Source organism: Uloborus diversus, chromosome 3 (assembly GCF_026930045.1).
Source record: "Uloborus diversus isolate 005 chromosome 3, Udiv.v.3.1, whole genome shotgun sequence".
Lineage (NCBI taxonomy): Eukaryota > Metazoa > Arthropoda > Arachnida > Araneae > Uloboridae > Uloborus > Uloborus diversus.
In genome coordinates this window covers 184871689-184943777 of record NC_072733.1, presented here as the reverse complement: position 1 = coordinate 184943777, position 72089 = coordinate 184871689, and the positions used below count along the sequence as shown (strand labels likewise).

Sequence of the window (72089 nt, the reverse complement as noted above, 5' to 3'; positions counted from 1 at the left end):
GAAGTAGAACAAGAGTAGAACAAATTAAAAGCATTGAAGTCACAGGTTTAAATTAGCAGTTGCATTATCCTTCTTTAAAATAATAAAACCTTAGTAAAAATTTTTGTCATTTAAAACGCTCTTTGTTTTATCTTCACAAAAGAAAACTGCAGCTGTAAAAAAATTTTCCAGCATGAAATTTGACAAACAGATACTCCTAGTTCTTCGTGTATTACATTTGAATAAAAATGCACATCATCGATACAGAAATATTTCTAAATGTCACAGCTCCATGAAAATTTCAGAGCTATCACCTTCCGACTTGCAGTCATGTTATATAGAGTTATATTTGAGTAATACTTTTATCTAATTCAGAAGTTGTAGCAGATGTATAGCAACTAAACTTTTTTTTACAGCAAAGGAGGGAATCACTTCCAGCAGAACATGTTCCAAAATTGTTGACTGCAACTGAAGAATGGGTTCTTAATGAATACGACAAACAATTGTATCACGAGTAGTTAGATGCAATGAAATTGAAAACTAGGAGTATTTAGTAACTGTCAAGATTGAAGCAGTAAAACATTGGAAAGAGCCTGTCAATGTGGATGAAATTTATTATTCAAATGAGAAAGGGATAAAATAATAAGCGCACTAGATGTAGTAAATGCAAAAAGACTATTTTATGAAATACATCAAAAATATAACTTTTAAAACTTTACAAATGTACATTTCTTGTAATTTAAATTCAATTTTACATTTTTAAACAAAAACTATGCTAATTTTATTTTCAAGGTGAAATAATTTATAATTCAGCAATTTATTGTAAATGTAACATCAGTCACAAAATCTTTGTATCATCAGTCATGAGTATTAAATAATTTTTATACTTTCAATTTTAAGTTTTTCAGTAAAACAAACTGTTTTCATCAAGTCTGAAACCCATATTTTAAGGGGAAGAAATCTGTTTAGATTTTACGTTATTAATTTGAAGAGATTTTCAAACTATATATAAGTCACTTTTTCCAATGTCTCTTCTTTCGTGGCATCAGTCACGTTTTTTTATAACCTTTAATTTCAGACAAAAAATTTTTTTTCAAGTCTGAAAACAAGTATGGGGGCGGTGATGTACCATATCATGACATTTTAGATCAATTTCAGAAGAAACGAAACTTAATTTCAAGACAGTGCTGAATTTATAAGTTGAAAATTGAGTCAAATTGTAACGTCAGTCACCGTGGACTGACCCTTCAAGTTCTAGTGAAAATAATGCGTGATGTTGTTACAGGTTATGTGTGATTTTGCCACTTCTCTGGCGTCACTCCTCTGACGTTTTTTGTGTCACTGGGAATACATATTCATCTAACGATTAAAAAGCTTTTTTTTTTCTAGTTACTCATTCGAACTCATATATCATGAAGGAAATTAAAAAGAAGAAAACAAGGAGAGATAGAGTTGGAAAAAACGTCAAGCTGAAAGATTACTTCACCAAAATCTAAAAATGATCCGGATAAAAAATTCTGAATTCAAAGTGAAAGAAAAGCTTAATTATTAAATAAAAAACGAAAAGGGACAAAAATTAAAAGAACAGCATAGATAACCCTGCCAATAGTGTCACTCCCCTGACAACATTTTGCCCTGGTGCCTATTAAAAAAAAATTCAAATATCTTCTGGCTTTCATCTTAACAAACACAACAACTAGTGAAATAATGAATATTACACTAAACAGATGACATTTTCTTTGGGGGACACAAAAAAATCGTTTACCGTATATTCGCCCGTAATACAATACGCGCAAAAAAATTATAATGTGATGTTTACTGGTTAGTTTTTGTTGTCTAAATTAAATACTGCATACTTAAAAGTTCGATTTCTTTTTTCTAAATTATGAAATTTCAAAGATGTGTCACAATTGATTATATCGTTTTTACGCCACAAAATGCCAGTTATGGAACAATGTGCGAGTTTTGTGACTAGAAAGAGCATTAAATGTAGATTTTAAATCAATAACTACTATTGTTTTCCCCAATTTTTCAGTTGTGTCCCTTTTTTTGGCGGGGTGCGATGTGTCTATGTGGTTCATTAGAGACGCAAAACAACATTTTCCAAAATATTTTTAGTTTATTATTCAATTCAGAACTATTTGGATACTTAATCACATTGCTTTTATTTCGTCGTGAGTTAAATCAATTAAAACAAAATCTTGAATAAAAGGAGAAGCATAACAATGACGGCGATGCTTTCAAACGGTATTCCATTAGCGATGTTCTCACAATAAAATGAAAGTTTACTTTTTAAACAATAATTAACTTCTTTGCCAATATTAAATTCTGACGTCTCAATTACAGGAGAAAAATATACTTTGTAAATTATTTGTATATGATAATACATGCAATAAATTTTGAACTTGGGGAACAAATATCGCACCCCGGCAACGAAAGTGACATTATTCAAAATTTTGGAAAAACGTACTAGCTATTGATTTAAAATCTAAATTTAATGCTCTTCCCATAAAACTTGCACAAAGTAAGCTTAAATAATTGGTGCGCGGTGTACTCAAAAACTATGCAACCAATAGTGTCTCATCATTGAAATTTCCTAATTTAGAAGATAAATTTTCTGAACTTCAAGTACGCATTATTAATTTCGACAACAAAAACTAACCAGTAAATATCACATCAGAATTTTTTTCACGTATTGTAATAATTCAGGCTAAATAACTCAAAGCTGCAATATCGTAAAGCCTTGATTTTCTCCACTGCTTTTTTTTTTTTTTTATATGCTGTATCACTTTCCTTGCCGCGCTCGGGATGCGATATGTCATTAAGCTCCCTCATCCCATGACCAGAGAAGGCATCAAAAAACTTGCCTGAAATGAAATTTGTGTGCCTGACATTTATAACTATCAAAATCTTTTTTATTTCACACAATAAATCCCTTTATCAGTTTTGATTCTGATTATTCGTTATTTAGGAGTTTTTGCTTAAAAGTAAAGGTCTTTCGAACTGATTACATGACACGTTGAGTTATTAACTTTTTGAAACAGATTTTAGAAGATATGTTGAAACATTATCATTAAAATTAATAAATATTCTTTCGAGTTATTCTAACGCGTCTCAAGTGCAGTAGAGGAGGACTTAATGATAAATTTTAAATAAGGGACGAGAAGGACCCCTCTTCCCTAGGGCCCGATTAGTATATCAGGGGGCCCTAGGCCAAACGCTTTTTTGGAGTCCTAATGTAGTTAAATCTTACAATTTTAGCCATTGGATAAAAACAATATTAGCCATTTCGGACCCCTAAAGAGCGGGGGGCCCTAGTTGGCCTATTCAGTCATCAGGCCTTTCTTCTTCAACCTCCCCCTTTAAAAATCAACTTATACAAAAGTTTAGAAGAGCTTTACAGTAACAATGCTTTCCGAAAAAGTTCCTGATCTTAAGAGAAAAAAATCAGTTTTATTCAATTAAATAAAATTAGATAACAAAAGAGGATGTAAGGTAAACACACCAGTGCTTCAGTAGTAGCCACTTCAAGGTTTATTTGAAAAAAAATAGGATTCCAGGTTTCCAAATCGATTCGAACGTGAAGGAAGTAATACCTTTTGCACATTTGATGCACTTTTGAATCCATTGAGAGACCTGGAATACTATTTTTTCAAATATAAACCTTGAAGTGGCTACTACTTCAGCACTGGTCACTACTGGTGTTTTACCTTAGTACGCAAATAATCCAATTCGAAATCTTGAATTCTCATTTGAGCTCATTACGAAAACTTCCATATTCCATAGCGGTACTTCCTTTGTCAGTCAACTGGCTAATCTTACTGAAGCATTACATAAATGCTTAACGAAAAAAATATTTATTAATAACTCAAGTATTTCAGGTTATGAAGTGGATTTCACCTGGTAGTATAGATTTGAAATCCCAGAAATCGTTCGTAGCTGACCGCAAAAAGTGGTTTACGAGCCCAAGACCAAAAAAAAAAGAAAAAAAGTTATTGAACTGTTCTCTAGGGGCTCATTTGGGGTGCTCAAGGTCGGATTTGGTAATGCCGCTATAAAAGTTGTCTAGCCACTTTCCTCACAAACATCCGCGACAAAATGGAATTCTGTTGTTTAAGGTGCTTATTAGAGTCATTTGTCAGGGGCTGAAATTAACAACTAAATAGCTTCCTAAAATTTAACGCGTGTGTCATTCTTATTTCGATCACTTTTTAAACAGTCTTCCACTTGTTGAATTGTTACGCTCACGAAATACATCGAACTTCTTCGTTTAAAAATATTAGTTATTGTATTGTTTGTACATGTAATTCTATAACTTGATTGGCTTTATCAAACTGAAATTGTTTTTATATTGATAATAATTTATAAAGATATAAATGATGCTTTTTAGCGGTGGTGCAACAACAAATTGACCTTGAAACGTAAATATCTGCGGTTTCCACGTGAGGGGTTTATGGCGTAGACAGCGCCTTTGCAATTTTTAAGAGACGGGGGGGGGGGGGAGGGGGCAATTTGACATGACAATTACTTTCATTTGGGGCTCTCGTTCTTGGAGAAAGGATGCTTTGTAGCATTTCAGGGGGTTGCGCTATCAACCTCGGGGGGGGGGGGGGGTACTTTCGCAGATAATAACATCTGAGAAGGTCACTCACTGGCGGCAATAGTAACACATCTCAAATGAATAAAAAAAGGAAAAAGCATATAAAACTTGGAGAAAAGTTTAATAAGGTAATGTATACTCAGTGGTGGTGCCTAGCATGGGTGACACCCGGGGCGATAATTTGTGGTGTCATCTCTCCCCCCCCCCAAAAAAAAAAAAGACAAAATAAAAAAAAAATTTACGAAAACATTAAATTCATGCAATTTTTAGCAACTACATTTGTGTTATCACGAAATTTTAAGTGGTCGAAAGGACAAAAAACAAACAAAAGTGAGGGGTCGTCTGGGGGTTTACCTCCTGGAAAATTTTCAAATTTGTAATCTTAAAAATACATTTTAGCTTCATATTTTTCAAAAACCAGCATTTCCACTTTGGGTGTCACCCCCCCCCCCCCCCCAGACGGGTGACACCCGGGGTGGACAGCCTCCCCTGTCCCCTCCATAGCGACGTCACTGATTTACTTGAAGCTTAAATGGTGACGTGATTATTTATTTATTTATTGTAACGTAAGTGGTGGGGTGGAATGTATGTAACCTCCAACATTATATTTCTTGTACACTCCAGAAAATTTAGAAACTAAAGTCGGAAAACTTCAATATTTTTTGTAAAATTCATTTATGAAATGCGTGGTCGGCATTTGGAGCACTTGCTTTAAGTTTTTCACTAAGTAATAAATCTTACTGTGCAAATTCTGATATCGTTTACACGCTTTCCCAACACTGATGTAAGTTCAGATTGGAATATTCTAATGTTTCTGTTTTCAGCCTCTAGAGTGGAATGCGACCCATTATTCTGAAATAATTATTGGCCATCTGAATGGGTATTATCACAAATCTTCATTCGTAAAAACAATTTTAAATCCCCCGGTATATCGCTCACCAGCGACAATAGGGGCAAAAATAAATTAAATCCTCACAAGTTCGAAAGTGAGTTTGCTTTTTGTAATGTTTTCAACTACTCAACCGATCTGTATACACGTTGTCAGGGGTGCAGAATAGAACAATTGGGCACCTTTCATCCAGAAAAATGATATTCCAAGATTTTTATTACAGTTTATAAGAAAGTCATAAATTTGTGAGTATCTCATCCGAAAAAAGTCATATTTGTTCGTTTTTTGCAGCATGTTAAAGCCCTTTAAACAACTACACAGTGTGAATTTCACCCGATGTTTGAGGATTAATTAGAACACCCGCCAATTCATCATTTTAAGCAAATTTCATATCCTAAACCAAGACTTATCTTCATTTTTAAAGTATCGTCTGCTGTTTCTGGTCACGGAATTGAAATTAAATAAAGTTAAATTTCGGATTCGTAGCGACGATACTTTCGTGAAGAAAAGTAATAAATAACAAGCATGAAAAATTAAAAAGAAAAAAATATCTCTCTTAATAAAATATCGTCTGGTTCGCAATCATAGTTGTGGAAAAATGAGTGAAAACTATTTTTATACATTCAAAAAGAATTAATGGGTTTAGTTTTGGTGTTTTATTAATTTTTTTTTTTTCAATTATCGTCTGCACTTTTTGCCAGTTTTAATAGCTTTTGTGAAATACAATAGATTAGCGAAATTCTGATTAGTTGATGCACATTAGTTGTAGAACAACTAATAGACTAAGTTTTTAAATATTTTTCTGAAATTTTCAGAACTTAATTCATTAATACATGCTGCTGTCAACGTCAACGTGGAACAATCGTGCCTGATGCTGGTTTATAAAGATGGCTGAAGTTTTGGGATTTTAAAAAATCCTAAAAGGTATAAATCAAAACTTTGAGTAGTAAAACTTCTCTTTTCTACATATTGATGGGAAATTTCACACCTGATTTTTTCCCCGAACATGCGTCACTTGATACAAAATTTATTTTTGAGGTAGACCGTGCTAGGCCGAGTAAGTAAATGAATAATATAAAGTCTTTGACGTGATTTTATTGTTAACAGATTTATTCTCAAATACTGCAATATGCACCAAAAGATGTTATGCTATGTTTCATGGTTTTTGTCTTTGTCTAAATTAATAACGTATAGTTAAGGTTGGTTTTTTTTCCTAAATGATGTTTCAAATAGGTTATATCGTTTACACGACAGCACACACCAGTTAAGTCAACTAATTTTTGCCTGTATCGTGGGAAGAAAGAGCATTAAATTTAGATTTTAAATTTGTTTATAACGTTTTAAAATAGGTTTTAAGATGTGCAGCTGTGGGTCGCCGGTGAGCGACATGACTCACAAATAACAACAAATAAGAGTAAAAAATACTACTTACTTTGTTCAGTGTTAACTATCAGCGTGGCTAAGCATGCTAAAACCAGTAAACCGTTTAAAGACTGAACCATCTCTGTCCAAATCAACAAATGTAAACAAAACTCACGTGTAGAACTAGCTCTCTGCTTGAGAAAACTGTCAAACACATGTCAGCCCGTCCTTCGCCGAGAATGAAAGTTTTCTTCAACTTTCTTTTCACTTCTTCCAAAACTGGGAAAATTGGCGACTATAAGTGAGCCGCCAAGCTTCACCCAAATTCGCCAACGGACATTTACTCTCTTTCTCGTTTCACTTTTTTTTTTCTTCAAGTAAGAAACTTGTTGCAGATTTTGGACTTTTTCATCTTTTGATGCGACTATAATGCAGGGGGCCCAACAAGGGGGAGAGGCGATTATTTCGCAAACTACGTCTTTTGCATTTTTATGAAAGTGATTTTAAGGGCATTTTTTCCCTTTTTTCGCGGGGGGGGGGGATCATTTTTATGAAGGTCGTCTTCGTAGTTTTTCAGAGGGTACGTCCTTGTTCTTGGAGGGGGGGAGGCACCCCTGCATAATATGAGCGTATTTCCAGTCATAATTATTTTAGTCACGTATTCTAGAAGCTGAAAATGTTCAGTGAATGTTGCCCCCCCCCCCCCCTCTGTGTAGAGTAATTGCTTTGAAGTGCATATTTTTAGTACTTTTGAAAAGAATGAGTTAATTTGAAAATAAATGTTTAAAATAACAAAATTATGTCCATTGAAAATTACTATAAGTTCGGATCGCATTTATGCTTTAAATTTAAAAACATATTGGGCAACTGAATAAGTTCTTGCTGTTTTGAAACAGATGGCGTTACCGGGACTTAATGCGCTAGTTTTTGATAGTGACGCATCTATGTACAAATACTATAAGAAAGCATGAAAATTAGTGTGTATTATTTCGTAGAAGTACAATCCACTTTATTTTTCATAGCAAATTTTTCTTTAAAAAAAAATAAATTTAAAAAAACAGTATTTTCAGGGGAAGAACATTCAGAAACACTCACAGAATTCTTGTAGACTTATGGCCATCGCTCCGTCTGAAACAACTTGTAGAAATTAGTTCCGACATTTTAAAAATAATGATTTTGATCTTGAAGATAAAGAAAACTGTGGCACAGCGAAAAAGTTTGAAGACGAACAATTGTTAGCATTACTTCATGAAGACTTACGTCAAATGCTAGCTGAACATGAAAAATCATTATAGGAATTAATCACACAACAGTTAGGAAATGATTGCATTAGGAATGATTCAAATGCAAGATCATTGAGTGAAGCCGAGAGTTTTCACGTGTGAACAACTGCTTCAACGGCAGAAAAGGATAGGAGTTTTGCATCGTATTAAAAAATTTCATGCACTGCCTTATCCCTAAGCGTGGAAATCGTGGGATACAAAGACGTTTGTTAGTTGTTTGAAGTGTCAAGATCTGCTTTACGAGTTTTAGGTTACACAATAAATTTGGTGCTTCCGTTTAGATAACTTCAAAATATTTAAATTGTTGCCTTAGCCATTTTATTATTTCTGAAAATATTATATTTACGATTAAAAAAATCGATAATTTCGACGTACGTTATTCAAACTAAATGAAACATCCTTTATCTCTGCTCTTTCAATTTTCTTCTCGCCGCTCGCTAGTTTTCCACTTGGACCTGGTCGTCCTGTACATTTTTCTATCCTTTAACATTTACTTGCTGAAGCATTAAACAGGTTTTCTAACTATGCAATCCGAAACCTTACCTTGACCACAGAATTGAGCAGTATTTTATAACAAGGAAGCCTAATTTAAGATTAATAATGATGAACATTTCATTTAATCTGATTTTCTTTTACTTCATATTTTAGTCGGGTCAAGTAGTTTAGTTTCGTCATTTATTAAAAGGAAATGTCACTTGGTAATGCCAATATGTTTTCAAAGAGTTATCCCCCCCCCTCTCTCTCCTCCCAATACGTCAAAACTTGCGTAGAAGTAATGTGTGAGTGTGTATTTTCAGGTTTATATTGTGTGTAATTTTGAAAAATTTACAGCAATTACTTAATTTTTTCAAGTATTTTAAAACTCTGCAGAAATGAACAGTTAAAAATGAATTGTTTTCTGAGGAGAGAAATCATCTAATCATGCAGCCTAATGCTGTCAAGAGTCATTAAATAAATGCCACAGAAACATTTCAAGGTTGCGAGTAGCATTCTGAAAAAAAAAGTAACTGCAAATGAGAACGAAGAGATATGATATGTTTCCTCCCCCCCCCCCAATGTACCCTTAATTCCTTATGTGACTTTTCTGACGTTTCTTCTAATTCAATAAGCAAATACAAGCAAACACTCTTAGAAATCCAACCGGAAGACAGCTTTCTTTGAATGTGCTTTGCATCAAAAAATAAACGAAATAACCTTACTAGTATTTGAAAAGGGATCAGAAAGTCAAAACCTCTCTGTGTATGCTAATTGTGACTGGTACATGTTATTTCTATCTTGTCTCTCGAAGTTTCCATTGCAAATCAACACAACTGAAAGTGTTGGAAGATAAAGGGTTGTTTTCGGCTCTTGGTTTGGATTTAAAAATTGAGCTGAGTCTTAAAATCCCACACAAACCGTAAAACACCTTTGTAGAAGGCACAGAGGACCCACGAGTGTCAAGTTAGCCTCAATATGCACTGGGAAAGCAAATTGATTTATAGAAGAAAACTGGAAGTGGTTTACTTCTGAATTTTTAAGTCTAAAACAAAACGCAACCTCAACTAGCCAAATTGAGCAAAACCATGCAGCTGCAAGAGGAATTTCGGAATGAGTTTTTAGATGAGCTTATTTAAGATCTACTCTTCCAAATAAAAACGTTTCAAAGTCTTTTTTTTTTTTTTTGTCGTAAGACAAATTAAGCATTAGTTTCCATAACATACAAACTACAACTTGTTTTCATAATACAGTAAAATTTCTACACAATAAAACTTAAGAGAACAATATTCTTACCATATTAAAAGATCCATCGTTGCATAGGGTGCGACATACTTTTAAAATAAGAGACAATTTACGGCTGATTTGATATGTTTATGACACGATAACGTTTTCTTAGAAGATAAACAAATCATAATCGGTATAAGCTACAAAATAACTGGCAACAAAGATTTCCCTTATTCCAAGCATGTGGTATGGAGCCAAGAGTGGAGGAGCGTACTGGGTCCCCCACATCCTTGACTCCCAAAATGCCACAGGTTCGAGGGAAAAAAAAAAACGAAGGTGCATAAGTTCGCTGGCGAAAACGAAAGGAATAGGTGCACATGTTCGAGGGCGCAAAAAGAAATAAAAAAGCTCGCACAGACTCGAGGGTAGGGGGGGGGGGCGAAGGCACACTGGCTCGAAGGCAAAAAAAAAAAAAAAAAAAGGACCCCAGGTTCAAGGGCGAAAAAAAAATCGCACAGGTTCGAAGGCGAAAAGAAAAAGTCTCATACATTTGAGGGCGCACCGGAGCGCTGTTCCCTACCCTCTTTTGTTTTATCTCTGAATGCGACTGAATTGCCTGTTTAAAGTGTATCAACACTGGATCAAAATAGCAAGTTCTTTTCTTTCTCTCAACTGGTTTAGCAAATTTATGCACAAATTTAAAAAAAAAGAAGGAAAAGAAAGAAAAATGTATAGCAAAAATGGGGAAGGGGGGGGGGGGGAGATAAAAAAAAAGTCAGATTCATGGCAGAATTATATACTTACTTTTCTAAAATCCGCACTTTCATCGCAATCACAATTTTATTACCGTAAAATTAAAAAAAAAATAATGATAATATCATTATTTTTTAATCCCCAATAGCTGGCCATCATAGGTTTTTTTTTTTTTTTTATTAATTTTTTTTTTTTTTTTGAATTTGTTGAGGTAAATTTAAGATAGGATGCAATTTATGCCAATGGATCCATCACAAAATTCAGAACAGATTTGCCAACTCGGCTAATAGAGAAAGGGAAAGTAAAGATCTGTTCATAGGAGAGCGAATCCAAAAACGAAATCGGAAATCCAAATCCCTAATCAATCCCATCTATCACCTCGCATAAGTATCAAAGAATTCACGACAATAACAACTGGTGGGCGTCATCGTCATTCTTTGTTAGGAATCGAGAGATCTTGAAGATGACGCCAATGCGTAGGAATGGGGTCATTGGAACAACTAGAGTGACCGGTTCGAGTTGAGACCCTTTCGGATTTCCAGTTAAATACAGTATAGAATTAGAAAGTTCAGCTTTTTGTTCCGTCTCCTAGGTAATCTCTATCCGAACCAGACACTATTGTTTGAATGAGGACTGTCTGAAACTAAATTAGAGATGTTTGCAGGAGTTTAAACACGACTAAGAGAAAGAATGCTCTTTGAATTGTTGTTTTTCGACATGGAGTAGGAAGAAAAGTGAATTCAAATGGAAGTATTTACAATGGATTAAAATTTTTGCGAATATAATTAGACTACAAAAGTACTTCTTCCCTCTTATAGAAATAATATAACTTCTAACATTTATATGAAGTCAGCATATCATCAGATAATTGTCATAGTTTTTCAGCAATTTGCTTGAAATTAATCTAGAAAAAATTCGTAGTGTCTCAAGAAATATATGACTTTCTTCAGTACTATGGACTACCATGCATTCGAGAAACAGATGACCTTTCAACGTGTATCAATGTCAAAAAGAGAGTTATATGTATTGATATGAAGTCAAATTACAGGGTTTATGATTGATTTAAAATTTCAAAAAGAAGCTACATTAAGGTTGAAATGAAAGTGGAGAAATCAGAGAAGTTTGCTGAAAATTCTAGAAATTCAAAAAAAGTCGGTCTACTCTATCGGTGAACTGGTGAACACACTGCTATTAACTACTCTTTAATACAGACGCAACGAATGCCCATCCCAATTCCTCTAGTACAACAACAACATAAGTTACTTTCAATATTGGACAATATTTATCGCAAAAATTGTAACAGAAGTTATTTTCGTAATGCGGATTAAGGTACCCCGGGCCCTGGGCACCTTGGTTTTCTGCAAAAGTTCTGTAAAAAAGTTAATGAGTTGAACTTTCTCAAAAAAATCGGGGATGATGTGAATCATTTCGACACTCATGGTAGAAAACTAAACAGTTCATTTAATTTATTGGTGAGATAAAAAAAATAAAAATAAAAAGTAGGAAAGCGGAACATAGTGCTCCGAGTCCCCCTACTCAAAATCAAAGTAACTTATAAAAAAGGTTTAAATATTTTGGCCGGACGTAAGAACCGCAACATGCTACGAACAGAAGCTGTTGAGATCCATTTACTTTATTTACAAGTTTATTGACACTCTCAGCTTCAATGAGATGACATCTGCATCCAGCTCGGTTTTTCACTATTCCAAACTGATGAGTTATAACAGGAACCGAAACTGCAATCTCTGGATGTGATAACTGGGTTGTCGGGTATAGTGCATGTAGTTCTGCCTTAGCCCTGGCTTATTTACTGATAAATAAGTCCCTCTATGTCTTTTTTCTCCCGACCTTAAATCAGTACCATGAAAGAATCAATATTAAACCAATAGAGGGGGTGCTTATCTACAGCAGTTGCTTTTGGCTTCGTTCTAATGTTGAAAGGTAAATTGAAAACATGCATTGCAATCGGCATAGTATATACGCGTCTAGAAACAAGCTAATTTAAGCTTTCTGACCAGAAAACCACACGACCAAGGAAATTCGAAAAAAAAAAAAAAATCCAACTTGGTAGCATTTGGAAGAGCATCGTAAAATATGTTTATGGCACAAAAATTATGTGCCCTCGTAGGCTCGTTATCGAAATATGAGATCTTAAAGTCTGCCGAAATTTTAAGTAAAGTCGCCAAATTTAGCGAGTACCGTTCAGAAATGGAATGTACGACGCGAATTCAACATCTGCATCTGACAAGACATCTCATTGCTATGTTTAGTCTTTACCAAATTGCGTGAAAGATGCAAGTAAATACTTCACTCGGGGGTAACTACCGGGGAAGGAGGGAGGGGGAGCCGTGGCACAGACTGCTTTATTAAAATTTTTAGGGAGTTGTTTTTAGTGGTATTTTTCTCTCGCTTAGGGTGTTGCTTTTTTGTGGGGCCTTCCAGTTATTCGGGGGGGGGGGAGCACTATGGCTCTTGGAGGAAATAGGCACTCCTGCTTTAATTGTGTGACTGAAAGTTAAGAGCCAGTATCAAGCTCATCAAGTGGAAAGTTTTTCCAGAGAAACGACAGCTTTAAAACAAGATTAAATTTAAGTTTTATCTTATTTTTGGTGATGAAAGCAGGTCCACCACTTAAAGGGGTTAGGAGGTGGCAGTTGACCCTCCTGATATTCAATGAAAATGTATTAACATGTATTTGCAAAAGTATGGAATGGTTGGGGAGAAGGACGTGGGGAAACTCCGGCACCCGAAGTATTTGGGTTTTTTATTGTAAAAACAAAATGTAAATTGATTTCAAACCACCTTTTATTTCTCTCTCTCTTTATCTCTTGGCGAGTTTCGTAAGCCCTAAGGTGAGTTCCATCAACATTTTTTCCAACTAGCAATATGTAGTATGTAGGAGTGGTTTTTGTTGCTTTTCGATATAATAAGCATTTGCCGTGAGAAGGTTAAGTGTACTGTCTGCAAATGTTTCATTTTTATTTATTTTTTTTCTTGCTTTTTTGTCATCTTCTGTGCATACAAGCTTGCTTGTTTGGTTTCCGCTGAAAGGTAAGCACGAAAAAAAAAAAAAACGTTATATTCTAACGTTTTTCTTAATATAATACGAAAAGCGTTTCTTCAAATATTTCAAAAAATTATTTCTGCAGATGCTGCGCTTTAACCTCCCACGGCAGAATTGACCCTTTCCCCAGTAAAATTTTGAAGAAACGAGCCAGATAAAAGTATATTTTTGAATTTTAGTGTACTTTAAGTAGATTATACTTTAAGACTTAAAGTGTTAATTACAAAATTATTGATGTACTATATTTTAAGTATTTCTTATTATAGTTCTTACAAGTATTCACTATGAGTATTTATTTTAGTTTCTGTGAAAAGTTAATTTGTATACTTAAAGCAATATGAATTTTAAAAACAAACTTCTAATTGAGGAATTTTAATTAGCAGATTAATGTTAAATACAAATAAGATATATAGTAAAATAAAAATAAAAGAAGCCTGTCGGAAGGGAAAAAATATACCACTGACTCTGACAAATACAATACTGAACAAGATAATGATTAAAATATAGAAATTGTGGCACCAGGAATATTTCATCAATTTAAGTCTGGTACAGTGGTACAGATATTGCAGTGGTCTAACTCCTCCGAAAAGCAAAATTGCAAAGGTGTTTCAAATGGAGGTGGCCGAGTTTGTAATAACCAAGCCTTTGTACCTGGAAAATTGTATAATGTCCGAGTATTGTTGTGCACTAATCTGGAAATGAATAAGTGATCGTAGTTTCATTGAAACAAAACGCGTAAAAGTTATTCCAGTATTTAAAAAATAAATAAATAAATAAATAACATGCAATATGTTGTGCATTTACGTTTATAGCCTCTTTTACCTGCAGTGACAGATTTTGTTCGGACGACAGGGATTGTTATAACGAACGTCGACTATATTAATAGTTTTTAAATACATGTATTTCCCTCTATCCATGATGTAGTTTCCTCCATGATGTAATTAATATCGATAATCTTGAAGTGCATATTATTGACATTAATACCCGTTGTCTTCACTTTAGATTTTTTTTTTTCCATTTTAAATTAAAAATTAAATATTTTTCCTCAAACAATAAAACTTCATGTCTTGATAATCAGTTTTTTTTTTTTTTTGAAAAATAAGAACTGATACTATAATCCAATACCATTTTATTTCAGCATCAAAGACTATCCATTTTATTATCTATGTACTGTATGAGCTCAAATTATCCTGTTTTTTGTACTTAATCATATTAATTCTCCCATATTATCAAGAAATACAACATATTTCATTAAAAATTGACTTAACCCACTTAAAATACAGTAATGTTCTGAAATGTATTATTAGAACGAATGAAATTATAAAATTTACATTTAATTTCGTTGTAAAAATGTCGTTCCTCTGAATAAAGCTTTCTGCTTTCCATTTCATAGGCTTGATGGCGATTCTTTAATTTAACACAAACAAGTAAAGTATTAAAGCAAAACATCTTTCACGTGCTTTGCAGATGACCCAAAATGGAAATGAGATGCCTTGCAAGATGCAGACGATGAAATAGCGCGGTGTTTTCAATTTTATGCCAAGTCTTTAAATTTGGCGACTTTTCTTGACATTTCGGCAGACTTTAAGACCCCATATGTAAACGAGGGCACACAGTTCATGGGTCAAAAAAATGTCTAAATATGCTCTTTCGAATGCGACCATTTTGAACTTTTTTCATAATTACTTAAGTCGTGTGGTTCCCTGGTGAGTACCACAATATAAAACTTCTCATCGAATAAAACGGAATTCTTTAACAGCTTTTTGAGCAGTGGAAAAATGTTCAAGTAATGGACGCCTTACATGAAAGATAATTTGTTTTTACAGTCATGTGCTACTTCCAATGAACTTGATTTTATTGAATGATGTGTCATTATCTCTTCATAATTTTTAGTTTATAAACTTTTTAGTAAATCATCAATTTGTAGTGGAATGAATAACTTATATTATAAAAATACAGAAAGGCTGTTTTCCGGAAGAGGCATTAGTAGCCCAGTAAATTTAGCCCAAAAATAGGGTCGATGCACCACAAATTTATAATTAAATGAATTTTTCAGGATATGTTCCTGAGCATGTGTAGAATAAATTCTGAAAAGTTCTCATGTGAGCTTCTATCCAAAATGGCGGATCAAAGATGGCCGCCTGGTGCACTTTGCATCTCTTATATCTAAGCAAAAAATCAAGATTTTTCAGTTCTGAAAAAAAAAAAAAAAACCTGTAGGTTCTAGAAGTAATACTGTTTCAATACATAACCTAAAATAACCAATAAAAATTTTCAACATTTGTTTTGACACGAAAAACTGAAAATTCTGTGTTCTACGTAATGTACTGCAAAACACGTAAGCTACGAAAATAAATAATTTTTGTGGTATTTTCATGAAAATATTTTCATTGGTATCTTAGTAATTTGTTTCTATTCTTCGATTTTGAAAAATGCTACGTATCTTTGAATTGCTACTTGTGTTTTACCGACATTTCTCCATGAAAATCCTTAAACATATATGATCTGCAAATTGTGTTTTTTGTCTGAAATAAAAAAAAGCTTTCCTTTTGAAAAATTCACTGCTGATCTGCTTAGCACCTTAAAACTACCATAAATCGTAAAAAGGGTCCAAATTCCGTTTTTGATGTTAAGTGAGAACTAAAAAAAAAAAAACACTCACGGTAACGATAAAAATTTGTCAAAAACGGTTCAAAACTTTTCTTTTAATTTAAAAAATCTCATTGTTATCTCAAAATCTTTTTTTTTTTTGTGTGTTTGTGTGTGTATTTTAGTTGGTAAATAGTTACGTAAGAATAATTTTTTAAAAATATATTTCTATATAATTATATGTGACAATGGAAAAAAAAATGTCGGTGAAAAGTTACTGCTTTCAAATCGAGGAAGTTCTTTTGGGGAGTTGGAAGTTAAACTTCGGAAACTAAGTGTTGTTATTGAGAAATGAGTGTTTTGCTCAGTTTTCCACAGCTTTTCGACAGGATTGCAGCTGTTCTCAAATAAAGGAATAACTTACGAGATCATCTCAAATATGAATTTGCCCCTCAACTTCCATCGCTTTTTGATCGGGTTTCTCTGAGAAAGGAAAAAAAATCAAGTGTGGCAACTACACTGGTGTGCAAAAATTAAGGACGAAGTCGAAAAATTAGCATATCAGCTGAACGAAGAGGCAGAGCGGACAGAAAGACCAATCAAGAGATTAAGTAAGGTGATGTACGGTAGCACATGCGCAGATATGCAGGCAGACGTAATGGGGGATTGTCTGAGTAGTATAAAGCATGTTGTCGGTGTAAGATCAGTATTTCTCTGGCAAAGAGATTGCACGCCGTATAGCAGTTAAAATCACACCGAGTTGCTGCCTCAGCGAGAAATGGCGAATAATCAATCTTTTAGACGACATCTGGATGCTTTTACCCGAGGTCGAATCATTGGGAAGTTGGTGGAAGGCCGCAGTGTGACAAGTGTGGCTACAGAGTTCGGAATTGCTCACAGCATCGTTTCACGACTTTGGAGACAATTTCAAACTACAGGAACAGCTATCCGGGGGTTCAGTAGTGGTCGTCCACGAGGAACCACACCTGCAGATGACCGGTATATTGTCTTACAGGAAAGAGGAAACAGGCGGCAGACAGCGGGAGAAATCGCTAGACACACGACACAGTTGACTGGACGACCGATATCGCGTTTTACCGTGGCCTGAAGACTGCACGGTGGTGGTCTGTTTGCACGACGCCCTATACGGTGTGCACCTCTAACGCCTGCCCATCGGAGAAGGCGTTCTCTGTGGTGCCGGGAACACCGGAATTTGTAAGACAATGAATGGGGACGAGTACTCTTTACAGATGAGAGCAGATTCAGTCCGAGTAGCGATTCTCATCGCATACTCATCTGGAGAGAGCGGGGAAGCCGCAATCATCCCTCGAACATCATTGAAAGGGACAAGTATGGAGGTCGCGGTGTTCTCGTTTGGGGAGGCATCATGCTTGGTAGTCGTACAGACCTTCACATCTTCGACGCAGGTTCAGTCAACGGGACCCGTTATTGTAACGAGATTCTTCTTCCATATGTGCGTCTTTTTAGAGACGCTATGGGTCCGCAGTTCCTTTTCATGGACGACAATGCACCATGTCATCGCACAGTAGTTGCCGAACAGCTCTTAAAGAGTGAGGACATTGAACGTATGGATTGGCCGGCACGATCTCCGGATCTTAATCCCATCGAGCATGTATGGGATTTTCTAGGCAGACGCTTGGCAGCTCGTACCTTACCACCAGTAACGATTCGGGAGCTTCGATTGGCGCTGCAAGACGAATGGGCAGCAATGCCTCAACAACTCATTGACACCCTCATTCTCAGCATGGGCAGACGCTGTGAAACCTGCCTAGCAGTCGGGGGGGGGGGATCAAATCCCCTACTAAAGACCGGATGTTTCTTGCTGGACACCCATCACAGGGATGTTTCGGCCTTCAGTCGCATTGCGCTCCATGCTACTTTTTCAATAAAGCTTCTTTTTATCCCTCTGATTTCTCTTTTAGTAAGTGTTGCTTACATTACACCTGTCCTTACGTATTGGGGATCTTACGGTATTAAATGCGTTGATTTCCAAATGCTTTTGTACAAAGTTATATTGAAAAAACCGTCTCGTCCTTAATTTTTGCACACCAATGTATTATTAAATCAGTAGAGCCTTCTGTTAAGCCGCCACAAATCTATTCGTGCATTACAGAAGAAGGATTTCTTATGCACACGTTGCATAGGATTGGGATGAGTCAACCATAAAAAGACAACTGCCTCAAATACGTCAGGTTTCTTCAGAAAAAAACTTGTCTTTATGTGAGGCTTTGGTTTTTAATGGATACACAGGTGCAATACCAACTAACACTGTGAAGAAACAAAGGGTAGTGCGAAAATGTCTGAGACGATTGCTTTTTGAAGAAAATGTAGTGGCAACGACTGATTTTTGCTGACTGACTGGAAATGTAGTTGACTGACTTTTTTGCTGAATTGTGAGAACAAATCAAGATTAATTCAAATTATGATGGAATACTTCCGATTAGAAGGAATCACTGTTGTACAACTGGATATTAATGTAGCCTGTATATTAATTTGCTCAATTGCAATCAAAACATGCCAGAACAGTTCCAGACCAGTCGCAGTAACAGGTACTTATACAGATCTGCTCTCGATTCTAATTGAAAGAGGAATGTCTGGGACATCACTGTACTTTTTATTCTCAAACCAATTTAGTAGAAAGAAAAATGTTTCAATATATTGAAAGAAGCCTTGGGTCCCTTGAATAATCCTCTTCTTTTTCTCCACGCAGCCGCAGGACGTAACTCCACGTCAGCTATATTCAGAAAGGGTAAATCTCGAGCTTTTAAGTTGATACAGGAAAATCTCAAACTGCTTTCTCTGATCTCACAGCTCAGTAGTTTTCAGCTTGATCCCTCGAGAAAAGGTCCCCCAGATTGCAGAGATGTAGCTGAAATATCTCTTTGGTGAAAAGTTAAATCTTAATTCTCTAGACACCTTACGATATAACAGCTATAATAATTAAGAAAACAAAACCAATTCTTCAAAATTTAAAACCTGGGAAATCTTCCACCCACAATTGCAGTAGCTTCAGAGCATCTATTTTGTGTTTATCTAAAAGTTTAACAGTGGCTTAAGAAAAACATGAATCCAAATAAATGGGGGTGTGTTATGAAAGAAGGTGGACTACTGTTGTCACTTCCACTTGTTGAACGCTTTTGTCACTTCCTGAAGCTTCCGAAAGAATTCTGCATTTAATGTTTTGTGACTGCAAACTAACAGTAATTATGTGAGACTGCTATCTAGATGCCAATGAAAACGCAGACCTTTAATGTTCCAAGTTTTGTATGCATTGTTTAGGTGAAACATGTAAAATTTCAGTTTCTGTGCGCAGTTTCGAAGATAAAGATGATGATATTGAACGATGATGCTTTTTTTTTCTAGATTTTTACTGACATTAGTGTTTTCTTTTTTTATATATTTTACATGTTTTTCAATTTGATATTATGTGTCAGTTTTTATAGTACTAAATGAATGACATTTTGCGATTTTTTTGAAAATTCTTTATAAGGTCACTTTTTTTTCCCTTATCGTAGTTTCTTATTCCAAAGCCAGAAATAGCACGATTTCTTTCAGAAATGGAAGCTGCTTAATTATTCAATAAATGAAATACATTAATCATTTTGCAGTTAATATTTTAAAAAGAATGCCACAACAAATGTTTTTATTTTAGTAGCTAATTTGTTGTGCTGCATATTCGCAATTCCAAAAAACTATAGGGGGCGCTGCAGCTACTGTATAATGGCGGATGAAAACGGTAAAACAAAAAAATGCCGTAACTTATAACTTGCTTTGACGCTTAGTGAATGACAGTAATTTTTCATCGTGTTTGTGGGACACTTTCTTTTCTATTTTTCTGAAATTATATTACACCATAAACTGGCTGAAGGCTGTAATTTACCCCAAAGAAAACACGTGGAATGGAATGTTTTACCTTTTTCGTTAGTAGTGTTAATCACCGCGAGGTAGCGTATTCGAGCACTGGAGTTGCGAATTACGTAGAAAATAGAAATTTTAGCTTTCGGTGGCAAAACAATTGTTTGAACTTTTTTATTAGTTATTTTAAAGTATATATCGAAACGAAACAGTATTTTTTTTAGACCATCCGGGCTTTTTTAGAACTAAAAAAGCTTCATTTTTGACCGAGTTATGAGGAAGGCAAAAAGTATCAGGCGGCCATCTTTGATCCGCCATTTTGGATGGCAGCTCACATACAAACTTAGGGGATTTATTTCTTAATTATAAATTTTTGGTGCAAAAAATCCTAAATTTACTCGGCTATAGTATTACCTTGAAAAAAAAATAAATAAATAAATAAAAAAAAACTGAATTCTGATGAAAATTAAATTTTTTCAAACAGTCATGGACTACGTTCGCATAGAGCAACTGGTCGACTGCTGTTAACCAGTAACTAACCAGATGCGTTCTAGGGACTCTAGGTTTACCTACTTCTTATGATTACTTTAATATTTCCTTTCTTTCTGATTTATTCATTGTAAATATTGATGGATACTTAAAAATATTTGTACTTTTTGTTTGCAATTTAATGTATGGTTAAAAGTTGCTGCTTCTTTTTAGCTTGTAGCATGTTATTAAAGTTAGGGGCCATTTATTAATTACGCAACGGTCTCGAGGGGGAGCGGGATTGGAAAAATCTCTACATACCCTTACTTGGGGGAGGGGAGGGGGTCAAACCCATTTTTACGTAATATTTTCCAAGTCGATATTTTACATTAGAAATCACGCAGTCAGGTGGTTTGACAGGGATCATATTTCATTTGCGTCTGGAAGGTAAAATACGAATTAAGATGAGTTTTTTTTTTACTTGTTTTACAAGGAATGGATAGTGTAAAATTTCATAAAAGAATCGCACTAGGTATGGCATGTTTTATTTTTAATTAGCATTGCATCATATACAAAAAAGTGTCGAAAAATCATTCAGTCAGATGACCTGAATTAACCTTGTTTTAACTGTTTTAATTCATTTTCTTTAAAATTAATAAAAAACTACTGAATCATTATTTTAAAAATGTTATTGTTTTGTAGATTGTTTAACTGATTTATGTTTAAGATTATTTAAAAACTTACTTATAGTAATGAGAAATGATATTCCGAAGAATAAATATTTATCTAATAATGTAATGGTACTTCACAGCAATAAAACAATGTAATTTATCTGTTGTAAAATAAAAATCCAACAAACTTCAAACTGTGGCTGTGTTCGGAAATAATCCACCAGTTACACCGCGTGGTTAGTCCGGTGTGGTTATGATGTATCTGGAATTTCTCTAGGAAGAATGGTAGAACAGCTGTGTTTCCGAACGCCCGTGGTTACTCCGCGGTAGTTCTAGTTCAGCAGCAAACGACGCTACAATCAAAGCGTAACTTTCGTGATGGGAGAGTCCCGTGCGTTACGATCAAAACATGAAACATGACCGGATTGACCAACACAGAATTTGTGACGTTTGTGATCTCGCTAACCGCTTCCACACAGCGCACAGTGGTGCGAAAACGACAAAAAGCGCTTATGAATGGGTTTTTTTCCTATACTAAACCAATTGAGGATTAATAAATTTGCATTGGCCTACCTCTTAGGCAATCAGAACTAGAATTTTAGAGCCCTTCGTCCACTACAAAGCTGAAGGGAGCCTTTACAAAGTTGAAGAACCATGAGTGCGGGAATGTACAAAAATTGCTTTTAAGCAGTCTATAATTTTTTTTTCTTATTAAGGCGGGTATATTTAATGTCTCTCGTGTCCAACGATAGTAATAGGACGAAAAAAAATGAGTAATCGAATTCTCAAACTGAAAATCGGTTTTGATCAACACTAAAAACTTCGGAATTCAAAGTTGTTTTTTTCAAAACACTCTACAAAAAAAAAAAAAAAAAAAAAAAAAAAAAAAAAAAAAAAAAAAAAGTCCTCTTAAGTCCTCTTAGAAATTAATATTAATGAGTCATAAATGGTCTGTAGAAAGACCCTGAAAAGGAATTAACTGTGTAAACCTGCGAACTTTGGACCCTGAACCCAAACAAATCGCGAAATATCCATTATAACATGCCTGTGTTTACAGGCATGTTATAATGGACGTGATATGAACGTGTTTTTAAACAAGTGAGAGAAATTTAAAAACACGTTTAAGCGCTTTTTGGCGTTTTCGCTCCACTTTGCAGCGGTGCGACAGGTTGCTACAAAGTCGACCGCTAGAAAACGACCGCAGCGTTTCCGAATGCGGTTGAGTAACGTCACCGGTTCCATCGCAAGCGTTCGGAAACGCTTGCGGTGGAACCGGTGACGTTACTCAACCTCAGTGGCACCCTTCGTCACCTCTGTGGCACCGAGGTGACCGATTCTTGTTTCCGAATACACCCTAACAATATCTTGTTATTTTGGTTGCGTTCGACGAACCTCACCGGTCAACCGGTAAATAACCGGTTGCTAACCACAGCGGCAGGATTTATGCACCACAGCGTTCTACCATCTATCGGCTACCTCACCGGTTACCATTTTAAGCTGTTGATTGGTTGATTGAAGCAAGTGATCATTAGCTTTCACGTGATTGGTTAACCGGTAGCTACCGGTTGAGCACGTCGAACGCAAGCTTTGAAGAACGAAATGGAATCTTACGATTGGAGGGGAGGTTGTGAAAATCTTACGTACTCTTACATGGGAATAAAGAGGGTCCGAAATTGCCAAAATCATCCTTATGTAATTAATGAATGGCTCCTTAGATAGTATCTCTCAACCAAAGTTTATTATTTTAATGAATACTGAAGAGGAGAAGCCGACTGTTTAAATCTCTCTTTTATTCTCGACTTCACTTAACTAATATAAAGTTAACTGTTAATCGAACTTTGAAACTTAAAACGTACAAAAGTACGCGGGCAAATTTCGCCCTCCTTTTTTGAATAAAAAAAAAAAAAATTAGGGTATGTGGGGCCCCGCGTGGGGTAAAAACCCGCACCGAGTTTTTGAACTGACCTTCATCGAGTGAAACGTTGACCATCAGGTCATAGTTTTGTCTTATTGAAACTAATTGTTCGATGAAAGTTTGACTTGGTCAGTCATTCTCGAGATAAGAAAATGAGGTAAGACTGTTTTCTACTACGAACATGTAAGTTTTCTGTTACACTATTTAAGCATTACAAACTGTGGGATTTGTGTAGAAGAACCAGCGAATTCCTATATGTTACTGAGTTGTATTTAAGCTTTACTATCGGGTTAAAATAATTTTTTCGCAGTGGTTGGAGATCCGACCATCGGGAGCGGATTCGGTATCAGACCTATAGATTTGCGCATGCGCAAAGAGTTCTACGGATCGACAAGATCCCTTGACATTAAAATGAGAATAAATAACGAGCATTAGGCACTCGTTATTTATTCTCCTTGTGCGAAAATGGCACCGTCGTGAAACACGCTGCGAATTTTGATTCCTAGTTGGAATTTCAAATTTTTTAAAATATAAATATTGGAGGAGCAAAGGTGAAATTGTTTAAAGAATGAAGAGGGGGAGATTGACAACCCTAAATGACGGGGGAACAGGGCTAAAGTTAGGTCCGTCTTATCATAGCGGCGACAGAGCATGGGTCGGAGTCTTGAGCTGGTTGGTACTCAATAAAACGAACGGCGGTGTCTATGTTTTTCAAAAAGCAACAAATTATTATAGATGAAGTATTTCATTGGAATCTTCATGATTAGTCACATGTTGTACTTCAGACCTCCGTAGAATTTTGTTAAATGTTTATTTCAGATCCGACTCATAGCAGAGGCGCAAGACCACGGGAGATGGTCGGTGTTCCATTATAGGTGCCTGCAGGAGGTAGGCCGGTCATTTAGACAATTAGGGGCCCTGACTTTTGAAAAACAATGTATTTTTGCATGTTTTTAGTGCTTTTTTCCCCCATAAAAGGAATTAAATTTGCCCCCAACGTGCAAAACTGACATGCCGTGCACTTGCCTCCCTGAAAATCAGTTTATAATTCAAAAATTGAATAATATGTATATTTTATTAATTTTAAACAGAGGAGAAACTAGAGTAGCCAGACAAAATGTCCAGGGTAGACCAATAATTTCATTTGAGTTTTGACGTCTTTAATACATTGTTTTTCGCAATCACGAATAGCGACAAGACCACTCGTCAAGATTTCTTATTTCTACAAATAGCTCCTATTTCAAACAAAAAAACATGCATGAACCATAATTTAATTTCAAGACGTGAATGCCAGCGGCTAGACACTGGATTGTCTAAAGAAGATTAATGTAAAATCGACAGGGTAATTAGGAGATTCCGAGGAACACGGACACCGCCTCAAAGAAGGAGGGACATGTCCCCGAGCCTTGTGAACCAGATGAGTTTATTGTAAGCAGACAAATCAAATCGAAGAAACATCAACTACGGTCCAATGATAGCAATTTGTGATTGCTCAAGAAATGGGGAAATAATTTTATAAACCAATTAATAGATAATACTACAGTTTTCCATTTTAAGTTATGGTGACATTAGAGAATGGCATGAGGGTCAGAGGCCCTTCCTTGAAAATTAATTTTCTGATTTTAAAATGCAATTTTAAGCTATCTTTAGACATGAATTGAGGGTGGGGAAAAACTCTTAAAAATGCAGTTCGTTGATGACAACAGGAGAAGAGTCAGAGTTCAGAAGGATGTGTCTCCGGACACACACAGGAAAGATTTACAAAAAAAGAGAGGGAAATAGGTCAATTTCCGGCCAGAGCACTGGCGGGAATCGAACCCACGACCTCCGGCTTAGAAGACGAAGCTTCTGCCACAGAGCTGCGGAGGCCCCAGATACATTCCCAACAATGTCAATTCAAGTCAATGAGCCAAAAAAAAAAAAAGCAACTTTTTGACTTCTCGTGGTCTGCCGCCAAAATAAAACATGCAAACCAAATCAAAATGAAAACAATTTTGGCATTTGCTGCCACCTAATTTTCTTTATTGCTCATTATATTACACATTTTTTGTTTTACTTTATTTTTTCCCCCTTAAAACAATGTCTTGTTCTGTAAAACATTGTTATCAGCTAGAATACGGGACTTTAGCCGTCCTGTATCGAAATTCCTTGGGACGCAGAACACTTTTTGAAAATATGGGACTGTCGCTTGAAATCCCGGGACGTGTGGCAACCCTGATTGTAACGTTAGATTAAGAAGCATGAGCTCTCCTGCAGAACTTTTTAGAACTTAATGGCCTAAAAAAACTTTTAGGCTACGTTTGGCAATGTCAGAAGAAAGGATGAAAGACAGGATGTAGGGGCTCTATCTGGAAATTTCTTGATATCGAGTCGATAAAAATGCAACTTGAGACAAGAGAAACCGGGATAGATTCCTTTGAGAGAACTATATTAAATTGCAGAACCATAAACTCATTTAATAAGTTTTTTTTATACAATACTTATGGTATAATTTAGTTTCAGATCATGAAACACCACAATAGTAAAGAAAAGGCTACACCAAAGCTGTAAAAGATTCTCAAATACACTCTCTAACAAAAAAAAGACACACCAAGAAAGCATGGTCAGAAGTACTACTTAAGAGTAGTGATGTGGATCAGGTAAATACCCATCGGGTAGGTAGATATTTTTTGGGTGTTTACCCGAGGTCTGGGTAAATACCCAAAAACTGGGTATTTTACAAAAAAAATATAAAAAGTGAATGGGAAATATTTTTTTAAATCTAAATATGAAATAATAGGTAAAACTGATACATACATATGTGTAACACAGTTTATAATGTTTTTATGGAAAGATTTGATGAGATTATAAAAGAAACATATCGTGAACCAAAGAATCTTTCTTTTTACTGTCATAATTGGAAAAGTATAAGCATTTCAATGATGAACTTCAGGATTTCAAAATCACAATCTAGGTTAGTCATATCCAAAGGGGGGGGGGGAGAAAGCATGAGGGATGTTTGGAAGAATAAACTGAGAAGTTATTAAGACACTATGATGTTATTTATTTATTTTATTGCTGTTTAAGTGAAAACCTGGCAAATATAGAAACAGTTTTCACATTAATAAACAAAAAAAAAGAAAAAAAAGAAAGAAAGAAACTCAAAATATTGTTTTCTGTTGTGTTGGATATAATTTGAGATTAATGGCCTACAGCTAAGCTGAAAATTAGGCAACTCATTTCCAACTAAAAATTTGAGGTAGTGGTCTGCCCGAAGAAAATAAAACATGAATCATTCTTTACACTGAAAAACATTTATTTGACACATATTGAAAAATTGATTACAATACAATGATTTGTTCCCCGAAGAAAAATAAAAAAAAGAGAGATCTTACAATAAGTCCATGCATGGATCAAAAGTCCTATTGATGTTCTATGGTGACGCCTCACCGGTCGTTGGACGGCATGGCAACTTCCACGAATTGCAGGCAGGTCAGTTCATACCGTGTGAGCAACAATTCACCACATCAGAGAAAGGGCACACCAAGGATGGACACGATCTTCTTCCACCGGAGAACAAATAACCCCCATCAGGGACAACTATAACTTTTCACTTTGGTAGACGTCATCACAACACGCGCTTTCCAAACTTAAGACATCAGCAGTGCTCTTTCAATAAAAACCAGACCTCACCAAGAGGCCAATAACGAAAATTTATGATGACATTTGACGAACACGTTCACGAGACACAGACAACACAAGACGAGGAGACGAGTAGAAGAAAAGTAGCGAAGCCATCGAGCTACTGCCGGTCTGCGTATTTATAGCCAGATTCGGCCTTTCCAGAAACAATGTGACGTTACATGATTTGCATATTGCCAGAACAACACTACTCCATAATCACACAGCTTGTAGGTTGCACAATTCTTATTTAATTTGGCATTCAGCACTTAACACCTCAACATGATTTCATCACGTCATCGACACGTGCTCTTTCGGAAATTTACCGACATCTGCCGAATGACAACAACCAATCATAGCATGCCACATGTTTTTCCGAACACTTCCGATTCAAACTCGGACATTTGAGTGTTGGTGGCAGGTGGATGGGATTCCCCGCGCAAGGTTCTCTCTCGGAATGGCAAAAGGTAAGTCACAAAATGTTTTTTTTTTAAAACAATATTGGTGAAATCCTTCAAGAACGAAAAATAAAGGCATTTAGCCCAACAAGTTCCCCCCTCTTGAAGGAATTTCATCAAAAAACACATTATATACATTAAAACATTTAACTACATTCATATTATATTTACAAAAGATACATTTGAAAAACAGTTCAAAAATTTGATACGCCCCCCCTCATTTAATCCCAATTAAATATAATTTTACAAAGTTTATTTAAACAATTCTTAGATAGGGGTTTAGTGAAAATATCCGCGATGTTTACATTTGTCCTCACATATTTAATCAAAAAAATCTTTTGCTCAATTAAATTTCTTAAAAAATGGTACCTTACATCAATGTGTTTTGTACGGGAATTCTCAATGGGAGACTTAGAAAAATCAATTGTTGCAGTGTTATCACAATAAATAATTGTATCTCTAAGCTGGAGGTTTTCAATATTTAATTCACTTATTTCTGTGATTATCCTCTTCAGCCAGACCATTTCTTTTGCAGTTTCACCAAGTGAAATATATTCTGCTTCCATTGTGGATAACGCAACACATTTATGTTTAAATGTCCTCCAATTAATTGGGACCCGATCAATACACAAAATTGATCCTCCCATTGAGACTCTATCCTCCCGATTAGCTGCGTAATCGGAGTCGGAAAATCCCCGTAGATCTACACTATTGATTGAGCTTAAATTTAGTTTGTATGATATTGTATACTTTAAATACCCTAGCAATCTTAATAGAAAATCCCAATGCTTTCTTCCGGGATTTGCTTGAAATTGGGAAAAAATATTCACCGCATACGAAATGTCAGGTCGGGTCTTTCCCGCTATGTATGCCATACAACCCAACAAATTTCTGTATGGGAGCTTTTCTGCTTCCCTTTTTCTTCCTCAGTTTTCGGGCAGTCGTCCTTCGACAAAACCCTTTGAGATTGGGAGGGTTGAATTTGGCACATAGTAATCAGAGAATAACTCCAAGACCTTCGAAATATAAGAGCTTTGGTGAATAAAAAGATTATTTTTATCTTCCACAAATTCAATCCCGAGGAGCTTTCTGGTTTTCCCCATTTCTTTAATATCATACATACTTTTAATTTCATTAATTACCTTTTTAATTAAATTTTCATTTTTTGCTAGAATTATTATATCATCTACATAATAAGAAGAAAAGTATTTTTGTCTCTATGATATACACAATTACATCCTTTTAATTTTTGAAAACCAAAACCACGAAGAACACTGTCTATTTCTAAGAACCAGTTTCTTCTGGACTGGTGTAGTCCATAGAGAGACTTCTTCAATTTACAGACAAAATTAGGGTGGCTTTTACTGACAAAGCCCTCTGGTTGTCTCATGTAGATTTGTTCCTCTAAATCAGCATACAGGTAAGCATTTTTTACATCAATTTGTGAGTGACACCATTTTAAAAGACATATAAAAATAGAAAAGAAAACTCTTACAAGTGAAAACTCAATTACTGGACTGAAAACTTCAGAATATGACTCAATTGACTGACGGTCCCCCCTTACAACTAATCTGTCCTTGTATCTTACAATTTCACCCCTGTCATTTACCTTGAGGTCGTAGACCCACCTGTTTCCCAAAATTGGTTTCCCCTCTGGTGGGGGTACAAGGTCCCACACCTCTCTTTGATTAATGACATCTAATTCAGACTCCATGGCCAGTTTCCAGTTGTCCACCTCGGGGGTAGCCATACATTGCCTATACGAATTCGGTATAAAAATTTCTACCAAACTTGCTTCTTCACTTTCTCCCGAACTTTCACTGTCGTCACAGATTTCCCCTACTGTTGGATTTTTAGATGAAAAGTCAAAAAGCTTTGGTTTATACTCTATTTTATTTTCACTACAATATTTTAGAACCTGTTTTAATGAATTTAATCTTACTTTATTTTTACCGGCAATTGTATAATAAATATCAGTCCTATCCCCGGTCTTTCTCTTTTTAGCTTCTCTAACCCATTTAATTTTTTCACAGGGAGTTTGCTCAACGCTCTCCTGGATTTCCTGTTCAAGTTGAACTTCACTTATAGGCCTGATAAAATTAAATTTTCTCTCATTTTTATTTTGGACTTTTAATTCCCCCCATCTTTCATTTTCATTAAACTTTACGTTAATAGTTTCTGTGACTGTTCTGGTTTCAGGATCCCAGATTCTGTACCCTTTGGTACGTAAGGCGTATCCGACCATGATCCCCTTGGTAGCCCTCATATCTAACTTTTTTAGTTTGGACCTAGGCTGACCTACATAGGCAGTACACCCAAAAATAAGTAGGTGCCTCACTGAAGGTTTACGTCCAGAAAACAGCTCGAAAGGGGTCTTGTCCATATTTCCTATTACCGTCCGATTCCTTACATAGTTGAAACAAAGAGCGGCTTCAGCCCAAAACTCATCCCCCAATCCAGAATCCTTGAGCATAGACCTCACACCATTCATTATGGTTAAATTATACCTTTCTACTACCCCGTTCATTTGCGGGGTGTAGGAATTGGTCCGCTCTATTTTTATTCCCTGATTGGTGAGATAGTTTTCAAAATCTTTGTTAACAAATTCTGTTCCATTATCGGAACGGATAGCCAAAATTTTTGAGTTCAGGAATCTTTCAGTCCTTTTTTGAAAATTTACAAAAACATTAAATGCCTCATTTTTTGTTCTTAAAAAGAAAACATATGACTTTCTTGAGAAATCATCTATAATTATAAAAATATATTTCTTTCCCCCCAAGGACTCGGTCTGAAGGGGTCCCATCAGGTCCATGTAGAGCAATTGAAGTGCAGAATTAGTACGCCTTTCTGGCATAGATTTAAACGAGCACTTCCTCATTTTTCCTAATTGACAAGGGTCACAATTGGGTTTTTGCCCCTTCTTAATCTCCAGTCCTTGGACTGCACCAAGTTTACTCGTTTTGGTGATACTTTCCATATTTATATGGCAAAATCTCCTATGCCATTTTTCCATATCAACACTGACCATATTGGCCCCTTCAGACGGGTCCTTGGTCTTAAAAACTTTGGTATAATTAACATTTTCACAATCAATATAAAAATTTGGTTTAACATGATAAAGTTTATTTATTAAATTTGCTGTAAATAATTTAACATTTTCTTGATTAAAAACACAGATCTTTCCGGGCAACCATTTGAGCTTATAGCCCTGTCTGTCTATACAAGAACCAGAAATTAAATTGCGTCGCAGTGTTGGAGCATAGAAAACGTTATTCAGGGTGATGGTAACTAATTTTCCATCTGATTCAATTTTAAAAATCACTTTCCCAATGCCCTCTACTTGGCTCTTCACATTTCCTACAGCTACCTCCATTTGTGTGTTTTGTACAGGCTCTAGCTCGGCAAATAATGATCTATCTCGACAAAAATGAGATGTGCTGCCGCTATCCAATAGCCATGTATCCTCACATTTTGGGTAGGTAGTGTTTGCAGAAATTTCATTTTCATTTACTGAACAAAACATTCCTGCCTGAGGGTCTTCTTTGGTTTTGAATTTAAAAATCTTATCCTGTTTTACTTTATTACGGCTCCAACACTTCGACGCAATATGCCCTTTCTTTTTGCAAATGTAACAAACTTTATTTTTAGCAAAAAATTTACCCCTACCATTTGCCATTCCGGAGTTTCCGGGTTTTGAAAACATTGCCGAATTTTCTATATTAGGCTCTTCGGCCAAATACCTAATCCTACCTTCCTCAGCCAGTAGTTCATCTTTTACTTTCGAGAAAGTAAATCTCTCTCCTTCCCATCTGTAGATGGCTTGAACAATACTGCTGAAATTTGGAGGTAAATGCCGTATCAATTGAAAAGTTCTGAGTTTTTCTTCCATAATATATCCATTTTCGACTAATTGGTTAAAAATTCCCCCCAACCTTGCAGCGAATAATCCCACCGTTTCACCTTCTTGCATTTTGCAAGAGAAGTAGGATTCCCACAATGCGGCTACTCTGGCCAAGGATGGGGGTTCAAAATTTGCCTTAAGGGCTTTCCAGGCTTCACTAGGATCTTCCAAATTATCAATTAACCTTTTTATGTCTTTTTCCAAGTTTAAATAGATGATGGCTAAGGCTTGGCCACATCTTTTTCTGTCAGTACTAGTTAACTCCCCTTCTGGTTTCTTTTGGGTAATCTCCCATAAATCCCTTTCTATGAGCACCATTTTTATATCTTTGGACCAGGTAGCCCAATTATGGGAGCCCAACTTCTCAACGTTTCTATAATCTTTCTCCATAATAAAGAAATGATTCAATTTTCTCCGGGCAGGTCAACCACGCTCTGCTACCACCTGTTGGATATAATTTGAGATTAATGGCCTACAGCTAAGCTGAAAATTAGGCAACTCATTTCCAACTAAAAATTTGAGGTAGTGGTCTGCCCGAAGAAAATAAAACATGAATCATTCTTTACACTGAAAAACATTTATTTGACACATATTGAAAAATTGATTACAATACAATGATTTGTTCCCCGAAGAAAAATAAAAAAAAGAGAGATCTTACAATAAGTCCATGCATGGATCAAAAGTCCTATTGATGTTCTATGGTGACGCCTCACCGGTCGTTGGACGGCATGGCAACTTCCACGAATTGCAGGCAGGTCAGTTCATACCGTGTGAGCAACAATTCACCACATCAGAGAAAGGGCACACCAAGGATGGACACGATCTTCTTCCACCGGAGAACAAATAACCCCCATCAGGGACAACTATAACTTTTCACTTTGGTAGACGTCATCACAACACGCGCTTTCCAAACTTAAGACATCAGCAGTGCTCTTTCAATAAAAACCAGACCTCACCAAGAGGCCAATAACGAAAATTTATGATGACATTTGACGAACACGTTCACGAGACACAGACAACACAAGACGAGGAGACGAGTAGAAGAAAAGTAGCGAAGCCATCGAGCTACTGCCGGTCTGCGTATTTATAGCCAGATTCGGCCTTTCCAGAAACAATGTGACGTTACATGATTTGCATATTGCCAGAACAACACTACTCCATAATCACACAGCTTGTAGGTTGCACAATTCTTATTTAATTTGGCATTCAGCACTTAACACCTCAACATGATTTCATCACGTCATCGACACGTGCTCTTTCGGAAATTTACCGACATCTGCCGAATGACAACAACCAATCATAGCATGCCACATGTTTTTCCGAACACTTCCGATTCAAACTCGGACATTTGAGTGTTGGTGGCAGGTGGATGGGATTCCCCGCGCAAGGTTCTCTCTCGGAATGGCAAAAGGTAAGTCACAAAATGTTTTTTTTTAAAACAATATTGGTGAAATCCTTCAAGAACCAAAAATAAAGGCATTTAGCCCAACATGTTGCCTTGCTCATTTGCATTTGCTCCTCGATACTTCATGATGAAAATTAATTCAAAATTTATGTTGTACTGCAATCATTTTTAGTATTAAATTATTTTGTTCTTTAAATTAAAACATTGTAAATCAACTGTAATGTCTCTTATTTTTTCTCACACTCAATATATATGCTTGAAATACAATAAAAAGAGAAAGTCAAAATATCAAAATGAAATAAGGGAACTAAGGACTGATACGTTATCTGCAGAAACCGTTTCTGATGAAGTTTCATGCTCAAGCGGTTTCAAGCAAATTTTGCTCAAATTTCTACAAAAGATATAGGTAAACAAATATTAATAAAAAATTGAGCGACATTTCGTTACATTTTGATGTCGTGCAGGAACATATTACTGGGTTATGAAAGATTAGGACCTTAAAAAATTGATGTTTGCTCTTTTTTGTAACCAGTTAAGTTTTTTATTTTGTAGAATGGCTTTTTATATCTGAAATTTGGCTATCAACGTTGATTAGGCATATCCAACACATTTAATGTGAATATCATATTAGATTGCTAAGTTGTTTCACACAATAATTCTTTGAATATGTGATCAACATACAATTTTTGGGGAAAAATTTATCGTTTTGTATATGGTTGGTTATATATATGCATAGTGGAAGACATACAGAAAAGTATTTTAGTTGAATTACATTTTTGAAATAAATACCCGGGTATATACCCTGGGTATTTACCCCTAAAAATAAAAAATACCCCAGGTATTTTACATCACTACTTAAGAGTAAAGAAATATTTTTTAGAAAAATCTCAAAAAAAAAAACCATGCCACACAGAAAAAACTATTCATTCATAAGGACATTTTTGCTTGGAGAAATTGCTAATATTTTTCTCAAAAATAAAGAAATGAAAAAGAAAAAAAAATTGTTCACATTTGCCCCCCTTTCCCCTATACTACTTGAATGTTCACAAACAATTTTTAATATAACATAATAATTCAATAGATTTCATCTTTTTTGATATTTTCTCAGAAAAAAAAATCATTCAGATTTATATTCATATCTGATTCTAGTAAATATGACCTATTTCTCTTTAATGATCAATTTTCACTAGTTTTTGACATGTCATACTGAAATCATGCTTTTGACATCAAAAACCCAACCTTGTATTTAAGTCATGAGTGGTGGCTAGGTAAAATTCTGAATTTTTTTTTCCATAATAATAATTAAATAAGGGAAAATGGAATTCATTTTAAGTGAAGGATAAATTACTTTTAACTACAAAGTATATAGCAAAAAATATTAAGCCTCATGTTCATAGTCTCAGCTACTTTTGAATAAGTGAAATTTAATTTATAATGACTAATTACAAAAATATGGGGATAAGTGAAAAACTAATTTGCTGAAATATTTCAACAAAAATGAGAACTTGTCTCAGAATTTGCTTTAAAATAAAATTAAGTCAAGAATGAAGCAACGAATTTTATTTGTCTCAAATCGGGTCCGACCCGTCGCAGCAGCGTGCAGTTCGGAAATTGTCGTTGCTTCATTATAGGACCGATGATGTCGACATGTTGCCCTGAATAACTAAATTCACATTAATGTGTGCAATTACGTATCATGTATTTCGTTTTAGTATCCATTTTATTGTCAGAACCATCATTTCGCTCGACGTATTTTTATTTGGTATTTTGCTCGGTCGGCCATAGATTTCAAGTCTGACCGCCTAGAATATCGATTGATATCCGATTCAAGCTATCGTAACTTAGTCGGATCGGATCCAACACCCCTTTGAGCATGGTCGGGTGAGTCAGCCAGATCCTGATAACTTACGATGTTCAAACGAAAAGCCGAAGGGCTAAATTTTGTAAGTCAGTCAACAATGTTACATGCTTATACAAGCAGAGATAATACCACACAGTGGAAGATGCAGAATTAAATGTTAATGTGAAGAAATGAATATTGGAAACTTGTTTAAAATCTTACCAAAAATTTATTGGTTCTTAGAAACTAAAATAAATAAACTAACAAAATAAGTTTGTAAGAATAAACCCTGGCCATAAGTGGAGGCGGAGTTCGCAACTCCCCAACACCTATCGGACCTAACTCACAAGAGGCTGACAAACACAAAAGAAGAGAGAGAACGATTGGAATCGTTCACTATTTATACTTGCCTCATTTGCATATGATTGGGCATCAAAGGATGCCAACCTAAAACTGAAACTTTACACGTGCCGAAAGAGTTGAGAAGTTAATCTAATTTGAATAAAGTAAATTTTATATTACATTACATTAGGAATGAGAACGCGGATAAATATCGTTTACCGATGTCTATCAGATCCGACGCATCGGAGGCAGCTTTGCGCACGCGCCAACACTGATTGGTGCTTCATTACGGATCCGATGATCGGGTATGCAACACCTGCCTAATTTTTTTAGAAAGTTTTCAAAAACAACATGGCGCGTTTTTCAGAAAGTGGCAAAAAGGGGCAAATCTTTACAAGTGTTTTGGGGTAAATCCCCGCAGTTCCAAAAAGAAAAGATTTGCTCTACTTGACCCGAAATTGCCAGTTTTCGCTATTTTATTACATTTTTGTTTAGAATGTGCTTAGGACAATTCTTTCTTTAAAAAAAAATGATGTTTGGTGTTTGCTCAGAAATTTTAATTTGAGTAGGATTATAAGGGTATTTTATTTTTTAGTTAAATTTTACTTAAATACTTTTTAATAAAATGTATTTTTAATATTTTGAGATTTTAAAGAAAAATAGATTTAAGAGAAATAACAGAGGTTGAACTCAATAAAGCGCTTAAATTACTAAAAGAATGCTCATCAATTCGCATGGCAGCCTTTACAATTGGGTTCGATGAAAGAATTATGTAGGATCGACTGAAAAAACGGGGAGGACACAAACTTGGAAGATTTAGGGCAACGTTTACTGTAGATCATGAAAGGAATTGGTGCATTTTTGTATTGCTCTCAATCAGAGATTTTTTGGTTTCACTCTCAAATATCCAAGGTTTCTTCTTTATATGCATAAGAAAACTAAAAATCATCAATTTTGTGTTCACTCCCAACTTGCTGGTAGGGATTTTGCAAGGGAGTTCATGAAGAGAAATAGGTTGTCTCTGTGAGAGTTCAATGCAAAACCAACGTAGCTAGAGCCATGGGTTGCAAATAGGACTTGGCTCACAAAATACAGGGTGTTTCAAAATGAATAGCGGGGTTTTAACATGTTATAATATTTATTACACCAAACTTACAGCCACAAATGATATATCAAATGAAAGAGAAACTCAAACAGTTTTATTTGTTGGCATCAGTGCTCATGCGCTTGAAATGTTTCTGCTGCTATCCGCTAGAAAGCGCTTGTAGCAAAGATGGCGACGAAAGAACAGAAAGCGTTTTGTGTTTTACAGTTTGCAAAGACGGAATCTGTTGTTACTGTGCAACTTGCGTTCCGGATTAAGTTCGGTTGTGATCCACCAGGTGGCTGTAAGGGACCTAATGACAGGGCTTGTTTCCCACGGCCTCCACGGTCACCCGACCTAACGCCGTGTGATTTCTATCTTTGGAAGTTTATTAAGGACCGTGTGTATGTGCCTCTACTGCCAGTCGACCGTCCCGAATCAAGGAACAGGATTGAAACAGCTGTTGCAGCAATTACTAATGAGACACTCATCAAAGTTTGGGAAGAACTCTCATATCGTCTTGACGTGTGCGGAGTGGCAAATGGTGCTCACATTGAACACTTGTAGGCTATTATGTAAAACTGTTTGAGTTTCTCTTTCATTTGATGTATCACTTGTGGCTGTAACTTTGGTGTAATAAATATTATAACATGTTCAAACTTCGCCATTCATTTTGAAACATCCTGTACTTTGACAATTTAGAATTCGCCTTAAAAAATTTGAGTTCAGCTGCAACCAAATATTTAACATGGACAAAACTGGTGTCCAGACGCTCCCAAACAAACTTCCTCTGCACGTTGCTCCTAAAGGAAAACGGAATGTTGCCAAAACTGTTGCAGCTGAGCCGGGAAAAACTTACTGCTACTTGCCATGTGTGCCTGCTGTGTGTTGTACACCATGGAGATATAAGAAGGAGAGAAATCTCCTATAAATGACAACACTTGAAAATGGCTCAAAAATTTCATTTTCTCACCATGAGCGCTGTAGCCGCATGAGTGGTGAACGGGGTTTCCGGTATGAATGGCGGCGTTTCCGGTTTCCATGCTGTTGTGTAAACAAATCACTTCACGGTACACATGTCTGTTTGTACTTATCGAATTTCTGGTTACAAACCTTCGTGCGAAGATTGTCTGGTGGTTCTTTACCTTTGTGATGTAAAGAAAATTAACTTTTCACTGAATCAGTTACTCGTTGCATTCCGATCACATTTCATTTTATAATATGATCGTTCGGATGAACTTTTTTAAGTTCTACGATGTTAACGTAAGAGTTCTTATTTTCCTTAGAAGTGCTTCCGCTTGATGTTTTTTACGGTTTTGCCGCTGGTTAGGTTGTTTGTTGTCCTGTTTAGAGTTAAATTTTAAATGTTTTGAAAATGTTTTTCATAAGAGTTTTTTTCAAACAAATATTATTTGTTTACTAAATATGATTCATGTATCATTTTCTCCCAACAGACGGACAACCTCAAAAGAAATGACAGAAATGATCTTGTCAGATGCAAGGCCAGGCTGGTTGTAAGCGGGTACCGTTGGTCAAATGAATCATATTCTGAGGTTTTCTGCCCAGCTACTGAATTTTCACTTAGTAAGAGTTTTCTTTTCAATTTTTGTATCTTTATTGCAGTGATACCATTCTCAAATAGATGTGAAAAATTCCTATTTATATGCTCACCTGGAGGAGCAGATTTTCAAGATGTAACCAGAGGGTTTTGTTATCAAAACTAACAAATTACTTTGCAAATTGAAGAAACCTCTATATGGACTGCATCAGTCCAATAAAAACTGGTTTTATGAAATAGACAGTTTTCTCTGAGAATTTGGTTTTCAAAAAATAAAAGAGTGCAACCGTGTCTATTATCAAAATAAAGAGCTTTTTCTTTTAATTTATGTAGACGACATAATAATTCTTCCTAAAATGAAAATCTGGTCAAAATGATAATTAATGAAATTAAAAATGACAACATAAAGTTTATGACGTAAAAGAGATGGGTAAAACCAGGAAAATCTTGGGAATAGAACTGGTTGAAAATGGCAATAGTCTTTTCATTCACAAAAGTTCTTATATTTCCAAAGAGTTATTTTCTGGTTGCAATGTGCCAATCTCAACTCTCCCAATTTCAAAGAGTACAGTTTTGTCCAAGGACGATTGTGTGTGTGTGTGCCCAAAAGCTGAATATGAAACAAGAGAAGCAGAGAAGCTCTTATGTAAAAACTTTTTGTGATGTTTGGTGTACGTTGAGAGAAAAACTTGCCCTGATATATCTTATGCAGTAAATATTTTTTTACAATTCCCGGCCAACCTAGGAAGGGGATTTGTTTGCTATTTATTGTTCCATTGGGTTTGTTTTTTAAGGTTATTAGGATACTTAAAATATACAATATCATACAAGTTAAATTTAAGTACAATTAGCAGTTTTTATGAGAAGTTTTTCTGATTCAAATTACACTGCTAATCGCAAAGATAAGTTTCAATGGTGGGGGGGGGGGGGGGACTGTCAATCCTGTGCATTGATCACATTCCAATTAATTGAGAAACTTTGAAGCATAAGTGTGTGGTGTTGTTTACAATAGAGGCAGCGTGTATTTCACTTGGTGAAACTTTAAAAGAGATGGTCTGGCTGAAAAGGTTTATTGTAGAAATAAGTGAATTAAACATTGAAAACCTTCAACTCAGAAACTCTCTCATCTATTATGACAACACAGCCAGTGGCGGCTTCAGAAGAAGTTTTTTGTGAGGTCATCCTCTTTATGTGAGGCAGTGACAAGCAAAGGAATGTAAGTGGACATTTTCAAGTTTTGAGTAAAATACCTTTAAAGATAAGGTCTTAGGTAAGCTTTCAATGAAATATTTTTTCTAATTCATGCTGTGTAGCATCACCTACCAGAGCTACTAGTGCTATATCTTGGCCAGAGACAGAGGAGAGGTTCACCTATCATTTGTACTAGTTATACTCAAACTCATGTGTATTTATACCACGAGAGGGGGGGGGGGAACTGGCACAGTTTGCTCCTTCGATATTCTTAAGGGTTTTCTCTTTTTGTGGGGATTCTTATTCTGAAGGGGTATTTTGCAGCATGTATGAGGGTGCAGCATTGCTCTTGAGTGCGAGCTTCAAATAGGGTGGAAAAAAAATGTCTACATATCTTAGTCACAAACTTCTAAGTAAATAAAAAGGTGTTCCGGGCAGTCCTTCAAATAATTTCTTTTTTGCTCTCTGATCCATTTTATTCTTCACAGATCTGAGTTAGCTTTGATACAAAGGAACTTCCTCTTCTTTGCATGTCAAAATATTAGAGAAGTTTTCATGTTTTAATTGCTAGGGTTGACACAAGCAGACAAAGTGTGAAACAGTTAGAAATTTCTTTGAGGAATAGAGACTCAAGCAATCACGTATCCAGAGGGCCAATCATTGTAGCCATACCCCCCCCCCCCCCGACAAGACTACTAAAGATACTTGAAACAGTGTTTGGAGGACTTAAAATTTCTAGTATTTACCAATGACAAGACCCAGATCCCTATCTCTAATCTACTGTAACAGTTATGACCCCCCACACCTGCCCTTATTTGTGTTTGTGAATGTGTGTGTATGCAATTAGTAAATGTTGGCCATTGTGAATGATGATAAGGAAAGAGTTGGGATTGTGAACAAGAGTAAATGTTTTGAAACTCGAGTTCAATTTATGATGAATGTTAAGGGGACAGGGCTTGAGAACTCTCTCCTGGCATTTTTTCAAAATGGAAGAACCAAAAATGCAATTTTATATTATCTGCAATGATGTTCGAGGATAGGCAACAAAACGTGCTTTGTTGGGTCAACCTTAGAAATTTTGCGATATTGAAATCTTAAAAAATGCAGTTATAGGCCATCTTTTATGATGCTAGGGAAAGATATAGGTTTCAAAATATCCCCCCGGGAGTGTTTTTATGGTTATGTTTTAAAACCGATATTTCAGATGATTTTTGGTGATCTTAGTGAAGTTTGAGTTCGATGCATACCTTCGGAATTTTTTTGAAATTGAAGTCCTGATGTAGAATTTTAGGTCAAGTGATGGTATTAGAAGAAAAGATCGGGTTTAGAACACCCTCCCCCCAAAAAAGGTTTCAAAACTGAAGTCCTAAACACGTAATTATCAGTCACTTTTGATGACATTTGAGGAAGGAATTGCGTTCGTGAGTCTACCTCAAAAACCATGTTGAAACCTAAAAAGGCAATCTTAGGCAACCTTTTATGAAGTAAGAGCTTCCTCCTCCTTAGCCACTGATCCCTCTCCTCTTTTTTATTTGAAATAAAAATACTGTGAGGAAGCTCTCCCCAAGTTTTTCTTTTCTGAAATTATTTGGCTGTTTTGAATTTTAAAATGTTTTAATATCTTAGCTAATTTATGTATTTGTTTGTTTGAAACACAAAGGTTTACAGCTCCAGTAAAATCTTTTAACATTTTGGACTGTATTGTTGTTTTGTAATGGAACCTTTTCTTTTTTTTCACTTTACCTTATTTCAACTGTCATGTCTTCTTAACACCTGAATAGTTTTGTTAATAAATGGCAACACAAACTAGGTTTCAAAGTTCTTTTATGTTCGTCTTATTTATAGCTAGCTGTGTAATGCAAATTCTTAATACATATTTAGCATTACTCTGACACTAAATTATCAAACACATTCCAAATAAAACATAGTGTTTTAAACATGAAATAAAATTATATTTTGAAATTTCAAAGAATTTGCATGTATAAAGCCTAGAAAGAAAATAGAGTATTTGTGCTGCACTTTGCAAGTTAACACACCGTACAACTATTCATATTGTGGCGCTTTTTCAAACAAAGCAATAGTTTTAAATCAAATACAGTAAAACTTTTTTTTCTGTCTGAAGATTATTTTTAATTGGTTGAATATAGAAAGTGTCCCCGTGGCAAAAAGCTGCCAACACGGCGATATTGTCGCAGAATGAGAGAGAGAGTTTGTGCAGAAAGATTTTGCACTAAGGAGGGAAAAAAGGGATAGGGGGAAAAAAGGGGGTCAGCAATAAAACCATTCTGCAGAACGATACCAAAGGATAGCAGTTTTACGGTAAAAAGTGTAACTGGACTATGAATTAAGGAAAAGGCCTGATTTCCTACGAAAAATAAAATAATTGCGACATTTAAAAAAAAAAAAAAAAAAAAAAAAAAAAATTTGGCGAGCGCCAAATTGAGCGATCATTAATGACTGTGGTAGTCTGCTACATCAGAGATCGGGAGGTATGACATGGATAGAAACCAGTTCTAACCAGAACTTCTCACCACATGGAGCGATTTTAAAGCAACCCTGTGTTGATCAAAAGAAGAGAGTCTGGCAACGCGCATGTTTGTGTTTGTGTTAAGTCTGGACTCCACATGCTCGGAAAACCGAAAGCGTCGGCATTTTTAAGCGGGAAAAATGGACGATCAAGACGAAGAGATTGCCATGGTCAGATTGCATTTTATAAATTTGACCACTGCCTTGTTAAAAAAAAGAGGGAAAAGAACCCGAAAGCACTCTATGTGGGTGAGAAAGATTCTGCAAGAGCGGGGGAAAACTAGGCTTTAAAGCTACTTGAATCAAAGAGCTGAGAAACCATGACCAAACCTACTATTTCGTGTAAGTGAACTTTAAAAAATCGAAATAACTTTTTTTTTCGATTATTTTTCTAAACATTGGATATAATAATTTGTATTGTATTACAGCTTCATGAGGATGACACCCGAAATTTTTGACAGTATTTTGGAAATTATAAAGCCAGAAATTGAAAAGCAGAACACATTTTGGAGAGAATGCATCCCTGCTGATGAAAGACTGGCATTAACACTCAGGTAAATTTTGTAATTTAACAAAGTGATCATGGGCGTCCATTGAGAAAAGCAGAGGGAGTTGAACTCCCCCCCCCCCCAGATATTAGTTGTTCCAATGTTTAATAAATTTTGGGTATAAATATAAAACGGTTTCAACATAGTCAGCAATGACTGTTATTAAAAACTTTATTCACTTTATAATTTGAACCCTACAAATTGCACTGACTGTGCCTTTAAAATTATAACAATGTAGCTTAGTTAACAGATTACCCTCTAAAAATATGAATCCCTTTCAAATTGGTTAAAATCATCAAATTTCTAAAATCTTCACAAATTAAAGTAATTTTTAGCAATTTAACAAATAAATTGTCAGCAAGTAATAACTAACAAAGAACATATTTTAAAATAGATTCAAAAAAAATCTGGGGGGGGGGTTAAACCCTATAAACCTCCCACTTATTTTATCTCCTGATTTTATTTTGAAATGCGTTTGACATTAGCTCTGCACCTATGTCACAACTTGTATTTTGTTTCAGTTCCTATTTTGGCAAGCTGCTGTATTAATAATTAAAAGAAGGGGCGTTTATTTATTTATTTTCCTTAATACTATTTTTAGTGTTTTTAGTATTCCCAAAAATTATCATAATTAGTTGAATTTCTTATTCAGCCCATAGTTTGAAAAGAACAAAGCAAAATTAAATTAATTATTGATAACAATACTTTTCCACCACATTACTAGTAACAGACTGAGTCAATAAGTGTATGTATAAATTAGGGTAGTTCAAAAAAAAAAGGCTCTTTTAAAAATCTCAGGTTTTTACTGACTTTCCATCTTATTTGGTTCCATTAATATAACAAATGAACTGAATAAAGGAACTCATAATTATAACTTTTAACGACTGCTCAACATTCTTCAAGTGCAAAATTGTTTGATTTTACGCAATAAATGCTAAAGGAAAAAACATTCAGGCTAGAAAAGCAACAAAAATTTACTTTATTTAAATTTCTATCATTTTCTAAGTTGAAAATTATAAAAGAACAACTATATTTAAATCGCTAGGGATGTGATAGTGCATCTACCATCCAAACAATTTTTTGCTAATGGTATAAGGGTGGCAATGTTGTTCGAAAGCTTTCAACAAGAGTTGAAATTTATTATTTTAATTCTTGTTAATTTTAATTATTTCATTATTATACCTCTTTTATAAAATATTAATTCAAGAGATTATCAACAACTGGTTTCCTCCAATAATTTTTAGTGCGGAGTGATAATCCTTCCAAAATTTTTAGATTTGTTTCATGTCCCAAATTTTGCATGATAAAATTCATCAAGTTAATTCATTCTTGCAAATAATGAAGGTGATCATGTAGTTTGCGGGCATGATCTCAGGACTTAGTTTTTTTTTTCTCCATTCATTTCTTTAACAGCTTCAGCCAATTGAGTTTTATTCAAGTGCAACACTTGATTTTCAAAAAGAGCCATGCAATTTTACTTACTCCTCTATCCAATATTTTTATGCTGCAATTATGCAGTTCAGATTTCATTAAATTATAATAGTAAGATAATGCAATTTGAAGTATAGAAGCTGTCACTCAAGGTTTTCAATAGAGATTGTTCGAATACTGAAATTAAGATTAAAATTCGAAATTAATTTTCAACAGAATACCAAACATTACTTTAAACTTTTTTAAATTAATTCTTTAATTTTATGCCAATTTAAAATAGAAAATATTAATCTATTTTAGGAATTGAAAATGGATTTTGCATTTAACATTGTAAAATTCTTTACATTTAGCATATAATAATTAATTTCAAGTTAATCCTTCCAAAAGCAAACATAAATCAAATGTAACAATTTGGTTTATATTTGTTAGCTGTTCTGAATAAATAATTTCTTTCCTGATATATAATTTGATAACTGATAACCGTGGTAAAACATGCCACGTCATATATAAAGAATCTTGCAGTTAACTTACTTACAAATACAAACCAAAGTTAGCTTAAACTCATAATTTCAAATCATTCAAGTGGTTTGCTGCTATGTTAATCTCTTCCGTAATTGATAAATAATTACATCATCACTAAAAAAAATTGATGAATGAAGTTTTAAAAAAATATTTACAGATTTCTTTCTCTTTGAATGCTAAGAATTATTAAACTTTAATTATGATGATTAATTTTAACTACATTACTTTTTAAAACAGAAGCTAATGTTTCATATGGTTTAAAACTTTAAAAATTAAAGTTGTGCACATTCCCGAATCAATACAGTAGTCCCCTCCTCTCTCTGCGGGTGTGCACAGCTGGTCCTGATTCTGCAAAATGGTACAAGCATTTTTCCTTCTTTTTTAGCAACATATTCTATGTAAAAATAAGCAGTTAATAATAAGTAGCAGTAAATTTGCTTTATATATTTATTACTACTTAATATTCTAAGTTTTTTTTCTGGTTATTCTGTAATAATTAAATGAGTTTGTAATAGTAAGGCAAATTTAATGTGTCATGAGCTTTAAGAAAAATTTGTAAGCAACAAAATTGTAGTTTAACATTGGCATTTGCAGTCATGGAGAAGCTTTTTTTTTACTTTGTGGACATATGCTGTTGTAATGTTTTATTTCTATTGGGGATAAATTTTAAACACTGTTAAACAAAACAACAATTGGAAAAGATCTTACTAATTTCAATATTTCTTTTTATTTTCAGATTTTTGGCCACTGGAGAGACGTATAGAAGTCTCACATTTGCGTTTCGAATTGGAAGGCAAACTGTGCAGAAGATTATCCCCGCAACCTGCTTGGCGATTTGGAGATGCTTGAAAAAGCAATTTCTCCCTTTCCCAGCCACATCCGAGAATTGGAGAGAAATTGCTCTCAATTTCCAAGAGAAATGGCAACTTCCACATTGCTGTGGAAGTATTGATGGCAAGCACATCCAGCGGGAGGCTCCTTCTAACACTGGATCCGTTTACTTCAACTATAAAGGGGTGTAGCACAGTGTTATTAGCTGTGGTAGATGCCAATTATAAGTTCTTAATGATGGACTACGGTCATTATGGTAGCGAGTCTGACGGTGGGATTTTCAGGAAAACCGAATTCGGTAAATATTTGATCTATAACAAATTGAAATTCCCCACACCAGATTTGCTACCAAATTCAAACATAGTGTATCCATATTTTCTTGTTGGAGGTTCGGCATTTCCTTTGATGCCTAATTTATTGCGCCCATTCCCAGTGGGTACGAGCTATGTTGGACAACAGAGAACATATAATAAAAGAATTTGCAGAGGAAGATGCGTTATTGAAAACGCTTTCGGAATAATGGCAGCACGTTTCAGAATTTTTAAAAGACCACTGAATTATAACGATAGTAATGTGAAATGTATGGTGCTGGCTGCCTGTGTATTGCACAATTTGCTGGTTGAAAAATCTTATGCTTATTGCCCCTTGAACGAGGAACAACTACAGGAACTGATTGGGAGTACCCCATTAATTTCTGTATCAAGGGTTAGCAGCAACATGTATAGCAGGGATGCCAAAAATTTAAGGGAAACGTACAAAAAATATTTAAGTAATGAAGGAGTTGTCCCTTGGATTTAAGAATTTTGTATATATTTGTTATTAATTTTCTTTATCTTTATACTGTATTTTTGTACTCTTTTATGATTAAATAATGTAAAAGTTATCTCTCAAAACTCATGTATGCATTCATTCTTTGCAAAAATTCTACATCAGGAAATTATTTATATACAGTGAAACCTGTGTAAGTTGACCACTCTCGGTGCAGTACTTTGGTGGTCCACTTAGACAGGTGGTCAACTTATAAAGGGGGTAATGATTTATTTATTTTTTTTGTCATTTCTTTTGTGTACATCTACATTAAGAAGGAAAAAAAATATGGATTTCAAAATTTTTTAAATATTTCACACTTTAGTTTCTACAAAACAAAAAAAAAAAAAAATCTTTAAATTGATATTTTCCCCCATCCCCCACAACAACAAAATTTATAGATATTAGCAAAGCATTTAAAACTTTGTTTCTCGTAATTCCAAATCACATAAATTAATTGAAATTATTTTCAATCAAAATAAAAAGTAAATACACTTGTAAGTAATTTGTTTTTCATTTAAGCAAAGATTAATATTACTATGGACAAACTTACTGCTTCACTGTTAAAAAGCTAACACACTCAAAATATTGATAATGTTCAGCTCTCCTTGAAAAGGGGGATAAGATTCTTTTTAAATAAAATTTGATGTGCATATAGTTACATAACGATAAATTCAGTACAAAATTGTAGTTCAAGCTACCCTTCAAAATAATTAAATAGAGATGCTGTATATACTCATGCTTATGGAAGATAAGTGAAAAAAGAAGCAAAACATTAAAAATAAATACATTTAATATCAACATTATGTACAATTGTTAATTGCTTTCGTCTTACTCTTCGCTTTCGTGTCTTTGCATCAGTAACTCGATTTCGTGCATGATTTTCCTGCTCTTTTTTTTTTTTTAAATGCTCGCAGCCGACATTCTAGCAGCTGGGAAAATTTGGAGATTACATCCTCCTTCACATCCTGTTTGGCTGTTTTCGAGGCAAAGTAGCCAGACAGGCATTTTGAAGTGTTGCTAAGATTACAGATGAGTTCTTTTTCACCCTCATCTGCAACCTTTCGCTTCCCCGGCTTACTTGGCCTGAAATATTAAAATACTAGTTATACGCTATGCTGTTAACTGCAATAGTAGAGACTGCAGTACATTACATTGTATAACAAAATATAAAATTAAACACTAACAGCCAGTGCTGTAGTTACGGAAGTGTCATCCATTGAAGTACTTCGTTTTTCACTAACAATACATAAAAAAAAAGTTTTAAAGTCAATTCCTACTTGTAAGAGTTTGCCTGTGGGTGTAAACCACATTTAAGTTATCATATAGCTCCCCCACAGTGTTGTTCCCATAAGGTATTCTCCCCATAAGCTGTATACTCTCAAACATTTTTTAGACATATAGCGTATACCCTCAAGCTTCAAGAGTTTTCATTTTATGACATATTATGTATGATCGCATACACATATTGTGCATAATGGATTACTTAGGAGTATACCCTCTGATCTTGAGAATGTTTCATTTTTCAAACAATTTGAACTTCAAAATTATAATTTTTTTTAAATTACAAAGAAACTGCATCTGGAAATATACTTTTCACCAGTTGAGATACGTATAAACTCTAATTTTTTCATAGTCTTAACAGTCAGAAACCAAGAGTGCCCATATACAGGGGAAAGTGGGGGCTCAAGCCCCCCCCCCCTCCGTTTTAAAATTAGAACTTAATTGCTCTTAGTACTTTTTTTCTTTGCAAAAGTGGAAAAACATTTCTTTTCCAGCCTAATTAAAAATATCAAATTTTAATAACTGTCTGAAATTGGTTTCTATTGGGAAAATATCCCGTTAAACCATGGGGAAAATATTTGAGCCCCCCCCCTTTAAAATTTTGCATATGGGCGCCCATGTCAGAAACTAACACAACTTTTATTATTTTCTGTTAATCTATGCATATCTAGTGTATAAAGTATATTGAGCACTAGCCCAGTGAGCATTTTAAATTTTCTTTTGACTTTTAAAATAAAATTAAAGAAATTCCTGTGTCAAACAACTTAGTTCACATACAATTTGCTTTTCAAATTTTCTACAATTTAACCATGTTTACTATACATTTGAATTAAGGATGGTTTTATTTGCTTTTTCACCAATTTGAATTGTAAATAGACATTGAAAATGTTACCAATATTTTATAATTATTTATTTTTTATAAAAAAACAAAAATTTTCAGCTTTTTTTTAACATCGTATAGTCATATATATATATATATAACACAATATATCCTTTCTAAAATAATCTTTTCATTATTCTTTTTTTAATTTTGAAGTAAATGATAGACAATTTGATAAAAACAAATGCTTTATGTATTTAGAATATAAATATAATCTAAAACCATGTATAAAATTAGACGATCTAAAAATGCCTTATTTTGGTAATTTTTGGTAATGCTGATAGGTCCGTTACCACACAATTGATCTACTCAATTATTTTTATCAAATAAAAATTACTTTTTAGCAGGGTTCGTTGATTTAAATCGTGATTAAAATCATGGTTTAAATCAAGTGATTTTTGTAAACAAAATCATTAACTAAAATCAGTTGATTTTACTTTTATGAATTTATTTTCATTTTTAGAATGTATTGCTCTAAATTTAACTACACTGCATTATACTATCTTAACTTCAACAGGGAAAACTACATAGATCCCTCTGTCTGTGCATGTAACAGATTTTCACTCTATATTGCTTTTACTCCAAAATTACAGTTTAGAACATAATAAAAATTTGGAGTTTTTCTTATACACCATGACTAATATAGTTCAGAAAAGTAATTGTTCAAGTAGTTTCTGAAAATTTCACTGTCTTCAGAAAATTTTACTTCAGTACACTATCACCCCCTGGTTTTCTTTTGAATACTCTCGCCGGGGGGGGGGGGGAGTATTCCAGTGTCCCGGTTGGACATATCAGAATTCTGGCAAGCGTAACATAATGAACATCAACTTTATAGCAAGACATGCATATTAATTCTACAAAATTTGTTTCAGATTATTTGTTTATAATAGATATATTTGTTTGGTACAACCAAAGCAAAGCAAAAATGAATGCCTTATTTGGCGACAGGGCCGGATTTGGAAGTGTGGAGTTCTCGGGGCAACGAAGGGGTGGAGCCCCCCCCCCCCCTCCTTCTGATATATCAATAATAATATTATTTTTGTGCAAGCATTCTTTGTAGAAATACAAAAAAAAATGTCTGGGAGAAAGAACTTAATATTTGCTGACCCGTGAAGGTTAGGATATTTTGCAAAAAATTTATTGTGTGGGCCCCTTTGTTGTGGAGGCCCCGGAGCAGTAGCCCCGCCTGCCCTTCCCTAAATCCAGCCCTGATTGGCGATATTAATTAGAAAAAGAAACAGCTATATAATTGTTTGGTAATCATAGAATAGCCATTTTCAAATGAGAATACACCCGATCCTAATATGCATAATCATATACCCTTTTTACATACTGTATACCTTTGATTTATACCAGCCAGAGGTCTAGCAAATTATGTTTTCAAGGGAGAAAAAACACAGCCTTTTCATAAGTACAAAAGCTGGGAAAACTAGTATAAAACCAACTTGCAACCATTCAGGTAACTATCGGAGCTTTAGTATTCACTTTTCATTTGTTTGTAGAAATAGTAGAGTTTGATGAAATCAAAAAAAAAAAAATATCCACTGTGATTTTTCAGCGTGCATTGGTTAAGAATTCCTATTAATTCCAGCAAAGCACTGAAGAGTTTTTATGTGAAGTATGAAAAAAATGCAATTAGCATTTGAAATTCAGTAAAATATATTACTGGTCCCTTGGACCAGTCAGCATGAATATGTCCTGGTCCACAGACAACATCAGTGGTCCACTTTAAATTTAACAATAAATATGGTTGTATTTAACATTATTTACACTTCATTAGAAAATTTATTAAGCGATTTCAATCGTTTTATTTTCAGCTAATTGATTAAAGAATAAATGAAACATTAAATTGTACCTAATATATATTTATGTATGTATTTAAATGTGCAAAATTACTGTACTGCAAATAAAGCTAAAAACGGTGAACATAATAGTACTACTATTAATTTACAATTTGAAACAAATAAGCAAAAAGTAAAACAATTTTATTTGACCATTTTTACTTAGTTAAGAAAACAGAGAAATTGGAGAGCACCTTCGACCGCTGGGTGCTGCATTTGTGTCAAACAGGTTATTAAAAATAATAAAACACGAATAAGTTAAGAGTTGTTTTTCAAAAATAGAAGAAAAAGGAATATTTTGTTTGTTGCCAGGAAGGCGAACAGAAACTTAAAAAGATAAGAATATGATATAGGTAGAAAAAATTATTGTGAAGAAAAGCCAAATTCTGAAACAACACTCAATAGACTGCAAAAATTGGAAAAAACATTCTGCATATTACATTGCACATCTTTTAAAAATTTGAGCATCAGACATCAAAAAAAAAAAAAAATCACAGCTAGTAACTCAAAATTTTTTTACAAATTCATATCTTTAATTAACTCATCAAAAACTGATGGAAACCAAGATATCAATATTTTACATTATGATGGTTGGCTTTACCTTTTTGACTACTTAATTTCACTTTCCAAAGACTTGATTTTGAAAATTGCTACCCCATCAACAGGTACTTTAAAGAAAGTAATAAAAAGATTCACTCCCATAACACAGTGTTGATCCGTTTCATGCATGCCGAAACAAACAGTTATCAATACAGGATACATAACAGTTGTCAATATGAAAGAAAAAGCATCTCCTAAAATTTCAAATGAAAGAACTAACCTTGTATTTTGATAGGTTGCTGGGGCCATAATGCTGTTCATGATGGCATATAAGTGCCATTGGGGGACATATATCTCTAGTGTCCCCATACTGTCTTTCACTTTTCTTCGTTCCTTGACAAATCGGTCCCTTTGAACCTTCCATTTCTGCTGTGCTTCTGAAACTGCAAAAATAAATGGATACGATCAGATGTACACAACAATGTTTCGAATAGAGTACAAGCCATAACATTACGAAAAATGCGAGTACTTCAAAAATTTCTACTCACCGGTTGGGCCGAATTTAGCTCCAATTAACATCCAAATTGCTTTTTTTAGTGTGCAATCTTTGTAATTGGTGTGTTGCTTGTCGTACAAGCACGGGTGCTTGCGAACTTCTTCCAGAAAACTCTCCATATTTATAATTTGTCGCTTGAGAAGAACTTCTGCAGCTGAATCTCCGGTGGCCGCCATTGCTATGTTCACCAAACACAAACTTTGGCGACGAGCTCCTATTGGCTGATGGAATGCGGAATCCGCTGGCAGAAGCAGAAAAGTTGAAATTTTTCTACTCTCGATTCAGTCGCGTTTCCGTCGGGCAGAAACGGAAAAAAACCTGTTTTTCCGATTCCGCATTCGGTTTCAGTCGGTTTTCCGCGCATGTGGAGTCCAGGCCTTAGAGACTTGTGCCGACATGCTTTTTTTCGCCTCTGTTGAAAAATTAACTTAAGTCCTTAAAAAATTGCTTATTTGCGGTGTTGCAAGTTGCAGCAACATAAAACAGATGGAATACTTGATTAATTGTGTTCTATTTTGGGCTGATTAATAGTTATTCAGATAGGGGTGCTTACATGAATGAAAATCTTCTCTCTTTGGAGAAGTTATAGATTTTTTTCCAAATGCATAGTCTAATTAAATTCTTTTTTCTTCGTATAGAAAGGGAACTTTTGTTTGCTCCAGTACTTAACTTAAATTCTTTTTTTCACATGAAGGAGAGAGTAGGGGTGCCCACCTGAGGGGGAGGGGATCATGGTTCAGACTGAGCCATTAAAATTTGTAAGGAGGGTTGTTCTTTGAGGGGTATTTTTTTCATTGGGGGGGGAGGGTCTCGATATTGAAGGTGGTTCGCCCTTGCCCTTAGGGGGGGGGGGGGCAATCCCAGAGTGGGATTTCTTTTTTGCTTTAGTATTTTAATAAAATCCTATTTTGTTCTGGGGGGTTGTTGAATTTTTAATTTGTTCTGACTAAAATGTGTTTTTTAATTAAATTTATTTTCCTTTTGGGGAGAGGGGGATGCTTTGTTTATAATCTTGTGTATTGCATATAATAATTTTTTTTATAGGAGGGTACCCTTTATTTATTCATTTTTTCTACCAAATTACATGCATGTTTTAGTTTTTTTTTTTTTCCAAAGTAATGCATATTTTAATTAAATTCATTTTCCTTTTGGGGGGAGGGGGATACTTCATTTTAGTTGTGTAAAATGCATATTTTAATTTAGTTTTTTTTTATGGGAGGAGGAGGGGTAATCCTTATTTATTTTTTCAAATCACATGCATGTTTTAGTTTTTTTTGTTTGGGGGGAGGGGCACCAAACTGTAATGAAGATTTTAATTAAAAATTATTTTTTCTTCGGATCTTATTTCTTTGAGTATTGAATAGATGTTGCATCTGTATTTTTCTGGTATTGAGAACTACAGATAAGTGCTAAGAGAACTTAAATATGAGAGTGGCATCTCTGTTTAAACAATCGCCCCTGCTATAACATAATAATTTACACTAGCATTACATAAATTAGCATAATAATTTACGTTGCTTTTAGTTAGATTTGATTTTTTTTCTCCATTTACCAATTGCTGTTACCGTGGTGTTAATATTTTTTACCATATTAGATTTAGCTCAAGGTCACCCCTTTTTTTTTCCCATAGTGAAAACTGAAAATCTGTTGGAGACCCTGATACTTAGCTTTAATGCTTTTCGTTTTCGTACAAAGGAATTTACCTAAACAAGAAGATGTGTGAAATTCGTTAATAAATAAATAAATTTTTCACTTTTGAAATGAACTGCACTTAAGTTTGTCCATTAGTTCATTTTTTACTTCACGGAGCATTCTTGCAGAAAGAAATTAGGTCCAGAAAATTTGTCGCAGAAAGTAAAATAAAATTCTGCCGCAGGGGAAAGTGTCCTATGGAAAAACCAGGCTATTTGCTCCTATGTAAAAACTGGTGGTACAGAATTTAAAACAATAGCTATCTTAAGTCAATAGGTTCTCTCGCGACTTTCTGGTTGTGTGTTGAACTTTTTGCACTGATGAAGAGGATCAATTGTAGCCTTGAAATAGCTATTTGCTGTGTCTTCTTTGTAATTTGGGCTTTATTTGCATTGGTTTTTCACTTGAATCATATTGTAGCACAAAACTTATTTGATATTTTTTCATTTAATAGGTATCTTAGCTCTCATTTGGAAACCTCTGGGAGGGGACCCCCCCCCCCCTTTGGAGCTGCCACTGAACACAGCCATGATTGATTTTTCCAAATCTCCCATTGAAAATTCTATAACTAAACGCATTGATGCAAGATATCACTTTTCAAGAAACCATGCGGAACAAAAGATATTTTCAGTTGAACATGTAAGAACAAACATCAATATTGCAGATATTTTTACAAAACCTTTGTCTAAGAATTGTTTGAATAATCTCTGCAGAATTACTTTTAATTGGAAATGAGTTTGAAAGTAGCATGTATCAATTTTCAAATGTTTTTTCCAAAAATTCTTTTTAAATACAGTAGAATACCTTTATAACGCTGACCTATATAACACAATTCTCTATAAACCGCGGAACTTTTCAGAAGTAAACAGTAGGTATTTATATATTTAAAAATCTTTCTGTTTTTCTTTGCAAACATGAAAATTGTTAGGCAAATTAAATTTTGAAACAATTTTTCATCTTTCCATCTAAATTCAAAGCTTTTAAATGAAAATTAGTACTCACAGTGAACAGAAAATACCAGATGGCTCTTGAAAATGCATCTGTTATGCAGACCATGAAGTTAGCAGAAGTGCAGGATAATTCACTTTCTTTTGATTGTGAAACATATTTATTTGTGAATGACTAATTGTAACATTAGTGCTTTAATACTCGTTGCAGATGCAGATAAATCTCATTCTGAAGTTCTCATATACAGATATATTCCGAATATTAATTTCAAAATTTGTGAAATGATCTATATTACGTAAAAGCTCTGGTCCCTAGGTGTACATTATAACGATCTTCTACTGTATAAGTATTGTGTCAATTTTCAAAGTCTTTTTATATTGTCATATGTGATTTTTTGATCAAGCACCTCAAAGGGGGGGGGGACTGACCGGGCTAAAGCCTTTATTTTTACGCTCTTGGATTGTTTCATCACATACTAAAAGAAATTTTTTGACCTACTTTTCTGTCATTCCAGGAAAAAGCCTTGCACAAATTTCCAAATTGATTAACACTGAGTTCCTTTTCATTAATCGGCAAAGTCCGAAACGTGTAATTTTCACTGTAAACGTAATAACCCTTGTGATTGGCTGAGTGAATCAGTAACTTTTGGAATTGTTTCCAATCTTGCATGCCGCTTATGATGCAAGTTGGTTAATTAAGGTGTACTGTGCCTAACTAACAGTAAGAAATAATGTTAAGTGCTTAACAAACTGTGTTTTTTTTGTGTTGAGTTGTTTCTAACCAATGCAAAGTAGTTTTTCATCATCCTAGCTACGTGCATGTTCAGAGCTGGCAATGAATACCTATCTGATCTGGGATCATTCTCTTCTCTCTTGCTGATCTTCTTCTTTTCGGCATGTTGTTCATTTGTTGATAGTTCGCAGCAGAAGCGTGCTATGATTTTCAGATTTGCTGGCTTGTTTTTAAAGCCACGGATTATTCCGGTGTAAGTTTGAATTTGAAGGAGCACTGCAGTCTTGTATTGTTGACCAGACATGGCATATAGTATTTGTTAAATTTTTAAACTGTCGCCTAGCCAGCAGTTTAACAATCATTTCAAAAGGTTCAAAATTTACTTATCTGCGACCAAATTATCGTTCACATTCACTTCTTCCAGGGCTCATACGCCATTGAAAAACCTTTAAAAGTGCTTGAAAAAGAAAAGTTCATTATCAAGTGCTTTAAAACATTGAAAAAGTTTCTTAGTGTTTGAATTCTTTCAAAAATCATCAGATTGTGCTTAAAGATTTAAAAAAAAAACATGTTTAACCAATGCAATTTCCTGAACATTTGTCATGTATTCCATATGCAACACCACAAAAAATAGCTTCGGTATTGGGGTTTCAATCCTTTTGCACCTTGTAAATATTTTGGTGTTTTTTACAATCGGAAGTTATTTTGACATATGTTACCTTAGATTAGCTTATTTTTTGTTTAACTTCAATAATTAACAAAGGAATTATTTTGGAAACCATGACTTTGTTGAACTTACTTGGATTAGCGGAAATTTGCTCTTTCAATATTTTGCATCCTGCAAATATTTAAGTATTTTGGCTAATCTAATATTATTTTTACATTTGCTGCCTTTGATTAGCATATTTTACGTTTAATTTTAGTAAAAACTTAATAAATTTATTTTATAGGGAACATGAAAACGTTAAACTTACTTAGACTTCGCAGAAAATTGCTTCTTGTGTTTAAAACTTCAATCTTTTTGCATGTTGCAAATATTTAAATATTTTGGCTAGTCGGATGTTATTTTTACACATGCTACTTTTAGATTTGCATATTTTGTGTTTAATTTTTTTAATGAATAAATAAATTCACTTTATAGGAAACATGCCAAAATTGAACTTGGTTTGCATAAATTTACTTCCCTTGCTTGAGATTTCAATCTTTCTATATCTTGAAAATATTTTTATATTTTTGGCAATAAGAAATCATTTAAACACATGCTACATCAAATTAGCTTGTTTTTTAATAAGTAAAATTAATTTTGTTTTGTTTAATTCTATTCTTATTTAATTTTGCAGTTTTTATTTTAATTATCATTAGCTGATTTTCAGTTATTACGGATTTTTTGAGAAAATTTTAAATTGAAACAATTGAGCAGAAACATTTTAACTTAAAGTTAGTATATTAAATATAAATTTGAATTATATAATTTTAGAATGTTGAATTTATAAGTACATCATTTTCTTTGTCTGCTACAATAGTTAAAGTATGTTGCAGGGGTGGTTGTGTTTTGGCTATTCAATGGAAATCCAGTGGTTTTCGTTATGCTTTGTCCTCCCTCCCTCCGATTTTCCCCCTTTATCTTAAATTATCATCACATTTGTTTTTATATGCACAATATTTTGACTCAATAAAATATTTGAACAGTAGAAATGAATTGAAAGTAATTGTTGTATACATGTATATTTAAGTTATAGGGGGTCTTAGTTTTAACCCCCTCCCCCCCACATTTGTTTTTTGAAACTTTCAGGTGTTTTTTTATGATCTCAGGATCACACCTGAATATCGCCTTTCTGAAAATTTTGATTCTAATTTCAACAATAACCCATTTATTTCCAAAATATTACTACTTTTGTCATAATGTATGTCAACTTCTTGTGAATCTTTTCAATTTGGAAATATGGCTCTATGAATCTGAACTTGCACATTTATTGACTATATCAAGTTATTCGGTAAAAGCCGGCTCAAGTTTACATTCAGAGTATTTATCACTTCTTAAGTAGCTTTTGCAAATTTTTAGGTGTGGAGACTGGACTGGGTACTTTCATAAAATGTTTTCTTTCTTACTAATTTTTAAATTAACTTGAGGACAGTTAAAATGCTTTATTCGCTGAACAACTAATACATATATACAAATTGATTTGCATATGTATAAATGATTTGCAAACCTCTAATATTTTAGGACTTAATATTACAACCAGAAATTACTTCTGGGTGGTGTGTTTGGTCATAGCTGCCCTTGTACCCAAAGTATTGGGACACTTTTAAAAATTCACATTTTAACGGATTTCTCGAGGAATAAAAGACTAATTGCTCTGTACTTTTTCCCTCATGGAAAGTATACTCCAGCTGTCATTTTCCAATAAAGATTAAGTCTACTATTCATTTAGGGGACCAGCAACATATTGAGGAAACAAAAGAAGGTTTTTGATCATTTTTCATTGTAAATAGCTGGGGATAAGCTATAAATTTCAGAAATAAGTTAAAAAAACTACCAAAAATTTGTTTTTATATTTTTGTGAAAATATCTCTTATACCCATGGAGATATAAGCATTTCTTTCAAAAATGTAAATTTTCTTTGAAGGTTTTTGGCTTATATCACAAAGAGTTTTCTGTCAAAGATTAAACTTTCAGAATATTTGACAACATATTAGAGAAACCTAATAATAAAATTAATTTTTCACTGCACATGCACTAAAGATAGCAATTTATAACTTTGATAATCCAAAGCTAAGATATATCCTACAATTCTTTAAAAAATTCCACCTCAATATCTTTTTAAATGTAAAAAGTTATCAACGATCTCACGAGTCTAATTTTTATAATTCTTGGCTAAACGAGGAATTGTGAGGGATTGTTTGCAGTTAATTCGTTCTTACCATGAATCACTCTGCAGTGATAACAGGAAAATGTTGCCAGTTTGGGAATGACCCCTTAACATTCATTGATTATCCAAGAACTATAGAAATTCAGCTCATTAGATCGCTGATGACTTTTTAAATTTTAAAGATATCAAAGTGGAACTTTTTTATGAGTTGTAAGATATATCTGGGCTTTCAATGATGGAGGTTATAAATTGCTATCTTTTGCGCATGTGCAGTGAAAAATTAATTGCTTTAAAAGTTTATATTTCATTAAATTTTTAATATTTTAACTTCAGTTTTTATTATTATTTTTCTCTAATATGCTGTCAAATATGCTAAAAATTTAGTAACATTTAACGGAAAACTCTGTGATATGAGCTGAAAAACTTTTTTTAAAAAATTGCATTTTTGATAGAAATGCTTATAATTCCGTGGGTATAAGAGATACTTTCTCAAAAATATAAAAAATAAATTTTAGATAGGATTTTCACTTATTTTTGAAATTTATAGCTCATTCACAGTTATTTACAATTAAAAATGATCATAAACCTTTTTTTGTTTCCTTGATTTGTTGCTTGTCTAGTTTATAATAACTCAATAGTTTTTTTCCAAAAGTCCAGGTATGACTACTTTTACTACTGTGCTTATAACGTCTGTATGAATAAACTGAAACTCCAGTTTAAGTTTTCATTCAGCTTTAGAAACCATTACGCAGTTTTGGTTTGGGGTTTCTGTTGGAAAGATAAAGAAAAACCAATTTTGTTTTGATTTGGACTTAGACTGGATTGGAAAAAATTAAAACTCGATAGCTTTCATTTTCAGACAGTAAAGTTACATTGTAAGGAAGGGAAATCATACTTATTTTTCCTTCAAACAATATCAATAATGTTTGAAATTCAATAATTACTATTATTACTTCAAGTTTCAAAGGAAATCTAAAATAGAAAACGTAATTGGTATGATTCGACACACTGTACCCAATATTATTGGATGAACAATGGCTGGACTTATTTCTTGTGTTTGACCAGAATGCTCTCAGTTATGAAACAAAAATGTTTTCTAACTAAACTTGCCTTTATGTGGATTTCTGTCAAGCAGAAGATGTGTGGATTGCATATATTTTTTAATGCTTAACCCTTTATGTGTTCCAAGAAACACAGAGCTATTAAAAAACCCCATTTTTATTCATAGAAAATCAATTTTTTCCATTTTTTCCCGAAAAAAATGGTAAAACCGGTTTTTTTTCCACCACTTAAAAAATTTCCAGAAATTTTACATCTTTAGTAATGGCAGAATACCAACCTTATTATTTTTTAAACAATAAAACAACTCGCAGTTAAGTGGATCTTGCGTGTAAGTTGACTCCTTTCTTTTTATGTTGTTAGATAGTATTTTTCTGTGAAATGTCTATTAAAAGAAATATTTTATCTAAAAATTATTGGTAAGGAAATTTCAGATTAATGAAAATTTGTCGCTGCTATTCAGGAAATTCATATGAAAGTTTCCCTTAAAATTGGAATAAAAAAGCTCAAAGGGAATTTCGATCAATTCAAATGGTATAAACTTCATCCTTTTCTCTTATAATTAGCACAAAAGAAAAAGGTGGGACACCTTTTAATGCTCACATATTAATGATTGTTATTGTTGTTTTAATCAACAGAATTTCATTTTTTAAGGCAAATGATTTTATTTAACTTGAGATATCAGTGAGCTCTTGCCATAAAATGTGGCCAACAACACTGGATTTAGATGGAAGAGTAACTAAAAGGACCTCTTTCAGTGAGGAAAATTGAAGACTGCACAAAGAAACTTAGAATCTTTATATAGTTTATGAACAGATCATCTCGGAGGATGGTTTTTTGGTTGGATTGAGCAAGTCACAACAAACAAAGGTGGGAACATTTCAAATCTGCCTAGGGAGAATGTGGCGCTAAATTCAGTTCTGCTCCTGCATAGATTTAGGTGCCTTTTTTTGTTTTAAAATTTTTTTCTATTTCACTTTGAACCATACTTTCTGTTTGCAAAACAATTTTTGCTTTAAACTTGGGAAATTCAAGGTGAAAGTGGAAAAAAAAAAATCCAATTCAGAAATAGTCTGCAGACCTCTACAAAAATCTGTGACAATTGTCGCAAAGTTGCATTGTTTTTTTTTACCATGCTAATCTGATTACAGTATAACTTTGATTTAACGATACCCAAATTAACAATATCCTCAATTTAATGATACATTTCATTGGTCCAGATTTGACTGTATTAAATGTTTATGCTCCTCAATTTAACGATATCCTTGATTTAACAAAACCTTTTTCTGGTACCTCGACAACTGTTAAATCGAGATTATACAGTATATTTTTTTCCTCCCTTTTTCTGTAAAATTAAACTTTATTTAATAATTACTTTCCCTTGTCTTATATAAGAGTATTGTACTCATATTGCTACTTGTCAATATCACCACTGCTGCCACCAGGGGTGCCCACAAGGGGGGATTATGGCGCAAGTTGCGCCATCAAATTTTTTTTTTTTTGGGGGGGGGGGGGTTCCAGTACTTTTTTTTTCTTTAGAACATGAAAATTTTGAATTTTGGAAAGAAAAAATATTTAAACTTATTCAACAAGAAATATATGCATTAATAATACTTTTTTCACGCACTCTTCAGGGCCGTCGCTAAGAGGGAGGGGGTGCTACCCCCCCCCAGTTTTTCAGAAGTGGGACCGCCAATTTCATTTTAGCGATGAAAACGAACGAAGAGAAAGGGAAACTCCTCGTTGTTTTAAAAAATTAAAATAGCAATTATAGATGAACAACTGAAATAATAGTGGCAAAAAGTATTTTTTCTGTAAAATTTGAATAAAAAATGTAATCTTAAAATACAATTTGGGAACATCCATGATTCTCTTTTATTAAGAGTCGCGGAAATGTACGTTTCAAACATTTTTATTAACCAAAAAAAGTATTCAGTACACTATACTCTGCACTAGGCCGCAGAATGGGTATGTCTGCCTAGTCGGAAACTATGGGCTCGGCTCAAATTAAAGTATTGTGCATTAAGTAAAATTAGCATAATGGGAGGGAGGAAAGGCCACAAAACTAACATGGTGCACGCCTTGTCTCTCGGCGGCCCTGGTTATACAAAACTATGCTTCATGGTTCTTCAGTTTAAAAAAACTTCATTAGAACAGCCCATAGGATAGGGCTCGCCGAAACATTCCTATATGTTTTTTTTTTTGGTGAAAAATATTGTCCTGAAAATAATTGCTAAGTGGAAAAAAAATGTATGGGTCGCCAAAATAAATTTGAAATAGAGAGAGAAAAAATAATAACAGTTAAATGCAAAGAGAGATTCAATGTGTTGTAATGAATACTCAAACCAAAAGTTCTAAATTTTTTTAATGCAAAAATCGTAAGTAAATCACAGCTTAATGCAGAGATGCAAGTGTTATATCCTTATACATTATTTCTGTAGCCTGTTTTTGGTTTCTACGCGAGATTTTCCTCAATTCTTGATCGATTTCTTTGATTTATACCTTATTTTAAAGCTTATCATGCTACCTATTGACGAAAAATAGACCCACGGTCTAAAAATTGTTTTTTTTTTCTGTCAAAAAACCTGTTTTAAAGAACCAGAATGAGGTTTTCGGTTAAATTTATAACTTTAACTTGCACTAGGACCGACAGAGCTGAATAGCTTGATCGGCAGAGCGTTCGACTGGTAACCAGGAGAATGTGTTCGGGCCCACGTCCGAACAATCTGCATCAAAAAAATAATGAAATATCGCGCATTACATGAACATTGATTAATGATGAATAACAAATATGAGGGAGTATAATAAATGAGATGGAAACGCTAATTGCTGTTATGAAAACTTGATGCAACGTGGAGCTAATTTGAATCTTAATTGTAAGGCTTTTTTTTTTTTTTTAAAGCTTTGGATCCAGTAAGAAAATTGAAGCATAATGTAAGCGAAAATATAAGTATCAGGTTTAAGATTTCAGACTACAGTGGAATTGTTTTTTGTTCAGAAAAAAATAATAAATCGTATATTGAAATATAGATTCTACTAATGAGTTTTTGACTCTTTGCACAAATAAAAAAATTACTACCTCAATTTGATAGGTAAATATATATATTTTCTTCTTTTTGCAAAAAAACAAATAGCCTATCACATTTTTACTACATTTGAAAAGCTGCGCTTAAACAAGAGCTTAGTTCAATTTATTTTGTATTTTAACCTTGCTGTTAAATGATGAACACGTGCTGCTATCTAAGTCATAACGGTTCAAGCAGTCTGCGGTAACAAATTGCAAAAAATTTCAAAAATAAAAACATTTCTCTTCAATATCTTATATATTATTCCCTTCTCATTTTTAAACTAATCAGGCTGGCTAATGATGAAAATTGGACTTCAAAAAATCAAGTTTTCGGAAACACCCCTTGCTGTTTCAAAACCTTGATGCAGCCTGAAGTTCTTATGCAGATTTTTTTTTTTTTTTAAGCAAAGTTCTAATACAATTTTCCAATTTTTTATGTCGCTTTCGGCAAGGAAAAAAATTAACCTGTGTGTGTTTTTATATTTTAATAAAGCTTAAATGCACTGGACTTAGTTGTTCGGTTAAATTGATAAGTTTTTTCGGTAGATCGTTCGGCTATAAACTATCTGAACATCGGGAGAGCTTGGCCTGGATGACATAATATCAAATTTACATTAATATTACGCATTACATGACTCATAACATACACACGTAATAAAATAAATGCAGTGGGAATGCTACTTGGCATTTCGACTCCTTTATGCAGGCCACAGTTATAATTCGGATAAGTTGACTGTTAATCGAAGGGTGTTCTTCCCTTTTTTTAAAGCTTTGACTTCATCCAAACCACTCTGCATAATGTAAGCATAAAAAAGTATTAGATTTACCTCAAGGAAATCCTTTCTGTGCAGAAAAACATTTTCATTGTATGCTAAAATGTAGATTTTTCTAATAGCAGTGTTCGACCTTTTCTCAAATGAAAAAATACTACGCCAAATTGAAACTACGAGTTTCACCCAGTAAACCTTTAATTTTTTATTCGCGGGAATACGATACAAAACATTAAAATTATTAAATATCTCTATAATATTTCTTTTTTTTTCGTCAGATGCTCTCATTGGTAGGACTGTATTTGCCACAACCTGTTTTTTCGCACGCAAAATTACTGCGTTTTCACGAGTCACTCAGCGATACTTTTAATGATATTTGTGTTTGAATTGAAAATACGTACAACCAAATTGTGAGCGATAATCAAATTATCACAGTGTTGTATTTAAGGCGGTTTTGTTACTGATATCTTCAAATTACGTGCCATCTCTTGTTCGCTTACTTTTTTTCCGTTAATTTCAATGGCGAAAATCTTAAAAATTTGGTCGAGGAGCTTGAGCGCGCATTTCTTTTGGAGTGTCTCCTCCTCTTAACAATCCCTGTAAACGCCTTAGCTTCTTTTCGGAGACGCTGTGAAGACTGAGAAAAACCTTTTGTCAAACAGATACTTTTTGGGAGCCCTGCATGACATGATAGCTGAAAGTGAACTGCCTCACTCGTGGTTCTCTTTTCTGGGACGATGTTTTTTGACTTCATGGTGATAAACGAGGGATTGAAAATAGACGTCTTGTATTGTCTTTGATTACATAGAGTACATATTAGCAAAGACACTGTCACGTTTCTCTGAAAAAAATGAATCAAAACATGTTTCTGGCTCCTTTTTTATGGTTTTTTTTCATTTACTTTGTCCGTCATTAATGTTTTAAAAAAATACCTAGACCAAAACACCGTAGATAATGACGACGTAATATTGGTAAAATAATGATGCAATATCGCGAAATAGTGACAGAAGATTACCCACTACAGTTCATAAAACACTGTAATACAAGAGAAACAAAAAATATCACCTTGCACAGCCAGCAATATCTATTAGAATTTGCCAATGAGTTTGAAAAGGGCGTAAGTTCAATGACTAACGCCCTTTTCAAATTCATCCCAAATTTCCCCTCCATTTTTCTCAATCACTTTTCATACAAACTTATGCCGTTTTTAATCTCATTTAGTAGGTTTACGTTCACAGTACCGTTTCCCATTATTATCTCGATTTGTCAAAAATGGTGACTTACGCCCTTTTCAAAATCAGTGATTCAATTATTAAAATTGACAATGAAGATAGGAGGGACATAGCCAAACGTAAAGGAAGAGTGGGGAACTCCAAACCCTTCTTTTTACGTTCCCAAACCTGACCTGGAAGTGAGTTTTTAAAATTTAGTTTTTGAAAAAATCCCGGAAAAATGTTTTAAAACCCCCTCCTTTAGCCTAACGTCATTAAAGATGGCCTACACCTCAGTATTTAGGACTGCAATTTCGAAAAACTATGAGAGTGCTCCGAACGTAACATCCGAGAAACGCTCTCTCAATTAATCATTCATCCTCATTCAGGGTCGAATAAATTTCGTCTTTTGGACTTGAATTTAAAAAAATTCCCTGAGTTGTCCCGAAACTGTCGTTCTCCAAATATTACCAAAGATCTTCAAAAATTTCATTGTTAAGGTTTCAATTAAGAAAATTTTTCGGTGGAGAGATCTCCAAAACCTTCTACCCCTATAACAGTATTAATAAACTGTCTACGATTACTTTAATTGAATTTCAATTTTGAAAATTTGCCAGGAGAGGACTCCGAATCTCTCCACCCATTAACATTAACAAAAATCTTCTAAAACTGCGGTTTCTACGGATCGAAATTTTTTTCGAGAGAATGCCTCTCTCTCTCGAAAAATGTCTTAATCATCGAAAAATGTCTTAAATCTCACTTTTAGTGCTTCAATTACGAAACATTTCTGGTCGCGAGCCCCTTCAAAACTCCCCCCCCCCCCCTCCTTTCATCGAAGGTTGGCTTACATTACGTTTTCGGAGCTTTGATTTCTGGAAACTGGCGGTGCACTAAATTTTAATAAAAGTCTACAATTGCGTTTTTAAGACTTCAAAATTTCAAAACATTTTGATGGGGGCCGCATTTCCCATCCCCTTAATATCACCATAGATCATCTAAAACTGCATTTTTCGATCTACAATTTTCAAATTTTTGCTGGGGGAGAGCCCCTGGACCCCCCTTTACGTGCCACAATCACAAATAATTCACAATCGGGAATGCGTGCTTGAAGTTCGCATTTTGAAAAATTATAGAATGATGACCCGGAGTCTCTTCCTCCCTTACCATCACCATAGATCGTCTAAAACTGTGTTTCTCAAATAAGTCTTGAAAATTCCTGAGGGAGAGCCCCTGGACCCCCTCTTCCGAACATAATCGTATAATAAAACGTACGATTGTGTTGGGAACTTAAATTTGGAAAAATTATCGGGTAGAGGTATACCCCCCCCCCCATCGGGTATCCTGGAACTCCTCTCCCCTTCCTCCCAAACTTAAAATATAGCTTAAAACTACGTTTTTAAGTCTTCAAATTGCGAAATAATGCAAGAAGGTAGCTCTCCGACACCCCCTAATTCTGATTGAACATTATCCTTACAATTATCTATATTGCTAGTATTAAGGTCTAGTAATATGACTATCCCTGCTAAACCAGAAGCCAAATCTTCTCTCTCTGCATATTGGAACATGCGTTTGAAAAAATTAAGGGGAAGCCAAAAGCGTATGCCCCCCCCCCAGTTTTTTGAAATAGTGACGGCCCTGGTACTCTTTCCAAAATTTAATGACCGTGTCCCTTTTTCAATGAAAGGAGCATCACAGACGGCATGGAGTTGGTGTCCATTTCAAAGCTGGATCAGAAGATTTGTTTTCTTTTCAATATCTTATAAATTTTCTGGAAGTAACACAATTCTGCATGATGAATACGTGTGACAGTGATGAGAGGGAGGGACGGCAAAAATGTTTTATTGTTTGTAATAATTCTGACCAGTATGCTCTAGTCTTTCATTGATTCATTTGCACCTTGACAATCGTTAAGAATAAGTACGAGTTTTGAAGTCCCTCCAATCGACAATTAATATATTTTCTTCATTAACTAGCTTAAGCTTATGAAAAATTTTGCTCATTTCACTTTACTCCCTTCTTCTCTACCATTTTAAAACTGATTGTTTCAATTTATCATTCGATGATTTTTATTAAATCTTTCAGTGATGTTGGTTTTCGCTGCTGGAAGTAGAACAGTCTGTTCCTAAGGTGTTTAAATTATTTTTCGTAAATCATATTTACTTTCTTCCATATCTGATATGTATAGGAGGATATTTGATTCGTTAAAATTCTCGAGTTCTGATTTTCGATGTGTGAAGAATAGCTGAATCCATTTTTGAGAATTTCCGAAAAATGTCTGTCATGGTGTGTGTGATCTATCTTTTTTTGCCTATGCGACTTCACTTTTGGAAAACTTCCAGGAGAACGCCCCCACTGTAACGCCAGAATGACACCCTCTTTATCATCAAGAGTCATCTAAAAACTGTGTTTGTAGTAATGCAATTTTGAAAAATTTATAAGAGAGAGCCCCTGATTCTCCCCTCTTTCCTTTACACGATCAAAGATAAGCCTAGAATTGCGTTTTTGGAGTATCAATATCAATAAATTGCCAGGGGAATGGCACCGAAATTCACCCTCCACTAACATTATTAAGATATATCAAAATTGCGTTTCTAAAGCTACAAGTTCGGAAATTTAAGTGGAGTGCCCTCCTCTTTCCTCCCCACTCTCGTCAACATTATTAAAAAGTCGTCTTAAATTTGGTTTTTAGGGCTTCAACATCGAGAAAATTCCGGGAGAGCTTCCAAAAACTCTTTTTCTTAATGTCACAAAGGTCGGCTACAATTGCGATTTTAGAACTTCAACTTCAGAAAACTGCTTGTCCCCCAACCATAGATAGCGTTTTTAAGACTTTAATTTTGAAAACTTTCCAGGGGCGAGCCTTAGGATCTCTTACCACAGATAGTCTAAAACTGCGTGTTTAGAACTACAATTTTGAAAACAAATAGAAGCCTTCCTTAACACAACGGTAGACTATTTACAATTGCGCTTTTAAAGTTTCAATATTTAAAAATTACCGGTAAGGGGCAACCAAACCTTTTGTTCTCCTAACATCACCAGAGATAGTGTAAAACTGTGGTTTTAAAATTACAATTTCGAAAATTTTCCGGGGGGGAAAACTCCCCGGACCCCCTATCTAACTGACAATAAATTTTCGTTTCATGGTTCATGTTGTATACATCTAGTAATGACTCCATCCCAAACCAGAAAGTTGTCCATGTAATTATTCATACGTTTGAAAAAAAAGGTGTAGCAAAATTCAGCGGTACCCAAAACTTGTTCACTCAAGGTCCACGTTTTAAAATTAGGCAAAGCAAGACAGGTCAACAATCCAACAACATTTCAGTTTAAATGGTATTTGTTAGCGCTACCCCCGCCCCGGTGAATTTGACTGATAATTAAACACTCTAAAAACTTATGTTTAACCCAAGTCGAAAGCGAGAAATTTTTTTTTGGGGGGGGGGGGGGGGAATTTGCGTCATTGAGCTTGTGGGGGGGGGGGGGCACCCCTGGCTGCCGCCAGTTTTCTTTTCAGCCTACCTGTTTCAAGTGTGCTGATTCAATTATAAATATGTATATATGTGTGTAGGGTCATTCCAGGAAAATGTCAACCTGTAGGCCAAAATTTCAATCTCGTTCAATATTAATGTGTTATATATCATTTTAGAGATAACATTCTTAATTTTTGAATATAGTAAAACATTTTTCAAGATGGATGCCTTGCATAGAATAATTACTGCTTGAAGATCTTCAACAACAACATGTAAATTTAAACTATAAAGCATTCAAGAAACACGACCTGTAATTTTTTAAGCATACATTTTATGTAAATGTTTCTTTTTCCAGTTGTTGATTTTATTTTGAGATTTCAGTTTCTTTAATTTCTTTTATTGGATTTTTATTTTTTTGTAGTTCAGCCTAATTCGAATTTTGTGTTGAACGGCCTGTTACGTTCGTCACAAAACGTCATATTTTCTCTTTCACGCTTTTTATAGGACTTATGGGGAAAATTTTGCTTTATTCTCTTCCCAAGAGCTACCTAGAATGCGTTTAAAATGTTGAATTTTTATTAAATTATTTAAACAATTATTTATCAGTGTGACGAATGTAACAAATTAATTGTGATGAACGTAATTGCTTGAAACAAACACTGCATCTTTCAAATGTTTAGTTCAATAAGAAATAAATGAAATGAATATTTTGAAATAATTTAATTTTTTAAATGTCATTGTAAAATATTTTGTAATTTTTGCAACAATTAACTTGATTTTTTAACACATATTTGTAAAATTTTCTTGGGTTGTATTTATAGAAAAGATGATGGATCAAAAAAGGAAGAGTTAAAAGTAAGGAAAATATAAAGAATGGCAGGTAAACAAAAAGAAAATGACAGGAAAAAAGCAGAGGAGTGTATGCGATTATTGCGAGGGAGAAAATAACGAAATAAAATAAATACAGAAATGATTTAAAAAAAAAAAAAAAATCAAGAAGATTGATTAATCAAAAATGAGGTCAGGAGGTGAGAATCAATTACAGGGAAGCTAGTGAGCTAACTTTGTCTAGAGTTGTAAAATAATAATATTGGAATTCTTTTGGCCGAAATGAATGTCGAAAAGTTCCTGGAAGAAGCCTTCTTGAAAAAATATTTTATTTTCATTAAACATATGATTTTTGCAATGAAAAAAATTGATAATTTATGTTACCCTAATCGTCAAGAAAACTTGACTGTTAAAAGATTCCATAGACTTTTTTTACAGGAAGGAAGAAATAGTAAGACGCAATAGCAAGAGCATAGAACCAGATTTTTTGGTGTAGTAAAGTAAAAACGAATAACTCCTTTAATCTAGCATAATAGATTTGTCAGTTTGGGGGTTTAGAGGAGGATTCAAAATCATGGAATCGGAATGAAATTCGCTAATTTCTCTGAGGTTTAATTAACATCACTATAGGAACTGCGAAAAAACTCTGTGTTTTCAGTGAGATATCTGCTGGTCAAAATAAGAACAACATTGCAGGAGACTTTTTCTGGAAATAACACTGAAGATATTTAACTATTTAACAAGATTGCTGATGACTGTCCTTTGCAACAGGGATTTTAGGACAGTAAAACGAATGTTAAACAAATATGACAGATTATTACCATGTGAAATCCAATCTCTTATAAGTTAAATTCTGAAATTACATCAAGATTCACCATCACATCTGTTGAAAACAGTGAAATCTGTTACTGCTAAAACAGGTGCCCTTCATTTTTTAAGAGAACTTATATCACAAATTGAAATTCTGGAAAAAAATTCTATTGGGGGACAAATGTTTTAAATTATCATTGTTTACTATGTTTAAATATTCAATATAACATCAAAGGAAAGGTTTCAGGCTAGCTATTTTATAGACGGTTTTCAAGAGAATATTGCAAAGTAACGCTTGTCGGCTGAACTACCTTTGCCACTATTGAGCAAAAAGGGAAATTTTCATATTTTTGGAAGAAATAACAAATATCAAGATGATTATTCAGTGCAATTTTGAACGTAGTCATACCAATATGTACATCTAACATGGAACACAAAGCTAGACAAGAGAAGGATTTAAAAAAAAAAAAACGATTTCCATGGAGGATGTATCTGATGAATATGAATATAGTTTTATACGCATGTAAAACTCTTGCTTTTTATCTCAGTTTGTTAGTTTTTGTATTTTTTAAATTTTTTTACACCTGACTTTATCATTTCACTAAAACAAGAGGAGAGAAAGAGGAAAATACACTATGTATTTTCTTGAGATAATGAATTTATGAATACAGACTTCACTAATTATTTTTATCACTTGGTTATGTTATTTTTTATTATCATAAATCCATTTGAAACAAATCTGTTTCACTTGATTTACATTTTCATCACTGTAAACTAGAGTTTCAGGATATTTATTGCCGAAAGGGCATAACACCAAATTAAAAAGTTTTTTAAATTAATTTCCTTTTTCAAAATGAAAAGTAATTTAAGGTGAGATAATGATCCTACTTGTAGCTGGATTAGTCATAAAAATTTTCGTAGAATTTAGTTTATTTCAGAACGAAATAATCACTTTTTATTGATTCCTGAGAAAGTGCATTAGTTGGATTTATGCCGTTTCTGAAATAATCGATTCAAATGTACTTAACTTTAATTACATGATTTAGATTCACAAACACTTGATTTCCGAGTAGAAAAATGTACTAATGAATTTTTCTTTGTGTTGCAGATGATTCTCGAGAAATTTGCTAGGTACTTTCACTTCTTACTTGAAACACATTACTCGGAAATATTATCACAGCTCTACAGTAGAAGGAGCTTAATTTTCTACAAAATTCAGGAAATTTACACTTGACTGATGTTGCCGTTGACACCAGATCCTTTTTATCTTGCGCAAGTGTTTTCTTTCCGTAGCAGCTACCCGAGAGAGTTGCAACACTGGCAAATTGTGAATATTGTATACAAAAACAAAGTGAAACTGGTCCCCGAGGAAATGTGACTCTGCACACCACTGGTGAACAACATTCTGTTTTCTCGCAAAACAACATTTCTTTGAAATGAACTGATGACTAAATCATTAACTTACATTTGACTGATGTTGCCGTTGACACCAGATGCGTTTTATCTTGCACAAGTGTTTTCTTTCTGTAGCAGCTACCCGAGAGAGTTACAACTCTGGCAAATTGTGAACACTATACAAAAGCAAAGTGAAACTAGTAACTGGTCCCCTAGGAAATGTGACTCTGCACACCACTGGTGAACAACATTCAGTTTGCTTTCAAAATATCATTTCTTTAAAATGAACTGGTGACTAAATCATAAACTTACATTTGACTGATGTTGCCGTTGACACCAGATGCGTTTTATCTTGCACAAGTGTTTTCTTTCTGTAGCAGCTACCCGAGAGAGTTGCAACACTGGCAAATTGTGAATACTGTATACAAAAGCAAAGTGAAACTATTAACTGGTCCCCGAGGAAATGTAACTCTGCACACCACTGGTGAACAACATTCAGTTTGCTTTCAAAACTACATTTCTTTGAAATGAACTGGTGACTGAATCATTAACTTACATTTGACTGATGTTGCCGTTGACACCAGATGCGTTTTATCTTGCACAAGTGTTTTCTTTCTGTAGCAGCTACCCGAGGGAGTTGCAACACTGGCAAATTGTGAATATTGTATACAAAAACAAAGTGAAACTATTAACTGATCCCTGAGGAAACGTGACTCTGCACACCACTGGTGAACAACATTCTGTTTTCTTGCAAAACAACATTTCTTTGAAATGAACTGGTGACTAAATTATTAACTTACATTTGACTGATGTTGCCCTCGACACCAGATGCGTTTATCTTGCACAAGTGTTTTCTTTCTGTAGCAGTTACCCAAGAGAGTTACAACACTGGCAAATTGTGAATATTGTATACAAAAACAAAGTGAAACTATTAACTGGTCCCCGAGGAAATGTGACTCTGTACACTACTGTTGAACAACATTCTGTTTTCTTGCAAAACAACATTTCTACGAAATCAACTGGTGACTTAATCATTAACTTCATCAATTCTGAATCTATTTCTAAAATGGACTTCAGTAGCCGTAACGAGCGTAACTTCAGAGATATGTTCTTCAAGGTTATGTTCATCACACTACATATTTTACACAGATATTCAGTTCTGTCACATTATTAAAAAAATGAGTACTATTCTGCATGAAAAATTAAATTAAAGAATGAAAATAAAGCATTGCATTGTTTTTACAATAATATCTATCTAAACTTTAGAGAGAATGAGAGCTGAATTTCATGTAGCAAATTCAAGGTTGCAAAAATGTTGAGTTTGTCACACTATAGTAGTTTAGTTTCAAAACCAATTTTTTAAATTCATATTGTATTTTATTGCTTGAATACTACACAGAAGTTTTATTATTTCACAAATTTCCTCAAAACCACAAGTAAATGATTATTAGACGTTTAAAACCAGTTTTAACCAGTTAATAAACCATTTTTTTTTTCAAAAATTCACGTTTTTTAACCTTTTAATTGTCATGTTCATAAAATCTCTTTATCAAACCCAAATCTAACTTTGGAAAAGTAAATTTGTGCTTAGTTCAAAAAATGGCAGAACACTTTCCTAAAGATTTCAAAGGATAGAGGTTTATGTTATAAATGTGAAGCATTTTGTTTATATTTGTTTATATTTATTTATTTTTTTAAAATAATTAATTTATTAGTGACAGCCAAGCTGCCTCAAGCCAATATGCAGTGGCAAGAAAGTCTTAAAATTTTTATGCTTGGAGTTCAAAGTATCAATTTGAACAACTAAGCATTTTTTATTTTCATTAAACATATGATATTTGCAATGAAAAAATTGATAATTTATGTTGCGCAAATCGTCAAGAAAATTTGCCTGTTAAAAGGTTCCATAGACTTTTTTTTTTTTGCACATGTTTGTTTGTTTTAAAGAATTAAATGTCCTGCAAAGACTGATTGTTCTGAGACGTACATTGCGTTATAAGTATTTTCTGCTTCTGAGATACATCCTGATGTAAAATTTGAACTAAAAAATACTTGCGGGCACTTCTTGCTAGGCAACCTAGCCAAAACACATTGCTCCTTTTATTATGTAATATAAAAATTTAATTTTGACTTTATACTCGATGAGTGCAAAATTTTGCAGCCGGATCTTAGACTAAGAGAGATTTTCAAATTTTACAACGTTTCATGTGCACACTTTTTTTTTTCACGAAATAAGACTGCCAGTTTCAAAATTTTGAATTGAGAATACATTTCTTACGTGTTAAAATCTAAAATAAAAAAATTACCATCATTCTTTCATTTATTTCTAAACTATAGCCATTTATTTGATTTATAACCATTTTACTCCATTGAGCACTTCCCCCACCAGACCCTACTAGTGGTTTATATCAGTGCTTCTCAACTGGTGTGCCTCGCAGTGGCGTAGCTAGGGTGGGGCGGAGGGGCGGTCCGCCCCGGGCGGCACTTGTTTAGGGGCGGCAAATTTAGCCTTTTGAAATGGAAAAAATAAACATTTTCTCAGTAAGGAAATTATGTTTTTAATCTTTTACTGCAAGCAAAAAGAAAATTACTTCGAAATCACTTCCAGACAACGCAGACTTTCGTATCAGTACAAGAATAAAATGACTGACACAAAACAAGAGTTTTTCTTGGTAGTATACCAGTACCATTCCTTGTTTTCTTCTGAGGAGTTGGCAGTGGAAAGTCATGGACTAATGTGTGTGTGTGTTTTTTTTTTTTTTTGTATTTTTAATACTGTAGCGGTTAATTCCGTTACAGTGGAAGAAACCAGGGAAGTATTTCTAGTTGTTGTCATAAGAAAATGTTAACACTTGAATTTAAGGGAGTTTCTTGGATACCTC

General features: G+C 34.2%; 1 protein-coding gene and 1 long non-coding RNA gene across 2 annotated transcripts in view; one reads left to right on the top strand and one right to left on the bottom strand.

The window, feature by feature from the left end:
* The window catches only part of LOC129218672 (uncharacterized), a 31241-nt gene extending 24184 nt beyond the window's left edge, over positions 1-7057 (bottom strand). The window contains exon 1 of the mRNA XM_054852992.1: positions 6901-7057. Within this exon, the coding sequence (XP_054708967.1) occupies positions 6901-6970 (70 nt within the window). The 5' untranslated portion in view covers positions 6971-7057. The remainder of the gene's footprint in view (positions 1-6900) is intronic.
* A 30305-nt stretch (positions 7058-37362) lies between these two features.
* LOC129218642 (uncharacterized) lies at positions 37363-70395 on the top strand. The gene is made up of 3 exons (XR_008580354.1): positions 37363-37424; positions 52502-52686; positions 68921-70395. It is a non-coding gene; the product is annotated as an uncharacterized LOC129218642 (long non-coding RNA).
* The last annotated feature ends 1694 nt before the right edge of the window (positions 70396-72089 follow it).